The sequence below is a fragment of the Salvia hispanica genome, chromosome 1 (genome assembly GCF_029641045.1).
Source record: "Salvia hispanica isolate PSC_SH4W2 chromosome 1, Shi_PSC_v1, whole genome shotgun sequence".
In the NCBI taxonomy this organism is placed as follows: domain Eukaryota; kingdom Viridiplantae; phylum Streptophyta; class Magnoliopsida; order Lamiales; family Lamiaceae; genus Salvia; species Salvia hispanica.
The window spans coordinates 43,690,975-43,761,092 of NC_142692.1; the positions used below are offsets into that span (position 1 = coordinate 43,690,975).

The window sequence follows — 70,118 nt, forward strand, 5'->3', positions numbered from 1 at the left end:
TTAAACTCTAATCAAAATATTTTATTCTTTGTTTCTTTTGCGGGAGAGTTTTAATAAAAGTATGAGAATTTAATCTAATATTTATAAGGGTCAGGTTAGGTTAAAATTAAATTGTAGTCGTAATTTTTTTTCTAGGAACATTTATAAAGCAGCTGTTAAAAGTGAGTCATTAACTTCATTTTAAGATTCACTAAATCCGCTTATGTAGATAGATTTCTTAATTTTACTATAATTGAATTGTGTGAATTCTGTTACAGGAAAACTGAAGTGATGGCGGTGCAGGCTGCGCAACGTGGCGTGGGTCCCAATTACAGCAATGATAATACTTTTGTCGTATCTGGAGACCTAAGTACGCCGTACGATTTACTTTTGTACCTTCGCCGCACCAAGTAAAATATTCTTTCTAGTAGTACTATTTTATATTTAATCTAACCAAAAAATTTGATTTAATTTTAAGTATTTTAAATTATCCATGAAAATTGGACAAGTTCTAAGAAAAGAGAAAAAGTTTTAAACAATTAATAACGTGGATCCAACTTCCTAACGTTATTTTCGCTGTCTTTTCAATTCTCTCTTTCACTTTATTAATTATCTATTACTCCCTCCGTCCAACAATAGGAGTCCCATTTCTTATCGGTGCGGATTTTAAGAAATGTTAAGAAAAGTGAGTGGAAGAAAGTTAGTGGAATAGGGGTCCCACTTGTATATATTAGTTTTAAATGATATGTGAGTGGAATTGGTTGGTGAAATGTGGGACCTCTTTACCATTTATGGTAATTATGAACCGGGACTCCTATTCGTGGACGGACCAAAATGGAAAAACGGGACTCCTATTCGCGGACGGAGGGAGTAAAACTTTTATTTCCTCCGTTTGCGAATAGAAGTCCCGATTCACTTTTACCATAAATAGTAATAGGATCTCACATTCCACTAACTCATTTCACTCACATTTCATTTAAAACTAATATGTAAAAGTGGGACTCATATTCCACTAACTTTTTTCCACTCACTTTTTTTAACATTTCTTAAAACTCGTGCCGCCATGGAATGAAACTTCTAATGGCGGACCGAGGAAGTATTATTTACAAATTGGTTTTATTTTTAAAGACGAAGAAAATAATAAATATTCATAATAAATAAATTTTTGTCTGTTCCATTAAAAACCTTTTTCTCTTTTTAGTTGTCCAAAAAAAACTTCAAAAATAAAGACAATTACTTTATTACTCTTTTACTTTATTCATTTCCTATTTAGCTTACAAAACAAAACTATGGAGTTGCAAATATTTTAAATTTAAATTTAATGTGTCGAAAGGAGGAAATGCACAAGGAAATAATATTATATAGACATTGGACCTAATATTTTGAGATCAAATATCATGAAGATGTATAATTGGTTCAACATTATCCTAATGAATTCATGGTCATAAGTTTGAATTTTCTTGAAAAAAAACAAAAAGTTCAATTTATCGAATACAGTACATCATTTTTGTAATGAATTTACCCATGTTCCATAGCAATATTATGGTCCTAAAGTAGTTCGTAGTATACAACGAGGGTTGTAATTAATATTATTAACATTATTTTCTATCTCGTTAGTATATCTTGGATCTATTTGGTTTGAAATGTTATATTATTATTATTATTATTATTATTATTATTTAATTTTAGATGGATAATCATGGTAATAAGTCATAATCAATCCTCTTCAAGGCTCTAACTAAAATAGTCCGGCAACTTAATAATGAATGGATAATCTTATAATATAATAATAAATTATACCCACTTCGTCTCAGTTTAAGAGTCATGTTTTGTCATTTCCGTCCAATCCAGTTTAAGAGTCATATTTAGAATTTATTATATTTGGACATAAAATTTAACTTCATTGTTGATGAAATTTACAATCAAATGCCATAACTTTCATAGAAATATTAAAACAAAACAAAATCCTAAACATACAAAAAGTTAGAAGGGTCTCACTTTCCACTACCTCACCTCAATTGTTATACACTCCAATAACCAATACCTCACTTCAATAATTACACACTACAACAATTTCTTAAAACTCGTGTTCTAACTAAATTGTACTCCTAGGAGTATATAACAATCGAACGACACCCTTATGAATGCGATTACAAGCTTTGATTTTTAAAGAACAAAACTTTTAAGTATTTAAATGTTTGCAAACACTTAGAGTTCTACTTGATTTGTTTTGTCATTCAGGAGATTAAAATAAAAACGAAAATAAGATTTTTATATTGATTCTTAAAATAAAAACGAAAATAAGATTTTTATATTGATTCTTGAATTTTTTTTATAGTAATACTCTTGTCATTCAAAAATCAAATGGTTCATCAGCCCAATTGAATGTTGGGCCTGTCAAATTTTGAAGTCCACTTAGTTACGCCTTCCATTTAAAATATTGGATCCCTTTTAATAGTATTTCTGTTTATATTCACAAAAAAATATATTTGAGTACACTATAAACTATGACTCATAGTTTTAATTTTATTAGAAGACTGGTTTTGATCATTTACGAAACTATGCAAATCTACCTTGGGCCAAATATTTCGGTACTTAAATGGTCAATAAAATTGTCCCGAAATTGACATGCCGTAACATCATTTTTCAATTTTACATTAAAACTCGTATATTTCATTACGGATACTATTGATAATAGAAAAAAGGAGTAGTCTTTCCAACCCTTGAATATTACGTGTTTAATATTAATTATATCTAAAATACCAAAGAAATAGTTTTGTCACCACTTAGCTCATAATTATACATGACCCTCTCCAACTCCAACAGCATCAGATCATCATTTCACATGGACCATAGCCATAAACCATAAACCTAAAGAAAGAAGAAGATAGAAATATTGGTCCCAACAAAATAAATACTAGTAGTCCGTACTAATTAATAAAGAATAACTCAAACACCTATTTACTTCTTATGAATTTTATCAAAAGAATATTGTTCGAATCGCTGTACATCGTCTTATGTTTATATACGTATTCTGAATATTGTTCGCATTGAACGTGCTAATTTCTAATTAATACGTATCAAATTTGTAGAAGTTATCAAATCGGTTATCCGGTCCCCTAAATCCATCACTGACTATGCTTTAATAATGATTCACTAAATTTCTTGTATATTTTGAGTAGTGAATTAGCTGTGATAGGGTCCCAACTCAATTGACCAATATGCATAAATTTACACTGCAAAATCAAAACCACATAATTTTCTTCAATATTGCTACTGACCCCAACCATATACATTATGATATTTGTCCAATGTATGTCAATAACAATGACACAACATACTTATACGGAAAAAAACAGATCGACTTGTATAATTGAAAGTAGTGGAGATGGTCGCATCCCTTCGTGCTCTTATTTAAGAGCACAGAGGTGGACCCGGACCCATTTTTTCTCCTTGTCCTTAACTAAGAGCACAACACCTACATCCATGCTTTTAGCTAAGGACAAACTCAAGAGTCCCACCATTCTATTATTCAATTTAAATACTTCAATTATTAAAAACATTTCTACAATATGAAAATACATTAAAAATATAAAAATTACATAATTAAAATCCTAAAAAATAAAAATTACATAATTAAAATCCTAAAAAATAAAAATTACATAATTAAAATCCTAAAAAATAAAAATACATAATTAAAATCCTAGAAAATAAAATTTACATAATTAAAATCCTAGAAAATTAAAAAAAATACATAATTAAAAGCTAAAAAAGATGAGAGAATAGGAGAAAAAAGATGAGAGAATGTAGATGATATAATAGATGAGAATATGATTTTTTTTTGTTGAAGTGTGGGTATTTATAGATGAAAATGTGAATTTTGGGGAAAAAAATTGAAAAATAAATCAAAAAAAGTGGATAGAAAACAGATATAATTTTTTGGGAAGTGGAAAAATATTTTTTTTTATTTAAAAAAGTTTTTTTAAATTAATTTCAATTTTTTTTTAAAAAAATAATTGAATATGCCAACGGCTAAGCCGTTGGCCAATCAGACAACGTCACCTAAGGTTGCTCAGCGACACAGACGTGCTCTTATTTAAGAACAGCGCCGTGCCGCTGGCACAGACGGACGGCGTTTTTGCAACCGCTGCGGAAAATTGGAATTTTATTTGCTTTCGGTTGCTTGATTCGTACGTGCATTAATATATTGACTTACGTGGGCTACATTTGTCATGCTTGTGAAGCACAATAGTCATAACTCATAATTATTGAACTAAAAAAATTATAGCAGAAAAGTTGCATATTATTGAAAAAATATGCCTCCAACGCGAACAAAGAGAGAAGCGGGATACATACGATGTTGTATACAACGTTCACAACAAAAGTACTGAAGATTGCTAGAAAATTTGTAATTAAAAATACTCCCTCCATCCCCTATTAGGAGTCACACTTTGACCGGGCACGCGTTTTAAGAAATATAAAGAAAAGTTGGTTGAAAAAGTTAGTGAAATGTGAGACCCATTTTTTTATATTGGTTTTATAATAAAATATGAGTGAATTGAGTTAGTGGAATGTGAGACATACTTATTATTTATGGTAAAAATGAAGTGTAACTCTTAATTGGGGACAGACCGAAATGGAAAAGTGTGACTTTTAATCGGGGACGGAGGGAGTAATTGATAAGCATTGATGGAATTTTCTTTCAAGGATATATTTAATTAAAGTAATTGAATATGATCGGATTGATCATATAATAAAGTAAAATAGAGTGATTGAATTATTTGGATAGACAAGTGACAAATCGGCTACGGAGGGAGTAATTGATAATACAATGATTCATGGATGAAGGGATATTACATAAATATTATATAAATGGCTGGTTATTGGAACTAACGTAGACTTAGTTCGACACACAACAAGTTCTATGGGTTCTGTCCGAACTTCTATTAAATCATGATAAAAAAAATGGGGGCCTATAGGGTACAATTTGTATATCGTTGATTTAATAATCTAATACTAGTCCAATAGTCCAAGTCGTAGTAATAAATATGTGAACCATACTAAGATATTAGGACTTTAAGTAATTAAGATTGGATTGTCGGTTAATTAATGTATACAGAAGATTTCAGGCCCAAAGTCTATTGAGTAGATTACTTTGATAGAGAAATACGAAAACTTTTTTAAAACACGAGAACATTAGAAAAAAAAGTCCTTTGTAAACATAACACACACATGAATAAAGATTGGGTAGTTTGTCTCTGGTTGAATACATGTAATAATAATTATTCCTCAATCTTATTGGCATACTAATTACCAATAAATACTGATAGTAGTGGATTCATCATCATAATTCAATTAAAATGGTGCAAATATGTTATGCAAGAGTATTTTTTGGTTGTACTATAATTAGATGTCTAACTTGCAATTAAATCAGGAAACAAGGTCATACTTTATCCGCCTCATAGAAATAGAAAAGTACTTGAACTTGTGTAGTGGATAGTGGAATCCTTAAATCATAAAATAAAAGCAAAGGAGAAAAATGTTGTCATAAAAAAATATGGATTATTTCTATAAGACGGACGAAAAAAAAATATAGACTATTTTTATGGGACTGATGGAGTATTATTATTTGCTTTTTCACCTCGTATTATTAAATGGTGACAAAAATTCCTAACCATTACTGATGTTTTAATAAGTTTGCAACTACTTAATTATTCCATCAGTTCCAAAGTAAGCGATTCCTCATAAGTCATACTCCATCATTATATGGTGACAAAAATTACTAACCATTAGTGATACTCTTTAATAAGTTTGTAGCTACTCAATTATTCCACCAATCCCAAATTAAGCTATTCGTAATTTTAATTTGGATGTCACAAAGTAAGTCATACAGTATGTTTATCTCTCCTATTTTTTTCTCTATCCACTTATCTACTTCTTTTTTTGACTTAAACTCACAAAAAATTTAATTTTCATGAAAAAAAAAATCAAAAGAAATAACTTAGGATAGGCATATGTTTTAAGTTAAAAAATCCAATTGAAAAGAATGGAAATTAAAATAACCAATTTAGTACTCCTACTACAGACTACAGAGCCTAAGAATTTTGGATGGAATTGTTCTTTTCTTTTCTTTTCTTTTTTGAATTGGAAATCTGTTATCCACATTATTCATCACTCATTCTATATAAACATATTTCAAGATTTATCTATAAATATATAACAACGCTCTAAAATCTTTATTAACAAAGCACATACAAACACACGAAAAAGATCCATTACCACCACCATTATGCTAAAAAAGAAAATGAAATAGAAAACTAGAACTAAAAAGAAAAAATACTCATACCAAAATTATTGGAGTACACAGCCCCCTTTAGTAAAAGTCTCAAAATTAGGGGCAATCAATTGAATCCAATTAAAAAAAAAATCCATCCTTTTTTACAGCCAATTATGGAAATAATTGCTCCAATTAAATCAAAAGTATCCTTTGTTTTCAAAAGAATTGTTTTGTTTTGTTATTTTTTTTTCAGAAAACAGAAGAATACCTAATGCTTATCTACGGTTACGATTACTGTACATCCGGCGGAGACAATCTCGGCCGCTTGTTTTGCGGCTCGGAGCCGGCTTGATTTTCGGAATTGGTGTCGCAGCTAGCGCAAGCCGCCGCATCGAGGACGCCGTGGGGACTCGGCGGCGCGGCTTTGAGGCCGTCGGATGAAAGACACGTGTCCAACAAATATTCCTCCATTAGTTGATGACAGCTTCTCACCATTTCCTGGAGAAGAACGACATCAGTATATATTTCCTTTTTAGCCCCTGCAGAATGTGATTATTCCATTTCACTACCTCAAATTTCCAATAATATTTCCGCGAAATCGAATCTTACTCTGTTTATTCTCTCATCGAACGTATCGGGCAGATCTGCGCCCGCGCCGCCGGAGGATATCGCGGCGGCCGCTGCAATCACCGACGGCGGAAACCTCATGAAGTCCACCACTGATCAATCCAATACAACGAGGGTTTAGATCGACATTGATGAGAAAATTTCGACGGTTATATGCGATTTGAGTTTTTACCGCGGCTGGTGTTGAGGATTATATCGGAGGCGACGGAGTGATTTGCGGCGGAGGCGGAGGAGGAAGGAAGCATGGAGATGAAGTTATCGAGGTAATCAAACGGTGTGACGGAGCGTAATCTCCAATCGAGAGTCGTCAGGATTAGAAGCTCCATCCTCTGTACCGTCTTCGGCTCGAAAATGTAGGTGCGCTCGAGCGATTGCAGCTCGACAAGGCATGGAACGTGCAATTCCTCCATTTTCGCGGCGAGAGAGAGGCATGCGATTGATAGAAGCTGGAACTGCCATCCGGTTTCCTAATTTTTCGATTGGAAAAAATATATATATTATTAGCTCTGCGGCGCCGATCGAAGTGTGGATAGAGAAACGAATCGATTACCGAAATCGAATTAGCAGCGAGGAAGCGATCCAAGTAGTTGATGGAGAGGAAAGCCGTGACCGGTTTGAATTCGAAATGCGAATGTACCTATAATCAATCGTTTTTGCTCAATCAATCGCTATCAACATTCAACAAACTCTACAGGTATGAATCTAAACCCTAAGCCATACCTTTAGAATGGAATTGATGGAATCCTGGCGAGAGGCGAGGTGGATGGGGCGGTTATGGCAGAAGCGGATGTAATCGGGGTGGGGCATATGGCGGGGCTCAGAATCGAGCAATCGAGCGATGAGAGCGGATTGATCGGATCTGAGTGAGCCGGCGGGGGACATCTCGGCGGAGGAGCGGCGGCGGGGGAGGGGGATTGGTGGTGGTGGTGGTAGGGATTGACACATGGCGGTTTATGATTTGTGGAGGAGTGAAGACATTTTATTTTTCTCTCTTGCTTTTGCTTTGATTTGGAAATTGATTCTCTCTCTAAATAAGTAGCTGCGCGAAATTTGAAGATCCATTTTTGTGAATGGGCCTCACTCATCACAGACTAAATTTGCCAACTACTGGGATTTTGGATCCGACCCCTACACAATTTTATCCTACTATTAAATAAAATTAGCTTATATAGTTGATTTTGTACCATCATGAATAAAATCACGCTCGAAATAGCGATTTCACGGCTGAAGTTACAAGTTCATTATCTAATCGACGTGTGATTTTGGTTGTCACGTCGATAATTTTCAAAGTACTGACAAAATTAAGGCGGTGATCGTGGAAACAGCATGAAGTGTCTCGAGCTCACATCAACATAGAGTCCCAAGTTGTTCGAGTTTAACCCAACATTTGATATACTCCTAACTATTTTCATTAATGCATGATTATGAATCCTAAAACTGAATTCAAGCTCAATATTATATCAACTTATTTACACAAAAATTAAATACTTTTTCACATACTTCCCAGTATTTATGATTCAGTAAATACCTCATCAACCATAAAATGGATCTATTTTTCACACTCATGACTCATCCACACAATATTTAACATTAGGAGTACTTAATTATAACTCGTGTCAATCTACAAAGGCATTCAATATTTTATTATTGCGATCTGTTTTATTTTTATTAGATTATTTACTTTTCGGTGGTAGGGTTGTATCATTTCATATATTTTCAAGACATTATGACTTTTATTCATTTAGCCATTCCTTGATTCTGAAGCTAAATAAACTTATATAATTGCATTTCATTTCTCTTGTTTTACAATCTGTCAATTCTACCGCATATAAGCACTATTCCTGCATCTTGACATGTCAAACTCAAATCTATAGATTGATGTTACACAATACACAAATGTACAGATCTCACTATTTTGTAAATAGATGTCTTTAAAATTCTCAAAATAGAGTTCATATTTGATCTTAATTATGCATAAGATGTTATACATATTTAATTACTCCATAATTCTATAATATATTACTATTAAAATGTATTGAGTCATCGCCAAAAAGGAAAAAAGAAAAATCAGATGTGTGAGCAGTAAGTTGAATTCCTAGTAAGTAGTAATGGCTTTTCAATTTATTATAAGGAATAAGATGATTCTATAATATGACAAGCAACGGTTTTAAAATTCAATTCAAACGAATTAAATACACGTTACGAGAAATATAGTTTAAAATTAATGTTATGGAGTATAAAGAATTTCTAATTTATATAAAAAAACTGATTTTCGACTAAAGAAATATAGTGTACTTTGATATTCGCAATTGACTGGTCTTTGCTACTTTTTACTAACTCTGCTTATTTATTTTCATTTTCAATGCTCTCTGAACTACTTACAACTTTCAATACAGCTCATGTGCCCAACTGGTCATTTTTTCTATTTTCAAATCTATTTTTTTATTTAATCAGATACTTCCATGCCCAAACATTTAGCAATTTTCTGTAAAATGCCTACCAGCCTATGAGACTCATTTTACAATGCTAAGTTCATACTGTAAAAAATAAATTAAATGGACGGACGGATTAAAAATGAAATCTAGTATAAGACATACATTCCTAGATGAAGGGAGTATTATATATTTATACTAGTATATACGCCCTCCGTCCCATTAGAAATGAAACATTTGTTTTTCAGTACAAGATTTTATTTAGTATTGTTTTGTGAGATAATTAAGAGATACTACTAAAGTAAGAGACATGAAAAAATAGAAATGATGTTGTTTTCATTTTAAAAAACGTTTCATTTTTAATGAGACAATAAAAAAAAGAAAATGTTTCATTTTTAATGGGACTGAGGAAGACATAAATGCGATACAAATGAGATCGATCAAACACTTATATAAGTACTTATCATATGGGATCTTTTCGATATAATGTTCCAAGAAAGGCATAAATATGCATTTATATGGAGTAGTATAAGTTGTTGATCTAGAAGATCAATTTTTAATAGTATTACAGTGGTTACTTCAATGCGAAAGTAATATCTTCAAAGCTACATTGACTGAACTGAACATTCTCTTTATTATTACATTTTTCCCATGGATTACTATGCAGTTTTCTGTACTTGCAGATGAAGAAATGCATTTCTTGTTGAAATAAATGATCATAATTACAGTTCGGTAATTTCCAATAGAACCGAAGATACCGTACTTGATAACTATTTAAACTCAGTTTCTTCGTATGTTCACTACAAAAATTGATGATACCAATTATTATATCCATGCATGCAATAAGGACACATATATACACTTGCATTTACAGTCATTCCCTTTTGACATAATGCAAAAATTAAGTCAATTGACATGTAAGTTGTAAGAATGACTGTTTATATGAGGTCTTAACTATGAAATAAAATCCAAAAATAACATAAAATCCAAAAAATAGTAAAATGGTGTTTTTCCTCATTCAAACTATCTTTGATGGCCAAAAATCATGATGCACCAGTACTCCTCCAATGGAGTTATGAGTTTGATTTATCAGATCATGTGCTTATTTCAAATCATTCCAAAATTGTGACTTATTCAAGTTCGTCTGCTGCAACTGCATCACTTATCAAGATCAAGAAATTTATTGTTCATGCTAGTCCATACTGACATGATAGTTATTTAGAACAACCAATTTAATTCGAGTTGAATTGACATCTCTATCAATAAATATGTGTGTGTCTCACTACACAATCTACATGATAGTGTGTTAAAGATTAAAGGTGATACAAACACACTTTTATTAGTTTATAACATGGTAGGATATCTCATGAAAAAGGAAATGTATGATCGACTAATTATACATTAGAGGAGAGAGCTACTCTTAACTCTAAGTGCTACATTGATATAAGTATACTATAAACATATACTCCATGGCTAATTGGTTGAATTAAACAAAGCCAATTCTTGATCCACTTCCCATGGTGTATCTAAGATCTTATGCATCTCACATTCTTAACTTGGATGAATAAGAGTGTGTTAGTAGGAAGGGAAATACTTGGAAAGTCCATATGGAAGAGAGTAGAACTCTTCACTTCTTGGATCTTTGTCAAAATACTTGAACTTAGCCCACCAGTGCCTGCCGCTGTCTCGACGTGTGTTGGCATGCTTGCGCGCAAGGGTAAGGTCGAGAAACATGGCTATGAAACCTGCCACCACGGCCGGAGAAGTGAAGAAGACAAGAACCATTTTGTTGAACTGCGCAAGAATACAAGTTAGGCATAATTCCTTCAATTGTAAGAGGAAGTTGGGAAAAAAAAAAAGCGAGTCGTGGATATCAGTTGCGTACCCACACGGAATGAGTGTGAACAGGACCACGCCCAGAAGTTAAAACATAGTCAGTGAAATACCGTGGAACCGAAAGCCCCATGAAGAAAGAAAAGCCTAAAATGAACTTTGTTCTGAAGCTGTTGAGGTTGCAATATTGCAGTAAGCCCAGACCAGCAGAAGCTGTCAAACATGGTTGCCCATGAACATGCATTACATTAATACAATATGATTATTTAGGTCGAGGAAGAGGCATACTACACGATCTGTGTTATTAGGGAGAAGGTAGACATACACATGAGAGCGAACAGGACACAATACAGAGCTCCTACAATTGGCAAGGGAATGGAAGCAAGAATGGCTCCAAACTTTCCTGTTTATAGAAGACTGTACCATGAGTATAAAAATGCAGAGCAAAATGTATCATGTGATCATCGAGGAATGTATTAGAGAGGGTGTCAAATAACAAACCCAGTACTGAAAAGAAGAGCATGAACCCCGCTGATATTTGAACCACCCTCCGGCTTCCAACTCGTGTCAGACCTAATAGACCTACATTCTCACTGCAAGAGGAGAGAATGAATTAGATAGCCATTGAGTGAAAATAATAATATAAGCATTCAGAATCTTAGTTGATTTATTTGTTTCTTCAGAAGGTTAGCAGCATTACACTGATACGGTTGATCCGATTCCTGTTCCAAATAAACCATCCAGGAAAATGCCAAATCCCTGCATCTCATAGATATAATAGTTAGGCTAAAAATTATGTTGAGAAACTGCAAGCCAGAAGATGTATAGTTAAGTCTCTTCTTACCAGCCAGCCGATTCCTCGGCTGATAACAGAAGATGGTATATGCGTAGCACTCGCATATCTGGATGCTGCGATAAATGCCCCTGTTGACTGTAGAAGAAAATAAAAGGGAACCAAATGAAAAACTGATACCTCAAGGAGGACAGAAACAGATGTGGACAAAAAGAGAGGATTTTTCATCAACATATTATCACTTATAAAAAATGTTAACAAAATAAGCACTTGACACAGTTTTATGCACAAACTTATACAAAGAGGATATTTCCAAAAAAATATAGTATAAAGAATCGATACAAACCTCAACCATAGCAACAAAAGCAGCTGATAGCATGACAAAAACTTCTCCGACATTTAGAGTGGGTTGACCCCATTGAATTGGATAGGGAATGCTAACCCTGCAAATTTAGCTATTATTAAGCACTGGAAAGCAGTTAAGGGAGTAGTACTTAATTTCAACAGGCAACTGCATTTGTAATGCTTTTATACATCCATGATACAGCCAGTTTCAATAATTTTTTTTATTAGAAAAAATATACGAAATGATCTCAACTTCAGAAAGGCCATCTTTAAGCTGGTGAATTGATATTTTCAACAGGCTTTTATTAGGGGAAGAGATACACCAGCAAAAGTTTTAGGCTTACGTTTGTCATGAAGAAATAGGTAGGGAAAACTAGTTGAAGTCCTCTTACTTCATATTCAAGCTTTCAGATATATTGCACTCACTACTAGAATGTCAGATAAACTAGAGCAGGCTATGCAAACTAAAAAAAAGTATAGTACTGAGAAGATGAAATAAACATTACAAAACTCTACTTACCATGATGATCCACTTACAAACCCAGAACGATCAACACGACAGCTTAACTGGGTGTTTAAGGGCCTATTCCTGTACGCACCAGCGGCTGTCAAAAGGGATGCATAAGCCCACACCAGACCCACAGATATTAGAACAGCAAAACGATCATAAATGGGACGCTTGAAGCTCCAGAAACTAGGGAAGTACTGAAACACATATTATGTAATGTATGAGCCAAGTATAAAATTGGGACGAGGATGCCAGATATATTGTAGTACAACATAACATCCTTGAAGAGAAAGAAACTGAGTGAATACATTTACTACAAATTATGTTTACTTACATGGCATAACAAAACAAGAATAATTAGCTCCGGAAGCCCAATTTCCACACATTCTGCAAGCTACAAACATCAACCAATAAAATCAACAAACAAGAATCTGTTAGGTGCTTTTGCTTGCTTCAAAAGTTCCAAATCAATCATATTTAGATCAAGAATATGATGCTTTCATATACTAAAATGTATGAGCATGAAGTCATCCTCCTCCTACAATACTCCATATGAGAAACACTATTTCTTTGTACCACATATAACGACACCTATAAGACCATTATACGATATCTTGATCTAAAAGTTTTGGGGCATGAACGGAAGAGGTTTCGCATCAATTTGCACATCGTCATACATGTTAAGATTCAATTCCATATAGATTTTAACAGAGTACTGATGGGTGAAAAGTTTTAGTTCAAAGCTGAACAGAAAATTAAGAACAGCTTCGTAAACATAAAGACATTTTATTTGACAATATTTCTCATACCAGTGGGAAACCTTGTTCAAAGAGACCAAATCCAACAAGAGCTATCAAAGGCACAGCAGCAAGAGGGCTCAGGAACCTGTATAGTTAGACGGTTATCTGGATTTAGTCATCCATTATCTTACAAGATACCAAAAAATAGCTTACTTCATGTTTTATCACCCACCTCACAACAATTCTCCAAATGCCAAGAAAACCAAGGAGCATCGGAAGCACTGAAGCGACCATTAGAGCACCTTGCATCCCCCTCATTGTTCTCAGAAACCTCTTAATCAACGAAAGCAGAAACCATCAATTAACAATTACATCGATCCTTAGTAGTACTACATGACAGTTGTATCATGAACTAACTAACCACTCTTGGATTGATAAATATTAAATATCTCTGGGCGAAGGCAACGTAAAGAGACGGAATTAGGAACCTAAGCGAACCGCCTATCACTACTGGCATCCGTGTCCCGAACCAAGTCTGCAGCAGTGTGTTGATTCCAGATACAAACAGCAAAGTCTGCATCAGCTGAGCCTTCTCCACCTGATAAAGATGATTCAAACTTAGGAGGCTTGAATTTCCTCACAGGATTTAAGACTAACTACGGCTAATTAATGAAAATGATTAGAGAGAAATACTAACATTGCCTCCACCCATGAAAGGAACAATAATAGTAGGAATTATCACAGTAGTTCCAAGCATTACCAAGTAGTGCTGAAATCCTAAAATCACAGCTTCACCTGCATTACAATTTTACAAAATCGTATGAAGTTAATTAGGGATGATCATAATTTAGATGCATGTGATGGGTGAGAGAGAGCTGAATTGAATGTTCTGTTTCTGCGATTGAGAGAGAGGGATTACCCCAGGAAGGATTGCTGTTGACGCAATAATCGACGCCGGGGAGCTGCTCTTTGACGGGGTGAGGCCCCAATTCAACCGCTACCTTCGCCGCCACAGTCATCCTCTCTCTGTAAATCGATAAGGAGGAGGAATGTAAAGCCCTCTCTTCCTTCCTTTACTTCACTTTCGCGCGCTTTCTCTCTTTCTCACTAGTTTCTATACACACACACATATATATACAAACAATATGTAGACACACAATTGTGCTTGCTTCAACCAGTTATGAGCTACTCGTATATTCTACCATGCATGAATTTCAACCATTTTACTTCATTTTCAAAGCCTTATTTTACTACTACTTCCAATTTTGCCGTTTTCGTCCGTCCTCCATTTACTATCAATTTTTAGTTTTGACTATAAATAGTAAGTCAGTCGCATATTCTACTAACTCATTTTACTCATATTTTATTATACAGCTAATATATAAAAATGAAATACACATTTCACTAACTTTTTCAACTCGTTTTTTCTTTACATTTTTTTAAATCGTGTCCAACACAATGGACTGAAAATGGTGAAAGAGTAATATACAATGCTATGCTTAGTGGGATATCTAATCTTCAAGATTAATTTGTCCTTAAATTACTTGAAATTGAATTGAATTGACTCAGAGACTAGTTAAATACATTTATAATAGGGAAAAGCTAAGATTGATAAACTAACAAAATTCCATACGAATACTATCTTTAGGTTTAATGTCAGATGACTCAGATATTTATAATCAAATTGAATACTCTATATTCACTTATAAGATTCAATCTTATCTAATTTATAAAATTGAACAATAGGATGGAATTAATATTCAGTTTTATCTACCTCCGTCCGCGAATAGAAGTATCATTTTGCATTTTAATTCGTCCGCAAATAGGAGTCTTGGTTCACTTTTACTGTAGATGGTAATAGGGTTTCACATTCCACTAACTTATTTCACTCGCATTTCATTAAAACTAATAAGTGGGACCCAAATTCTACTAATTTTTATCCATCAATTTTCGTAGTATTGTTTAAAACTCTTATCGGAAAGAAATGAGACTCTTATTAGCAGACGAAGGAGTAATTCATAGTAGAATCAAATGTAAAAGACAATATCTTAGGAAATTGATGGAGTTGGTGGCGGATATACACCTGATCCTACTCGTAGCCTTCACAGATAATATAAAAGCAAAGGGACCATTATTAATTTTTACTGCTAGTAGTATTATTTATTTCTTCATCATTTCTATTTATAGTATTTTAGCATTATTTCATAATGGCAAATAAGGACTGAGTATATGTTTGGGAAAAAAGAATTGTGTTTTGTTTAAGTTGTGAAAAATGAAAGAGAATATGGGCAAGTTAAGACGTTGAGAAATGATGAAAGAAGGCAACCAATGTGGTGAGCAAACATGACTCTTTATCAATAAGCCCTCAACATTGGATGACCTAATTCACCAACCCAACACCTTGCCTTTTTTATTCACAGGTAGAGTAGTATTTCCTAAAAAAATTACAATTTGTCACAAATTGTCTATATTGGTTATGACTTGGTCAAATATTTCGATAATATATACAATATGTAACAATAATCATAAATAAAAATTTAATCTAAATCGCATATGTTTTGACCAATTAATTTTTGTACAAGAGTTCCAATATCATCCAATGATAACTATTTCTACACTACATACAACTTTTAGGTGGAAATAGCCTATTTTCTCAAACACTCAAATGTAGTAGTCGTAAAGAAGTTTACCAACCTGCAAAATTCTCGATCTTTTTCTATTCGTCTCAATTCAAAATCACCATCTATTCGTATCACTATTTAATTTACTACTGTACTATTATAAAAGTTTGTGTAGACAAAGAATTATATGTCTATAGTATTTGCACTTCCATTTGTAAGGATTGATTAATAATTTTATATGTATAATTAAAGTGTTAAAACAGTTAGAATTGGTACTCCAATAAATTAGTTGAATTCAGGTAAGATTACTAAGTCAGCATAAATAGTAAACTTGCTACTATGAATTAAGCACTTATAACATGAAAATAAATGAACAATTAAAGAACATATATACTAACAAAACTAAAAAAAGAGCAACCGAAATTATCGTGGGTCCAAATCTAAAACTGCATGAACAATTTTCTATTGCAAACAATCCCTCTCTCAGATTTACCTAATTAGAACAAAAATTGTCGAAAAACGAGATAATTGTTCGGTGAGTTGCAGAAATCATGAGTTATTACAATCAGAATAATCAGCCGCCGCCGGTCGGCGTTCCTTCTCCTCAAGGCATGCTTTCCATCTCTTTCCTATTTTATATTTGAATTTTTAAATAATTTGGCTTTGATTTTATATAATAAATGTTTAGGATATCCGCCGCCCCCAGAAGGATATCCAAAGGAGGGCGGATATCCGCCGCAGGGGTACCCGCCCCAACCCTACCCACCCCAGGGGTACCCACCCCAACCCTACCCACACCAGGGGTACCCACCCCCAGGGTACCCTCCCCAGCCGCAGGGGTACCACCCCTACCCCCCACAATACGCTCCTCCGCCACCGCCACACCACCACAACCATAAGCCTAATGGCGGCGACAGTTTCTTGCAAGGATGGTACGCTGCATCTAACGTTGATTTTTGAAAATTTTGTTTCCAATTAATCACATGCATCTTTTTTTTTTGCTAGCTATATTTTTTAGCGCGGATTGTCAAAATTTTAGTAAATTAATGTCATCGTGGCTAGCTAAAAGACATGGACATTCAACAACATTGGTTGTTTAAGCCATGCAGGCATTTCATGCGTTCGCGTCAATATTTAGTGCATCGGTTGTTTAAGCCATGCCGACATTTCATGCGTGTTAATTTGTGGGCTATCTAAAAAATATGAACAATTGAAAGTTTATAAATATGTTTGGAGTTGGAATTTTTAGTTGTGTGTATAAAATCATTATGTGTATGTTTGAAGCAATATATTGTTCCAATAAGCTAATCAAGTAGTTGTAGTTTAAAAACTTTGGTTGTGTTTTATGAGAAATTTTGTGTCAAATGGTGAAGACCAAGACTAATGTTCCTATGCAGCATTATCTCGAGGTTAAGTATAGGACTCTAGTCTCGTTTGATGTATCAAACCGAATATCACATTTGTGTTGTGTTGTGTTGTGTTGTGCAGTTGTGCTGCACTTTGCTGCTGTTGCCTGCTGGATGCATGCTTCTAGTGAAGGAATGTTAAATGAAATGCAGTGAAACTGAAGGCTACTCTCCAATATTCTTATTTACTTAAATAATCATTGTTTAATTTGCTCTTAATTTTTTTATCAGTCAAGTTTTCACTGTGATTAATTTGGAATGCTGAGATCATGCATCATTTGTTTACATTAATTTCACATTTACAGCTTCCTTTAATTTATTGGTAATAGTTTGTTTATATAATATTAAATGTGCATCTTGCTTAGCAATTTCACAAGACCATTCCTTTTAAGTTAAAACTAAAAAAAATCTAAATACGAATAATACTTTTATGGACATACCTATTTTTTTTTTTCAAATGACACGTGCACAAAAGTTTTCATTCACTAATTTTATATTCCATCCGTCCCATTTACACAGTAATTTGAAGAAAATTACTATTGTTTCTTGGTATTAGATCAAATTTAATAAAATAAATAAATACTAATTAATTCTTAATAATCGACCTGTGTTTTTGTTGGTGACCCATTAAGCATTAGGCCCATAAAATACTGCTAGCAAAAACTGAAAAAAGGAGTTTAAAATTTCAAAATTTTACTCGTAACACGTATTTGAATATAAAATTAAAAAAATATTATTAAAATACATTAAAAGTGAATAACAAATAAATGATCAGATTGAAAAAAAAAAAAAAAATTCACTCATTTTTATGGTCTTTAAAATATTTTTTTACTAAAGGAATAACTAAAACAACTTCTAATTTCATAGCATATGATTATAGGGTCATATTAGGTTGAGATTTTTAGACCTAATTGAGAATTGAGATACAATCTCAGCCACTCATTCACAATTTTCAAGCAACGTCAACAGCGTGTAGTTTATGTCAACTAAGGGGTATTATCGTCAATAGCATCAAATGTCAATAGTCTGCATCAAATGTCAACAACTTATAGTTGACATATATTATATATGTAGTTGATATTATATCTGTGTAGTTGATATGAATTACATGTGTAGTTGACATGGATTATACACATAATTAACATTATATGTGTGTAGTTGACATGAATTGTGTGTGGTTGACATGAATTGTATATGTAGTTGATATTGATTATACATGTAGTCTCAACTGGGGAATATCATCAAACACCTAGAGTGCATCAGCTAGCCGGATAGAAATCCAAAATTTTCTCATCAAATCACATGGCTCTATACCTAAATCAAATAAAAAAGGACACATATACAATAGCCTAAAACTTAGTCCAAATCCAGAATCTCGACGTTAAGAATCAAAAGATCTACACGCAGAAAGGCTCCGAGGACATCTCCTTCGTCCGATTCGCCTACGATAACGACTTCGACAGCGCTAAACCGATCGTAATCAAGGTCAAGGATAGATCTCTACCTAAATCGGTGAAGAATTTCACCGATCAGCGCAGCTTCAACGCTGCGCCACCGCCGTCACCGAAACCGGAGGCGGAGAGCGAGAAAACGATGAAGAAGAAGAGATTGCTGAGATTCAAGGGGAATTTTATGCTGGAGGATCTGAGACGTCCTCAATTGATTTCCCCGGGTGATGGTGGTGCTGATTCTGCTATTTCTGGCAATCTGCGGCAGGTCGTTCGCGATCCTGTGCACATCGATTGTGTGGTATTTGGTTCCGACGATTAACGGCACAGCGGCAGCGGCGGGTGGTGAGAGAATCGGATCTTCTGTTGCGGATTCGACCTCTCCGATTTCTTCGATCGCGAATTGAGTTTATTTCACGATCAAATCTCAATTAACCAATCCAGAGAGATCGAGATCGAGAAATCGGCTGTATTGAATAATCGGAGGAGCCTAGACGGCGGCGGGGGGAGACGACGCGGTGGATGGAGTTCTGGAACGAGGCGGCAGCAGATTGGTGGCGAAGGAGCTCGAATTCGTCGTCGCCGGAGAGGGGCATCAGATCGGAGGCGCTGGAGTGGGTGGGGGAGTATGTGTGCGGATCGGGGCGGGGCTGAGGAAGGAGGAGTACATGGCAATAGATTTACCATTCTGCCCTTTTAAAATTATTTAATCTAAAACCATTTTTTGTGTGGCAAAATGTGGACCACTCATTTAATAAAAATGAGTGGCTGATAGCCTGATATTGCATCTCATTTCTCAATTACCCTAAAAAATCTGAATGGATCATGACCCATGATTACACATAAATTAGCTTATTTTGGAATATAGTCGAGACAGCTACCTAATCCAAATTATACTAATGTTTACGTACATAATGTGTAAATATTCAAGGTTAAATAATTATACTCTTTTTTTTATAGTAATTCATTTGTTAAAATTCACATGACTTTTTATTATTGGCAAATTGTCATCATTGAGATTTTCAAGATAAAATACGGTTACCTCAGCCCATGCAGTTATATTTGCATCTTTCACATTTGATTATCGGATCTCCAATTCACCATAGCAATCGCCGTATTGAGGTGATATTTCTTGTACATTTGATGATTAATTATTGATTTCAGCTGCAATTTGAACCCAATTTGCAGGAATTTCTATTTCTCTTGCGAAATTAGGGTTAGGGTTTCCGCTTCTGCCGCTCCTCCAGTCCTAATTCGTTGGCTTCGATTGAGTTTTGGTAATCGGCTTGCGATTAAAATTGAATTTGATCCGTGTTAAATTATGGAACTTGATGGGTGTTGTTAGCTTTTAATTGGATTTGATCATTGACACTAGCTGATAATATAAATGTTTGTTTTTAGGATGTAGTTTTCCCCCATTTCCCCCCCTTTTGTAGATGATAGAAAAAAGGGAAGTTGCTTGATATTTGAAGACCATTCCTTCTGGAAATTTGATAAATGGTTTTTGGATAGAACTGCTTTGCTTTATACTAAATTGAAGTGAGTTACTTGAGATTATGCAATTAGTATATTGTTTAATGCTCTGTAACCTTTTTTATGCAGTTAATTTAAAATAATGGGGGCACCTAAGCAAAAATGGACCCCAGAGGAAGAAGCAGCTCTTAAAGCTGGAGTTGTTAAGCACGGGCCAGGGAAATGGCGTACCATTCTGAAGGACCCACAATTTAGTGGAGTTTTGTATCTGCGATCCAATGTTGATCTGAAGGTAGAATTTTGTTTTCCCCTATGCTTTTGTTGGTATAAGTTTGTTTACATCGTTTCTGAGTTTTAGATATTTAGATGTTTCTGATTTCATGGTAGTATTGGTTAGGACAAGTGGAGGAACATGAGTGTCATGGCAAACGGATGGGGCTCGCGGGAGAGGTCCCGGTTAGCTCTAAAAAGGATGCATCCTACCCCCAAGCATGGAGAGAGCTCTATGTTGTCCACTTATAGTCAAAGTGACGACGAATTAGTTGATGCTAGGTCTCTTGATCCTTCGGGCGGTTCTTCACCAAATGATGGACCAAAGAGATCTATCATGAGGTTATACATTTCATGTTACAAGTTTTTATTTTTCAGTTATATTTACCTACTAAAACTGGCAAGGTGGAGTCACAACTGTACATAAATTATCTGGTTGTTCATTCTTTCATCCATTTTTTTTTATGTTTGCTTTACTTTTTGATAAAATTGTGTATATAGACTAGTTGGATTAACTCTTATTTACTTCTAATCAGTTACACATGAATATCCTTTTTTCACTTACATCTGCATATGGAATAGCAAAAGATTCTGTCACCTGTACTTACATATTAGATAGCTGTTCTATACACACCATGCCCGTGATTTGAACATCCAATCATGCTCTGCATGTTTCTAATAACTTTATAGTAGCTCTGTTCTAAAAGCCAGGGATTGACTGACAGTGGATGTTTATGTTCTTTGTCACTGAAGGCTGGACAATCTCATAATGGAGGCCATAAGCAACCTGAGGGAACCTGGTGGCTCTAACAAGACATCAATAGCTACATATATAGAGGTGATATATATTTTTTTACTATGTCATGAACTGGTTCATTTGTTTGTTGGTTGATGCAAACTTGCAGCTTGTTTGTATGTGTTTTGCAATTGACTTATATGTTGGGAATAACACTCCCAAAATCACGATAAAACAATGAAGAACAAATGATAATTACTTAACTAGTTCATTACGATATGTAACTATGTCTGGGTGATGCCAATCATGGGTTTTTCACTATAATTTTCAAATGCATAACACAAAGGGAAACAACTATTATGTTACAGCAACCAAGCTCTAATCCTAAACCCATTAAGATTCCATCTAGGCTAGAAACATGGGCTCAAACAATTCGGCACTGCAATCAGGCTCTAGTTTAGTAGTGTTTAGTGCATTCAAGCTCCATGCACACACCAACAGTACATGGGCATTGACCCAAAGTGCATTCTATAATACAAGAGGGTAGCCATGTGTTCATCACCAGTCACCACATTCTTGTCATCTCCCCCTAGATTTAATTTTTGTGAAAAACATTTTTCTCAACATATATGTAAATGTTTGGAGATAAAATTATCAAGTGAATTTCCTTCAAATATATTCTGTGTTCTTTACTGCTTGGATGAAATTATCAAGGTGGATATCTTTCAAGTTTCAACTTATTTCATTTTGTTCTGTACTTCCTAGTTGGTTGATATCCCGTTTGTTTATGATAAGTAACTGTAGAAGTCCTCATGTGGCTCAGAGACAATCTATATATTTTATTTCATTAATCATAAACGTGATTATGTGCACATTGTGTCTCCTACACAATTAGTGAATTAGCTTTTCCTTTTTGAGAAACTGAAACAAGTTCATTATGTTTGTTGATATGTCCAGGACAGTGGTAGGTGTGTGTGTGTGGTGGGGGGGGGGGGGGGTTGATTAATATATGATAATAAGCATAGCTGTGTTTATGCTTCAATGGATAAATTTATTTGATATAACTGACTAACACTGCCACTATACTTTTTGAATTCTTAATCTAACACAGCAATTCTTGTGTCCTGGAGCTGCTACTTTTTTTTTTCAGACACAATATATAGATGTATCATTGCTCTGTAGTTTCCTTGTCGAATTACAATTAATAATTTTCAGCATATTAAGTTTACTAACGATCTAGTACTTTTTATGATTTGGAACACTAAATTTGTTGTTTAGGGGCGTTGCAGCACACACAAGTACTTTCTTCTTATTGTGGACTTGCATGCCATTTTTTTTCACTACACCTTTGCTGTGTTTGTATTTGTGCTGTCTTCTGATTGTGGACTTGATTGGAAGCTACAGTTACTGTGTTTATATTTGCCATCTTCATCGAATCTCAATACTAGTTTCTTTTTCTCTAGGATCAATACTGGGCTCCTCCAAACTTTAAGAGAATATTGTCTGCAAAGTTGAAGCATATGGCTGCAACTGGGAAAATTATTAAGGTCACTGTCTCTTAATTTCTCCAAATTATTCGCGCTCCCCCTTCTATTTCTGAGCATGACACACAAATCAACTCCTTGAAATCTTAATTAATCTACACTGCTATAAATTGGCTGAGACTTAGAGGACGTTTCTTGTTTTACAGATGAAACGCAAGTATAAAATAGCCGGAGCCTCCGCATTATCTGAACGAAGATGGAATTCATCTGTTTCTGCAGAAGGAAGGCCCAAGATTTCTCCAAGAATTGTCCATGATGACATTGATCATATCACAAAATCTAAGATTGATGATGCTGAGTTAGCTAATTTGAGGAGTATGACTCCACAAGAAGCCGCTTTAGCTGCTGCTCAAGCAGTCGCTGAAGCAGAAGCTGCAATGGCTGAAGCGGCAGAGGCTGCTCGTGAGGCTGATGCTGCAGAAGCTGATGCAGAAGCAGCCCAGGCTTTTGCAGATGCGGCAATGAAGACACTGAAAGGAAGAAACACCCCCAACCTGGTGAGATATTAAGGCATTCTTGTTTACTTCCACAATATATAATATTATAATTGACCATTTTGCATGTATTTTCACTTATTTTCACTAGATTGCTAATTTTGTCCCACTTTGTCCTTATTTTCTCCTCACATGATTCATTTTTGTTTTGACAGAATGTACAGATGATTCATGCGTGATGGGGTTCGATCTGATCACTACAGATTCTCTCGAACGAAACCTGGTTAATTGTCTTCCATGCACTTGATCCATCATGTAAATATGGCAACCAGATATTTAGCCTATAACATGAGGGAGGGGGGAGGTATTCCTCCAGGCGAGCTCGGTGCTCATTGTCTTCTGTCGTCGTCATTTTTTGGGGGTTAGCTGTATGTTGATTCATTCTATCTTAGGAGAGACATTTGCTGGAAACAAAAAACAGAAAAGAAAAGGAGAAAGACCTTGCTGGTGATAAAACTGAGATCACAGTGTTTGGATCCATTGCTTTGTGTTAGTTTAAAATGGATGGTAAATGTCTTTTTTGTTGTTGTATGAAAATAATAATATTATTATTATTTATAATAATGCCTATCATGACTCCATGATTGAGTGAATAATGACCAAAAAATATCAACAAATAACGTTGTGTTAATATTTTTTTAATTGATATTACTGCATTTGTTATCTCTTACATCAACTCTTGAATTTAATTAAGAATAGTTAACTAAAAATGATTTAAAAAAGCAATACATAATTTACTTTATTCAAACAGTTTTCCAGTCTTCATGTTGCTCATTTTCTCAGATTCCTCAGGTGAATTGAGCTTAAGCTTCTCTGTTCTTCAAAATTACTCCAAAATGGCTGCTTATGGAGCTCTAGTTTCTCTAATGAATATCATAGATCAACTTCAAACTCATCCACACCCTCCTATTTCCATCGACCAGCAACAGCTTGAATCTCTCACTCACGCAATTACTTCCCTGCAACAATTTCTCCAAGGCTATGCTCCCCACAGGGGCTACACCGAAGAAGTTGTTTGGGAGAGTCGAATTGCTGAAGCGGCTTACCACGCTGAAGACGTGATGATCAAGTCCTTGTTCGATCTAGAAATGATGTGCAAAACATCACCTCCGTCCAATTTCATCAAGGTCTTGTTACAATTTATGTATTTAACTTGCTTGTTACACACTAGATCTGATCATTTGTTTTTCAATAGATCTGGAGAAGGTGATAGAAAACATGAATTTGATCAACATTGAGCTTAAAGAGAAGATGGTAGTCCAAAATCAGCTGCGCATCAAAAGCTTTGGTGCAGGATCGTCTAGATCTACTTCCACTGCTCAGAATGTTGCCATGATTGGTTTCGATGATGTCTTGTTGCGAATGCTAGATAAGATCACTGGCGCAGGACTCGATCTTCAAATTCTCCCCGTAGTTGGAATGGGTGGGATGGGCAAGACCACTCTCGCTCGAAATATCTATGTGAGTCCACTCGTCCAACAACATTTTGATTTTTGTGCATGGTCTACGATCTCTCAAAAGTTTAATGCTCCGGAAATTCTTAGACAAGTTCTTGGTCAAGTAGACAAAGATGAGAAAAATTTGGGAGATTTGAGTGAAGATGAATTAGGATTACTTTTGTAGCAATATTTGATAGGAAGGAGGTATTTTATCGTGATGGATGATATGTGGAATATTGAGGCATGGGATGGAGTTAGGAGATTCTTCCCGGATAATAGAGATGGGAGTAGAATAGTAGTGACTACAAGGCTATCGAACTTGGCATCACTGTTTAACTACTCGAATGGTCATGATATGCAATTTTTGGATAAGGCTGCTGGTTGGAACCTATTTTCCAAAACTGTGTTCGGGGATGGAAGTTGCCCTCTTGAGTTGGAGAGTGTCGGAGAGAAGATTGTGGAAGGTTGTAGAGGACTTCCGTTGGCAATTGTTGTCATAGGAGGACTATTATCGAAGTCTGAACTAACAAAAGAAAGTTGGGGAATTTTTGAAGAAAATCTAAGTTCAAGTGTAAATTTGGATGATAGCGAGAGTTGCTTGCAAGTATTATACATGAGTTATAAATAATTTGCCAGTCTATTTAAAACCATGTTTTCTCGATATGGGGGGATTTCATGAAGATGCTGAGATTTCAGTATTTCCTTGCATCCTATCATGGGTAATGGAGGGATTTGTAAAACCAATTGATGGGAAGTGTTTGCAAGAGATAGCAAAAGGGTATATAGAAGAACTTGTTGATAGAAATATGCTTATAGTTGATCAACGCAAGCATTTTGGGCAACTAAAGTCATTCAAAATGCATGACCTGTTGAGAGAGATTTATGTTTGAGAGAAGCTCGAAAATTGAAATTCTTATGTGTGTTGGAGGAGCAGACCATTCCACGGGGCATAAATTCTCAACGTCGTATTCTAAGCATGTTAGAAGAAGATGAATATTCTACTCCAATCCTTCAATCCTTGGAATCTGCATCACTGGTCCGGTCTTTTTTAGGGGAATATCCAAAGAGTTTATCATATAGTTTTAGATTATTGAGGGTAGGATCTATAGTGAACGAAGATCTTCAGGAGATTGTCCATGGACTAGTTAACTTGCGTATTCTTTTAGCAATGAATGCTTGTCATTCATTAGCTTCTTCGGTCTATTTTCTGTGGAATTTACAGACACTATTTTTACGTGATGCAAGTGCGGATTTCGTTTGCGAGATTTGGAAGATGCCTCAACTTAGGCATGTCATAGCCGATGGAGGGATGGCATATTGTGTCTCCGATCCTCTCAGTGACGAAGAGGATATGGTGTTGGAAAACCTACATACACTCTTTTGTGTGAAGAATCTCAAATTTGGTGAGGGTGTGCTTAAAAGAATCCCCAATATCAGAATGTTGAAGCTATACTATGAAAGAAAAATAGACGGCTCAAGAGTAAAAGAAGGAGAAGATTATTATGATCTCAGAAATGTTTGTCGGCTCCACAAACTTGAAACTCTTAAACTTCAATGTCATAACATTGATAGCCATTTGATGCGGGAAGTGAGCTTCCCGTATTCCCTCAAGAAGTTGGCATTGGTAAATACAAAGCTCCCATGGGAAGACATGAATACAAAAATAGGTTCGTTGCCCCTTCTTCAAGTTCTCAAGCTGAAAAAGAATTCCTTCATTGGGTCTGAGTGGGAAACATCTGAAGACCAATTCTTGAACCTCAAGTTCTTGCTGATTGAGAGCTGTTATATAGATTGTTGGATCACAGACAACGCCCACTTTCCACGCCTTGAGCACCTTGTTCTTCGCTCTATATCCGAGTTGGAGGAGATCCCTTCATGCATGGGAGACATACCAACACTTCACTCAATCACGGTGTACAAATGTAGTGATTCAGTGGTTGAATTCAGCTCAAAAAATAAAGGATGAGCAACAGGAACTCGGCAACGAAGATCTTCAAATCATTGTTCACTGAAAAATTTGTGAGGTAACAACTCAACCTTATTAGGCTTTGTTTTATCTTAATGATAATCCTCACATCAAAATTCTAATAAAATTGTAGGTAGTCTTACATGAATTGCTCCACATATAAGGTCTACTTGTAGTAGGAGAAGATGAAAGTCCACAAAATCGAGATGTTTGAAGTTGTGTTTGTTTGCTACTCCCTCCGTGCCATAAGAATATGTACTCTTTTCTCCAAGTATGTTTTTGGAACTTATTTGCTGTTGTCTTTTACCCTCCAAGTATAGCATTCATTTCAAGATTGTGATTATTTCTGTAATTTATTTTGATATTCCCTATTCATTCTGAGCTTGAGATTTTGTGTTGGTGCTTATCTCTTGAGTTTTTGCTGATGAAAAGTCAATGTTGCGAGTATGATTAATTGTGTGATGTGTTGATTGCACTCCATAAATTATAAATCAATGACTATTTTTGGGCTAACATTAAACCAATATGAGCTTGAAATCAAGGTCCAAGTCGACAATTCCTTAGAAAATGTAGAAACATATGTGATGTCAGTTTTTTCAATTCAATATGCAAAATAAGCTATTCCCTTGACATAAAATTGCTGGAAAAATAAAAAATTGCTCATATTCTAGTCCATCTTTCAATTTTAGAAATCTACTAAAAAAATTGAAGTTTGGATTTATATGCAACTATTCCACAATGAATCTTTATTTTGAAATTATATATGATATACAGCTTGAAAATCATACGTAGATATCAATGCTAGTGACTTAAAAGATGTTGTCTATTAAAAATAAATTACCTCATTAGTTGGTTTTACGTATAATTTGTTGGTTTTGGGCTAAATCCATTGTCGGGTGGGCTTTTACATGAAGCCCACTATAACTTGTGTTTCTTTGCTCAAATTGTTGTTTTTTTTTGGTTAATTGCACAATTCATACAAAATTTTTTATCAATCTTTCAAATTAGTACAAAAAAGTTTAAAATTTACATAGTACAAATAGTTTAATTAGTATCTCATATTAATACATTCTTTAACAATCACTTAACGCCGTTATTCTTGTTATTTAAAACCAATATTATACCCTGTAGTATGAAAACATCCCATTAATACATACCACTTGCTGTTTTTACTTATAGTTTCTGTCGAAAAACAAATTGTACTTATGAAATATGATAGCAGCAGCCATGTGCTTCTAAATTGTGCTCTTCTGCATTCTGACTTAGTTGGTGTTCATCGTCATTCTTTTAGTTTTCCTAATTTCCTTCTTTATTATTTTATTTTATTTTATTTTAATTCTGAAACATTGATAAAACATTTTGTATGCATGGTGTAATTATCCTTTTTTTTTTCTCCTGTAACTTCAACATATCACCAATTATTAATTATAAGGGTATGATTTTTGTGATTTTATAATATCCTGAAAATTTAAAAAATATATTCTTTTAATTTAATTTAAGGATATTAGGGAAATATTATTTGTACGCGTTGTTTTATGTACATTTGATTATATTACTAATTGATACTTACAGTTATAAATTTCAATGGATATATAGACTATAGTTTTCCAAAAAACACATCAAATACATATTCACCATCAACACATTTCGTAATCCACACTTAATTTGAAACGAATTTACCTAGAAATTTCAATGTGAACATCGTATCCTTTCAAATCAATTTCTATAGCTGAGAGCTAGCACTTGGGCATTTGGTCTAGTGGTATGATTCTCGCTTCGGGTGCGAGAGGTCCCGAGTTCGATTCTCGGAATGCCCCTTTAAATTTTAAATTATTTTAATTTTCATTTTTTTTTTTCCGATTGATTGAAACACGGTTCGAGTCGGCTTGCGGCTTAACGTTCTTAGACGTCGATTTTCATTTAATGATGATTAAGGAAAAATATATTTTAGTAGTACTAAGTTTTACTTAAAAGTTTGTTTCAATAATTATGTTTGTACTATTTTTTTCATAAATCTTTCTGCTAATATATTTCACTTCGAGAAAACCTTTTTTAGTGATTGTGTACTCCGGTATACATATACATCATTTTAATTTTGAAACCATAAAGCTTATTGTGTGCCTTTACTTTGAGTGATGGAACTAATTTTGAAAACTCATTACCGTTTTAAATAATACACTCTTGAATTAAACTTAGAAGTTTATAACTAACGTCCATATGAGTGACAAGACATGAATTGATCAATAATATATAATGATATAACTTAATCAAGTATTAATTTTTCATGATTAGATCCATGTATGATAGTTTGGCCTGCAGCTAATCACTCAAAGCGAATAATTATTTTATCACTTCAAATTAAAGTTGCGTTGATTCTTTAATCTCCTCCAATCTATAATACAGAATCTCCAAAAATTAGTCATACAAATTATTATTGGCTATATTTGTCCTCTATTTTTGTATGATTATAACAAAATGATCTTTTTTTTTTCTTTCAAATAGTACTCATATTTAGCAATTCTTCAATTTCTCTAACACCAGAATTAATCAGTTCTAATAAAAAAAGGTGTGTGATCAAATACTAACTAAGTTACAGTAATAACTAATAAGTAATACTACCTCCGTCTCCCAAAATTTGCTACACTTTGACCCGACACGGGTTTTAAGAAATGTAATGGAAAGTGAGTTGAAAAAGTTGGTGGGATGTGGGTCCTACTTTTAAAGTATTAGTTTTATAATAAGATGTGAGTAAGAATGAGTTAGTGGAATATGAGGTCCACTACCAAAAATGGTAAAAGTGAAGTGTATCAAATTTTTAGGGACAGACCGAAATAGTAAACTGTATCAAATTTTCAGGGACGGAGGTAGTATCAATTTTGTATGTTAAAAAATATCAACACAAAGACATAAATTTATCAATCTTCTTGTGTTGATAAACTTATGTCTCTGTGTTGATATTTAAATTTACATGTTGTATTGATATAATTATGTCTTTGTGTTGATAATTTTAGTACACATAATTGAAAGTTATTAGTTATTACTGTAAATTAGTTAGCACACTAACGCAATCCCTAATAAAAAACTTATAAATAAGCCAAACAATTATTTAGTCATAATTTATCAAATATATTTTGTCTATATTATCATCCATCAAAGTAAACTCCCCTCATTGCTTGTGAGGTGTCCACACCATGCCTGAAATTAGTTGTACCCAAATTCACTCACCTTTAATCACTCGAAATATCGCCTTTTGTATTTGAAACGCATTTCATTCAAGACAACTGAAACTTTTATTCATTAAAATAGGTACTCCCTTAAAATTACTTTCATCCCTTAAAATTCAATTACTTTTATGTAAAACAAGCAATTTTTTCTTGAATTATAAAATTACTATACTAATTAAGCACGATTGTGAGATATAGTTTGTGGGTCATAAAAATAATATTACTTTCAAAACGTATAATGCAAGGTTAATAAATTGGGCATTTGGTCTAGTGGTATGATTCTCGCTTTGGGTGCGAGAGGTCCCGAGTTCGATTCTCGGAATGCCCCATTTTGGAAAATATTATGTACTTTTTTTTTTAAGTATCTATCCCGTTTAATATATTTCACTATCTATATACTCGACTAATTATATTTATTTTAGGTATAATTAAACAATTGCCATTAATCAGAGTCCTTTATTTTACTCGATCAATTCCAAGGTTTAATATTCATAATTTTTGCAGCAATTTTCCCTAAACATAAAAGGAAAGAATAATATTGATTGGTGTTATTAAAATAGCATCACGAATTATTTTCAAACAACACAATAGAACTAAATTAATTTGGTAGTACGTGATTTGATAAGCATTCCACAACTAAAATTTCAAATATTGCACATCAATATATAGGTGAAGTTCGATTTGTTAGACAAAAAATTGGGAGATGCATATGTTAATTACTGTATAAACTAAAATAGTACTACCTATGTCTTTGAAATAGAAACTTTTGAAACGGCACGTATTTTAATTCATAATTGCTCGCAAAACCTATTGTTTTTTATAGCATTATGCTAAAATTATGTATCTTAATACTTTGAAGGGAGAAGAGGCTAGGCAAGAAGTAAATGCGTGGTGTGAGAATGCAATACTCCCACGAAATGCTCCCACGAAATACTCGCACGAAATTCAGTCTCCAATTTGACAAGACTCATCTTCGCAAATGCTGTCTATTTCAAAGGGACATGGAGCAACAAATTCAACGCAAATCTTACAAGAGATGATGATTTCCACCTCACAAACGGAAGCTCTATTCGCACGCCCTTTATGACCAGCCGGGATGAGCAATGCGTTGGCGTCTTCGATGGCTTCAAAGTTCTGAAGCTACCTTACCTTCATGGCGGCGACACGCGCAGATTCTCCATGTACATCTATCTCCCGGACGCCAGAGACGGGCTGCCATCTTTGGTGGAGAGAGTCTGCTATGAGCCCGGGTTTGTGGACAACCATCTCCTTCATAAGAAGGTGGATCTTGACGAATTCCGGATACCTAAGTTTAAGATGGGTTTCGAGTTTGAGGCGTCTAGGGTTTTGAAGGAGCTTGGAGTGGTGGGTGTTTTCGAGAGGGGTGGTGTGAGTGAGCTGGTGGAGGAATATCCGGATGGAGAGGATCTGTGGGTTGACAAGATACAGCACAAGGCGTTTGTGGAGGTGAATGAGGTGGGCACCGAGGCTGCGGCTGTGACAGGGGTGGCCGTTCGCGCGTCCTTTATGCAGCGGCCTCAGCCACGACCGAGGTTTGTGGCCGACCATCCTTTCATCTTCACTATTAGAGAGGATACGAGCGGGCTAGTTCTATTCGTCGGCCAGCTGCACAATCCGCATGCTCGTTTAAATAGTACTATCCTTGTCCGTCATTTAAATACACATTTTGACTCGACGCGAGTTTTAAGAAATTATTTGACTTTATATAGAAAATTTAGCGGAACATGAGTATCATTTTTATATATTAATGTACTTTTGTAGTAAAATGAGAGTGTAATAAGTTAGTAGAGTATGTGGTCCACTTACTAAAAATGAAAAAAAGGTAAATGTGTCTTTATACGGCGGACAAACACAAAATATAAAAACGTGTCAGGTTTTGGCGGACAAAGGGAGTATATCTTTTCATTCGTTCAATAAAATTAGAAAGTTAGTCCCATTTTATTATTGATTTTTTCTTTTTCTTTCACTTTTGCTATCATACTTTACCAACTCTATTTATTTACATTATGTCATACTTTACTTATTTTGTATTAAAACTCGTATCGTCCATTATTAAGTCTGTTTTTGGTGGACTGAAAAGGGTATAATATGAGGCTTTTGAAGTGTTAGGATCAACGTTACATACACACAGACACACTCCCTTCGAATTAGTATTGGTGGACTTTGATAATGTTAAATGTAAAAATATTACTCCCACCATTCTGCAGCAGTGAAGTCATTATGGTATTTTGGTGCGTTCCATTTTAGTGGGGTCATTTCCATTTCTATCAAAAGTTAACACATTTCTTCTCACTTATTTTACTCTTTTACTTTATTCTCTCTTTATAATAAGTCTACTTCTTTAATTTTAACATAGATAAAAAAAAGGTCAAAACGTATATAGTGTTAACTATTGTAATACAAAAAATATACTGAAGTAAATCTTGGTGGTGCAATTTATTTTAAATAAGTTATAAAACATGATTTTCGTATGCTGGAGTAGGTTAAAGAGTAAAGGCCAAAATTGGTCCTGAACATATGGTCATTTTAAATTTTTGGTCTTATACATTATCTTTTGATTTTGTGGTCCTGAACATATGGAAATTTGATTATTTTGGTCCTCCCGTCAACAATTTCAATAAAAACTAACGATCAACGGGTTTAATCCCGATTTTGACTAAATTAGACTTTTATTCTGATTTTTACTCCCTAATTATTTTACTAAATTAGCCCCATTTCTCGACCCTCTGCCGCCACCTCCCTCCTCCTCCTCTTCTCCCTCCGCTTGCTCTACTCCCTCTTCCCATTCCTCCGCACCTCCCCTCCCTCCTTCTCCATCTTCCCGTTCTCCTTCCTCGTCTCTCTCCTCACCCTCTCCTTCTCTCTCTTTGCCTCCGTTTTCGGCTTAGATTCTCACACTAGAAAGTCCCAGCGCCCTCGCCGCCAAATCACTCCTCCTCGCCGTCGTTTTCCTGCTCAGATTCTGACCAAAACATTTTTTATCAACATCACCTCACACATATCATAGCAAATAGCACTTTTGGAGAAACCCAATTATTCCATGAAAATTAAACGGCCAACACAAGATTTTCCGTTCCACAAAATCAATGAGGCCATGATCTGCACTACCTGAAAATTAGGAACCAAATCAGTTTCAGCAAACCCTAGCAATTATCTATTACTTTCACGTTACACATTCCCTCAAGAGAGTGGGCAGAAGTTCAGATTATCAAAGGCAGATTCTTCACCACACAAGAAGGCGACGCCGCTGCCTGTGCGTGTCCGGCAGTGGCGGCGAGGGCGAGGGCGAGCAGCGAGGGGGAGCAGGGGCTGACCGCGACGACGGCGGCGGCTTCCGTCTGCATCACGACCGCACAGCAGCGGCAGCGCTGGATGATCAGCAACTACGATGGATGGCGAGATCTGCTAGATGCCGGTGACGGAGGCGGCGGCATGAAGGAGGGACTGCGAAGAGAGATGAGCTGATCGTGGCTGACCGCAGCTGCTCGTACCAAACTCGGCGGCGACCGAGAAGCAGTGGCAGCAACGGCGGACGGCAGCTGTGTGGGTGACGGAGACTGCGAGAGTGAGATGGAGAAGGAGGGTGGCTTGCGCTCGATGGCGACGGCGACGGTGAGAAGAGGGCGGACTAATTGGGTTTCTCCATATTAGGGAATTAATTAGGGAGTAAAAAATCCAAATTAAAAGTGTAATTTGGTCAAAATTGAGATTAAACTCGTTGACCCTTAGTTTTTTAACGGAAATGTTGACGGAGGACCAAAATGATCAAATTTGCATATGTGCAGGACCAAAAAATCTTAAAGATAATGTTTAGGACCAAAAACATAAAATAATCATATGTTTAAGACTAATTTTAGCCTTTACTATAAGTTAAATGGTATACATATGTGCATTCCATGCTATGCAAAAGGAGTATATAACATAGCAAGTAACAAAATTGCAACCTTTGGTTATCTCTAACTTTTCGCTCAAACATCAACTACTATTTACATGATGTAAACAGATATCTCTTTCAAAAAATTAATCGTCTTGTCGTTTATAGTATTATATCCAATGAAGATTATACAAGAAGATACTAGTATGATTTAAATAAGATTATTGCGGCAAATGAAATGAAATGACTTGATTAAGATATTACCTATAACTAGGACAACAATGAGATAGTAAGAAAGCTGTTGATACATTGCCTACTGATAACCGAAAGTGCATCTTTGATACCGCCCTTGAACAGGAACCGCAACAGCCACCGGCGAAGGCAGCCGAGACGGACGTAGCGACTGCAGAGACGCCGATGACACCGGCGTAAGGGAAGCATCCGTCCATCGCAACAACAAAGCCGAAGAGGAACCGTCGCCCGCCGGACTTGTTGAGCGACTACGTTCCCAAATAGCTTTAGGAGTATTTTTTCCTTTTATTTTATTTCTTATTTTTGGATATTAGTTTATTTTTATTATTTAATTCCAGTAATGAGTCGAGCGTAATTATAAGCTCTATTTCGGATTTTTTTTTTGGTTCTTTCCCGAGATGAATTAGGTTTAGGAGTCAAACCAACTCTAGGGTCCTTAGTCTATAAATAGGGCTATGTTCATAAACTAGTCTATAAATAGGGCTATGTTCATAAACTTTATTATGAATGAAAACTATTATTTTCCCAAACTTATCTTTGAACATATCGTTAAACCTAGAAGAACCGCTGCCCGACGGGAGAGAATTCCCGCGCACAGCCGTCTCTAGCAGCCGTCGACCCTAATCCGGGCGCTGGTCGTATCGTGATCGCCGAGCAAGAGCCGCCGATCGTCGTTCAGGGGACCGAGTCCCTAACATCGGGTGCTTTCATTGAGTACTCATATGAAGCGTTACAACAATAACAACAATTACAACAACAACAACGGCAAGGCCGTGTGGGGATCACGCCGCCAGGAAACCTTTCTGGTTAACAGATTCGGGGGACGTCCACCGACCGGGGGCTGCCACGACGGCGGGTGTAACAGCCCGCCCTCCTAGGGTACAATAAATGCGGCGGCTGCTACCCAAAAACCAACTCGAAAGAAGTAAACATGGGCTAGGGTTTCATTTAAAGAGTACTGACCAAAGAAAAGAAGGAAATATCAGAGTATTTAATGCAACAACTTAACCTAGAAACTTAAATAGGTAAACGAAAGGGAGTTTTTATAGATGACGATCAAAACTTAAGAGAATGACATAGGTTTCAAGATAACGTCACGAGAAAAGTGTAAGGCCTCAAAAACGAAGAAGAGTGCCAATCAACCAAACCAATATCAGAGTATTAGAACTTAGCGGAAAACGACCAAGAGAAAAAGCATAGCTATGTATGGAGACACAACTACACTTAGAGTTCAACATATCCATTAATTAATTGAGCTGCTCAACACCCGCCACCGCTCGTCATCATTCAACCTGCACATAGGAAAAACACATGCAGGGCTGAGTATTTTGAAATACTCAGTGAGCTCGTTGCCAAAACATTTTATTCAAAAGTTATGCCACCCTTATCAAGTGAACTCGAGTTTTAAGCAGTTAAGAGAAATATCACGAGTATCACAAAATATTTTCCATAGACTGGCCAGTCAAAATAACTCCCCATTTTTCTCATCAAATTCCACAATCACATATCACAATCTTTCCATAGTGCGACGAAAGCGTGGCCACGCTTTTCGCCCACGAGACCGGCCGACTAGCTAGGACGGCTCCCGATCCCCTCGTGTACACAGCCTGGTAGGGTTTGCGGCCCATACTCAGACCCGAATTCGTATATCATATACATAGCCCTATAGCCCAATGGAGCGAACTCACAAACTAGGCATCAGGCACACAATCTCACAATAAAACAAACATAGGCATGGCATAACAGTTAAACCACCCTTATAGCTCCGATAATTATCTTTGACAAAATAAAAGAGTGTTTTTTAGAGTAAAGCCCACCTCGACTGCTTAGATTTCAAGTAGTTTCGCTTTTCCGTTATCTGGCTTCACAACCGAGGTTTCACCTTTAAATTCACATAGGCACATATTCACAAATTAGGTTCAATTATAACTCTTAACTTATGCATGTCTCGCTACTTCCCTCTTTCCCATCGATTCGCCTTAATCTTCATAATTTATAAGTTTCAAGTCACACTCATCATAAATTACTAATTTCAAGTCACGCTTAGCATACATATATTTCTTAGCATCTCAACCCTAGATCGATCATCATATGTCATACAAAAGTATTTAGCCATCAAGCACACACTACACAACACACACTTCAACACACACTCACACGCATAACACACACACACGGCACACACACCTCACACACTCTCGGCGCACACACACACACACACGTGTTCCCATATCCCTTCTTATCCCTTTTTCACTCAATTAATATGCATGAAGGTTCAAGAACACCGATTAAATCGGTTGGAAGAAAAAGAAAAGAAGAGGTAGAAGAAGAATAAACATAACTCTTAAGCAAAAATACCTTTTAGAGAAAAATCAATCGGTAGAAACAAAGTAGAGACTTGGTTCTTCAATATCCTCGGATTAAACTTCGATTTCTTCTCAAAAGATGAAGGATTTATGGAGTAAAGTGGAAGAAAATTGAGAGAGTGAATGGGGGTGAAGTTTTTGAAAATATGGGGGCTAGGGTTGGGGGTTTTGGTTCTTATTTATAGAGTCCAATGAGATCTTTAGGTAATAAGAATAGAATATTTGGTAATATCTTTTGCCTTATAAATAAATAGAATAAAATAATATTGTGGAGTAGGGAAGAAGAATTAACAAAAATAGAAGATGGCAATATCTCCAAATTTTCGAAAACTAGGCTCTCAAAATAGCCAAGACTTTGTTTTGGTATTTTTCCATATAGAATAAGATATTATGGAGCAAAATAAAGATAAGGAAAATCCTCCATGAAACAAGGTAGGGGCCGATTTCTATGCCTTTTAAATAAGGCATGGATTTTTGAATATTGGCTAAAACAAAGTAAGGCAAGATCTCTTGAAGTATGGAAAGATTTGGTAGAATAATTAAATTCTAGGTATGGAAGGAATCAAACAAGGGATTAACTAAAATAAAATAATTCTTTCCTTCCCATAATTAAGTGATTTTCGAAAATCACTAGAAAAACAAGGGGGCTCGATTTTTACATCTCTAAACAAGGAAATAATTGGCTCTTGGAATTTAATTTGGATAAATATCCCAAGGATTAAATAAATTCCGGAAAAATAGAAATTCTTTCTCCAAGGGGTCTAGGGTTCAAAAATCACAAGAATGAGGGTGATAAGTATTTATGGAAATTTTCTCTAATATTCTCACTCACCCATAAACAATTAAATTGCCACATAGACTCACAAATAAATAAATCACATGGCACATCATAAAGTCAATAAGTTTGACTTTTCAAACTTTCACACAAACCCTAAACTTAATTCGACCATATCACCTCGTGAAATAACTGCATTCCCGATGCCACGTCATCAACAATAAATTCTAGGGCTCAAAAATTAGGGTTCTAAAATCCGGGATGTTACATCCTACCACACTTAGAAAAAATTTCGTCCCGAAATTTGGTACCTTTTACAGAAAGAGTTCCGGGTAAAGCTCTATCATCTTATCCTCACGCTCCCACGTGGCTTCCTCGGGCCCGTGGTTTCTCCATTGGATTTTCACGAAGGCAGTGGTTTTATTTCTCAAGGTTTGGACCTTTCGATCTAAGACTAACTGGGGTTGCTCCTCGTAGCTCAGATCCGGGCTTACAGCAATATCCTCGTAACGAATCACATGCTTCGGATCGAACACATACTTTCGCAACTGCGACACATGAAAGACGTTGTGCACGTTCCCAAGGATGGGCGGCAGCGCCAAACGATAAGCTACGGGTCCTACACCTTCTAGAATTTCGTACGGTCCGATAAATCGCGGTTTCAGTTTGCCTTTGACTCCAAAACGCGTTATCCCTTTTGACGGGGATACCTTGAGGAAAACTTTATCACCAACGTGGAACTGTAGGTCCGTCCGTCGAACGTCGGCGTACGACTTCTGTCTGTCCTGGGCTTCCTTCATTCGCGTGCGGATTCGTCGAACGATTTCGACCATTTCTTCAACTGCATCGAGTCTGAGCGCTCTTCGTTCGCCAACTTCATCCCAGTAGAGTGGAGATCTACACCTTCTCCCATAGAGTGCTTCATATGGCGCCATGCCGATCGTTGCTTGAAAGCTGTTGTTGTATGCGAACTCGATCAATGGGAGTGCGGTCTCCCAACTTCCGCCTCGGTCGAGCACCACGGCTCTTAACATGTCTTCGAGAGTTAGTATCGTCCTCTCGGATTGTCCATCGGACTGGGGGTGAAAAGCGGTGCTAAAGTTTAATCGAGTTCCTAGTTCGCGTTGTAGGCTAATCCAGAACTTCGAAGTGAACTTCGGGTCACGATCAGACGTAATCGTCACTGGGACTCCATGTAATCGCACGATCTCTTGAATGTAGATCCGAGCTAACCTATCTGATCCATGGGTTACGGGGATTGGTATGAAATGCGCGCTCTTGGTAAGTCGATCGATGATCACCCAGATGGCGGTGTTCCCTTTGAGAGTCCTTCGTAACGCCGTCACGAAGTCCATGGCGATGTGCTCCCATTTCCACTCGGGTATCTCCAGCGGTTGTAGCTTCCCGTACGGTCGTTGGTGTAAGGCTTTCACCTGTTGACAGGCTAAGCAGCGCTCCACGAAAGCTGCTACGTCTCTCTTCATGCCGTTCCACCAGAAGGATTTCTTCAGATCTTGGTACATCTTCGTGCTCCCGGGGTGAGCAGTGTATGGGGTTTCGTGCGCTTCGCTCAAGATTTCGTTCCTAAGACTCTCGTCGTTCGGCACACACAGTCTCCCTTCAAAGGTAAGAGCGTTATCGGAAGCCTCACTAAAACTTTCGGACTCACCGGTTCTCACTTCGACTCGAATCTCTTCTAATTTCTCATCTAGTCGTTGAGCTACAACGATCCTCGTTCTTAGATCAGGTTCTACTACTAACGCGGCGATTCGGCTTTTCGCGGTATCGGGTGTTCTAACTACCTCTATACGCAACTTACTCAACTCTCGCACTAAACCTTCCTCTTCCGTTAGAAAAACAGCGAGTTGCGAATGGTCTCTACGGCTTAAAGCGTCTGCTACTACGTTTGCCTTGCCGGGGTGGTAGTTGATACCACAGTCGTAGTCCTTCACTAGCTCGAGCCATCTCCGTTGTCGCATGTTCAGGTCCTTATGCTCGAAGAAGTACTTTAAACTCTTATGGTCCGTAAAGATTTCACACCTAACTCCGTAGAGATGGTGCCTCCAAATCTTTAGGGCATGCACTACAGCGGCTAACTCTAAATCGTGGGTAGGGTAGTTCAACTCGTGCGGTTTCAACTGTCGCGACGCGTAAGCGATCACTTTGTTGTTCTGCATCAACACGCATCCTAATCCGACTTTCGAAGCGTCGGTGTAAACTACGTAATTCGCTCCTGGTTCCGGCACGGCCAACACTGGTGCTGTGGTCAGTTTCTCCTTCAAAAGCTGGAAACTCGCTTCACACTCCGGCGTCCAGTTCACCTTGATTCCTTTCTTGAGCTGCTGGGTCACCGGCCTCGCGATCTTGGAAAACCCTTCTATGAACCTACGGTAGTATCCTGCTAGACCTAGGAAACTTCGGATCTCGTTCGGCGTCGAGGGTAACTTCCACTGTTGCACAGCTTCGACCTTGGCGGGGTCCACTCGGATTCCTTCTGCTGACACGATGTGTCCTAAAAAGTTGACTTCCTTCAACCAGAACTCACACTTGCTGAATTTGGCGTACAGCTTCTCCTTCCTTAACGTCTCCAGCGCGATCCGTAGGTGTTCCGCGTGTTCCTTTTCGTCCTTCGAGTAGACTAGGATATCATCTATGAACACTAAAACGAACGTATCTAGGTACGGGTGGAAAACGCGGTTCATCAAGTCCATAAACACGGCTGGGGCGTTGGTTAGACCGAACGGCATCACGACAAACTCATAGTGACCATATCTGGTACGAAACGCGGTTTTAGGGATATCCTCCTTTCGCACTTTCAGCTGGTAGTATCCTGACTTCAGATCCATCTTAGAGAACACTCCGGCTCCTCGGAGTTGATCGAACAGGTCATCTATCCTCAGCAAAGGGTATTTGTTCTTGAGGGTCAATTTGTTCAACTCTCTATAGTCGATACACATTCTCATTGACCCATCTTTCTTCTTAACGAAGAGCACCGGTGCGGCCCATGGCGAAACACTGGGCCTAACGAATCCTAAGTCCATGAGCTCTTGTAGCTGAATCTTTAACTCCTCTAATTCCTTAGGTGCCATGCGGTACGGCGCCTTCGATATGGGGGCGGCTCCAGGTTCGAGATCGATCGTGAATTCTAACTGCCTATCGGGCGGCGGTCCGGGTAACTCCTCGGGAAAGACATCGGGAAATTCTCGTACGACAGCAACGTCTTCAAGCCTCGCTTCCTCCTTCTCTTCTCCGTGGAGATAGACAAGGTAGGCCGGGCGTCCTTTCTTCAGCATAGCAGTGGCTTGTAACGCAGAGACTACAGCGATTCGTCGGTTCATCGAGATTCCGTGGTACACGGCGGGTTCCAGACCCGGGGTTTGTAGGGTTATCTGTCGCTTCTTACAACTAATCGTCGCAAAGTTCGCGGTTAACCAATCCATTCCTAGGATCACGTCAACGTCTCTCATCGCCATAACTCGCAGGTCGTGAGCAACTAACTTAAGTTCTCCTAATACGATTTCTACGTTCAAGCAAAAGCGGGAAATCTCTACTAGTCCTCCTACTGGTGAGGACACCATCATCCTATGTTCACATTTTCTAGTAGGCAAGCTAAGGGTATGAACACATAACTTAGAGATGAAAGAATGGGATGCGCCCGTGTTAAACAAAACAACAATAGGGGTATCAAGGATTTCGCCTATACCTGCTAGATTTCCACTCTCGGGCTTTCCTTGCTCGACCTTGGGCTGCTTCTGCTCTATAGCGTACGCTCTAGCCGGGGCGGGAAGTCTGGGGCGGACAGGCTGTTGTAGCCGCAGTGGCTGGTTCCGGTTCGCTCCTGAGCCCGTAGGTGGCGCCCTCGGCTGCTGACGGAAACTCTGTTGGTTCTGCCTTGACCCGGTTCCTACGTTCCTACTCGGACACTCCCTAGAGAAATGACCGTTCCCTCCGCAGTTGAAACACCTAGTCGGGTTCGGTCCTCTACACTCCCCGAAATGGTATCTGGCGCAAACGTTACACTGTGGCGGTCTGGCACGGGGGTCGTTTCTTGGGTTGTACGAAGTCGGTCCTCCTCCGTACGGCGGCCTGCTCTGAGTGGGGCGGTATCGCTTGTTGTCGTAGGGGACCCTATTCTCCTCCCATCTCCTCTTATCGTGGTTAGGACGTGGCGGGGGTAATGTCATTGCGGTGTTCCCCGCGCTCCTATCTTTTGGCATCGCTGCCTCTACATCAAGGGCGAGGGCTAGTGCCTCGGCGTACGTAAGGGTTCCGCGGACTGCTAACGCCATCCTAATCTCGTGCCTAAGGCCCTCACGGAACTTCTCAGCCAGCTTCTCATCGGTGTCGGTTTGTTCCGGCGCATAACGGGTCATGTCACAGAGTGCACGGTCGTATTCGGCTACGGTCAGACGTCCTTGGGTAAGGTTGTGAAACTCAGCGGCTTTTGCCTTGCGGTAGCTCTTGGGTACGTACTTGCTGTAGACCTCGGTCTTGAATTCTTCCCAAGTCATCTCGTCTATGCGATCCTGGGACATGGTCTTCAGTTTGGTGTCCCACCAAAAATCAGCGGATCCAGTCAGCTGATGCGTCACGCAGATCATCTTCTCCGCATCGTTGCACACTAAGGTTCGGAAGATGCGTTCTAAGGCTCGTATCCAAGTTTCGGCCTTGGCAGGCTCACCCATCCCATCGAAGGTAGGAGGTTTTTGATCAAAGAAAAGCTTCACGACTTCCCTATCTACTCGTGGGGGTGGTGGTGGCGACGGCGGTCTTGGTTGGGTCACACTCTCTTCTACCGAAGCCTGGGAGTTAGGTTCCTCGTTCCTCACGTTGCGTCTAGGCGGCATTCTAATTTATCACACTCGAAACGTTAGCGTACTTACTTAAAACTCAAGGCGGTGATAGGGTACTTTTTGAAAAGAAGGAAAATGAATCTTTAACTCATTCACAATTTGGGTCTAAAGAAAGACCACGCAAAACGGTTGTAAGGTAAACAGAGAACATAATACGGTTGCACCCTAAGGTGGAAAAACAGTTGTGGGTGGAAGAACACGGTAAAATCGCACCATAAGGTGGAAAACAATCGTGTGTGGAAGAACACGATAAAATCGTATGATAAGGTGGAAAAACAGTCGTGTATGGAAGAGCACGACAAAATCGTATGATAAGGTGGAAAAACAGTCGTGTATGGAAGAACACGACAAAATCGTATGATAAGGTGGAAAACAGTCGTGTATGAAAGAACACGACAAAATCGTATGATAAGGTGGAAAACAGTCGTGTATGAAAGAACACGACAAAATCGTATGATAAGGTGGAAAACAGTCGTGTATGAAAGAACACGACAAAATCGTATGATAAGGTGGAAAAACAGTTGGAAGATAATGGGACAAGCAAGTATATTCTTGCGATAAGGATAGAGAAGAGTGAAGACGGCTTCATTGCCATGTAAAAGAAAGAAAGGTACGAATTCCCCATTAATTTTCAAAAACGATCCCAAAAGGTCTTGGTACAATGAATGAAAAGAGCGATTCAATCGCGGAAGGAAAAAGAAAAGAAGAGGTAGAAGAAGAATAAACATAACTCTTAAGCAAAAATACCTTTTAGAGAAAAATCAATCGGTAGAAACAAAGTAGAGACTTGGTTCTTCAATATCCTCGGATTAAACTTCGATTTCTTCTCAAAAGATGAAGGATTTATGGAGTAAAGTGGAAGAAAATTGAGAGAGTGAATGGGGGTGAAGTTTTTGAAAATATGGGGGCTAGGGTTGGGGGTTTTGGTTCTTATTTATAGAGTCCAATGAGATCTTTAGGTAATAAGAATAGAATATTTGGTAATATCTTTTGCCTTATAAATAAATAGAATAAAATAATATTGTGGAGTAGGGAAGAAGAATTAACAAAAATAGAAGATGGCAATATCTCCAAATTTTCGAAAACTAGGCTCTCAAAATAGCCAAGACTTTGTTTTGGTATTTTTCCATATAGAATAAGATATTATGGAGCAAAATAAAGATAAGGAAAATCCTCCATGAAACAAGGTAGGGGCCGATTTCTATGCCTTTTAAATAAGGCATGGATTTTTGAATATTGGCTAAAACAAAGTAAGGCAAGATCTCTTGAAGTATGGAAAGATTTGGTAGAATAATTAAATTCTAGGTATGGAAGGAATCAAACAAGGGATTAACTAAAATAAAATAATTCTTTCCTTCCCATAATTAAGTGATTTTCGAAAATCACTAGAAAAACAAGGGGGCTCGATTTTTACATCTCTAAACAAGGAAATAATTGGCTCTTGGAATTTAATTTGGATAAATATCCCAAGGATTAAATAAATTCCGGAAAAATAGAAATTCTTTCTCCAAGGGGTCTAGGGTTCGAAAATCACAAGAATGAGGGTGATAAGTATTTATGGAAATTTTCTCTAATATTCTCACTCACCCATAAACAATTAAATTGCCACATAGACTCACAAATAAATAAATCACATGCCACATCATAAAGTCAATAAGTTTGACTTTTCAAACTTTCACACAAACCCTAAACTTAATTTGACCATATCACCTCGTGAAATAACTGCATTCCCGATGCCACATCATCAACAATAAATTCTAGGGCTCAAAAATTAGGGTTCTAAAATCCGGGATGTTACAGCGGGGGTTTCAACTGGAATTCCGTGGACGATGGAGATTTGGAGATATTAAAATAGCATCACGAATTATTTTCAAATAATGGAATAAAACTAAATCAAATTTCAAATGTTGCTCATGAATATTCAACCAAGATTTTGAAGTCAATATAGTAAATTGTAAATCGGTAGGGTGATGCCAAGTCAAGAAACCCTACCCTTGTCTCTCATCTATAAATAAATTCCTTTGACCCTTTTGATAACAATATTCATAATATAATCAATAATGCCTCTTAAAACTCCCTTGCGGCGGCTGTCGAAAATCTCTCTCAACAAGCGACTAGTGAAGAAAGCGACAGACGGCTACCTTTCCCTTGCGAAGCACGTGATCGCCGCAGACAACCAAACCGAAAACGTCGTCGTCTCGCCCCTCTCCATCCACGTTGCATTGTCTCTATGCGCCGCCGGATCGAGTGGCTCAGCGCGCGACCAGATTCTCACTTATCTCAAATCAGAGCGCGTGGAACACCTTAGTTCCTTCTACTCGAAAATTGTGGCCACGATTTTCGCCGAGGGACATGCCGGTGGGCCCCTCTTGTCAACAAAGAATGGACTCTGGGTCGATCAGAGCCTGACTCTCAAGCCGGCTTTTCGAGATATTGTCCAGAATTCTTACAAGGCAGGTGCCCAACATGTTGATTTTCAGTATCAGGTATTCAAGTTTATTCTCAATTTAGTGCTCCGTGTTGTTCTATGAGTTAACTGAGGAGAGAGTAAAGTAAGACAGAGAGAATGTTGTTTCCATTTTTAAAAACATTTCATTTTTTTAATGCGATAATTTTAATGGGACAGATGGAGTACTTTTTTATCATCCGATATAATATATAATTATATATAGGTGAAGTTCGGTTTGTTAGACAAAAAATTGGGAGATGCGATATGCTAATTACTGTATAAACTAAAATAGTACTACCTCAGTCCTTGAAATAGAAACTTTTGAAACCACACGTGTTTTAATGCATAATTGCTCGCAAACGCTATTGTTTTTTTGTAGTGTTATGCTAAAATTGTGTATCTTAATACTTTCAAAGACAGAAGAGGCTAGGCAAAAAGTGAACCTAGGCAAAAAGTGAACTTGTGGTGTGAGAAGGCAACAAATGGCCGCATCACAGAAGTACTCCGACCAAATTCAATCTTCGACTTGACAAGACTCATCTTCGCAAATGCAGTCTATTTCAAAGGAACATGGAGCAACGAATTCGACGCAGATCTAACAAGAGATGCAGATTTCCACCTCTCAAACGGAAGCTCTATTCGCGTGCCCTTCATGACCAGCCGGGACAAGCAATACATAGGCATCTTCGATGGCTTCAAAGTTGTGAAGTTACCTTACCATCATGGCAGGGACACGCGCAGATTCTCCATGTACATCTATCTCCCGGATGCCAAGACGGGCTGCCATCTTTGATGGAGAGAGTTTGCTCTGAGCTCGGGTTTGTGGAGCGCCATCTCCCTGACAACGAGAAGATGGGTCATGCGGAATTTCGCATGCCTAAGTTTAAGATGGGCTTCGAGTTTGAAGTGTCTAGGGTTTTGAAGGAGTTTGGAGTGGTGGGTATTTTTGAGGGGGGTGGATTGAGAGAGATGGTGGAGGAATCTCCGGAGAGGAGCTCTCGGTTGACGAGATACTGCACAAGGCGTGTGTGGAGGTGAATGAGGAGGGCACCGAGGCCGCGGCTGTAACAGTGTCACACATGTACCAGTCCAGTGTGCGGCGGCCGAGGTTTGTGGCCGACCATCCTTTCATCTTCACTATTAGAGAGGATACGAGCGGGCTAGTTCTATTCGTCGGCCAGCTGCTCAATCCGCAAGCTTGTTAAATTTTGAATATCGGTACGAGTTTTAAGAAATTATGTGACATGCCTGCTTGCGTTTGTTACTCTATTAGTCTATTGGGGTTAGATATTTTGGAATGTTTATCCTCCTATGAATTTCAAATTTCATTTTCATGAAATGTTACTCCCTCCGTCCCGCTTAAAATGACACGTTTTCCTTTTTAGTTTGTCCCAACCAAGATGACACATTTCCTTTTTTGGAAACTTTCTCTCTCCAATTAATACACTCAACCACTTTTTCTACACGCCTATTAAAATATTCACCTTTCTTTCTCTCTCTATTTTAATACTTCCACCCACCTTTTCTCTCTCCAATTAAACACATTAACCAATTACTCCTAAAACCCCGCGCCGGCTAAGGAATGTGTCATCTTAGCCGGGACTGAGGGAGTATTTGATTTTCTTGCATATTAATGGGTTGGTTCATTGTTTTAGGGCCACAACTTTATGATTGGCCAATGTTATTATTGCTTTAATTTTAGTTTATTTATTGGTATTTTAATATTTCATTAGAATGAGAATAGGAAATGATCCAAACTAAGAATATTGTTTTATGGAATATAACAATTCTTATCGTTATTAATTCATAAAAGATGGAATTATTTATTAATCCTAATTATCAACCAAATACTAATGTTCTAATAGAAGAAGAGCATTTGATTATTGGCACTTCAATTTATTTATGAAATTTCTAAGGCTGACCAGAAAAGATAATATGGTCGAAACTGGTTGGATTTTCAACAAGTTCATATAATAATTTCATTTTTAAACATGTTAGTAGATCTTAAAGCAATAAATATTTTTGAAGTAGAACATATGTGCATTCACGTGGTGGGGTGACAGTAAGGAATTAAAGATATTGTTGTTTCTCTTCAATACTTATATCATATTTTTACATAGATAATGTAGTTCGATCTGTTTAGAGTCCGATAATATAAGGGAATATTCTTATGGATGAAAAGAATTCATCTAATTAGGCATGGGGATTCGGTCCGAACCGATTAGTAGGCTAACCGACTCCCATTTTTCCAAAATCTAGAACAGAAACCGAATCTGAACCCTTAGTCTGTTTGGTTCCTCAAGGAACCGATCGGTTCTGACCTATAGGTTCTTCGGTGGTGGAACCGAAATCAATTGCAATTTCTGACCTATAGGTTCTTCGGTTCCACCAAAGGAACCGAAATCAATTGCAATTTTTAAATAAAAAAAGAATTTTTTTTGTTTGCTAGGTCTCGATTTGGATGGAAGAGAAGAAGGAATGATAGGTTACCAATTGCGCTAGAAACTGATTTTGACAAAAATTAAGTAGAATATAAATAAAGATATATTTCGTGTAATTGAAAAAAAAAAGAAAAAAGAAAAACATCCTACAATGAAAATGGATTAAAATGAAAAAACGTAGAGTAAAACAATGCATATATGCACAATTACCAAACTATGACAAATTATCCAAATAATGCAATTTAAAGTATAATTTAAGTTTTAAAATTAAATCCTAAACTATCGGTTCTTCAGTTCTAACCCTTCGGTTCTCGGTTAGAATCGAGAATCGCCTAAATTCTAAACCCACTAACCGAAACCGAACCTTGACCTTATTTATTCATTTCTTGGTTAACCAAGAACCGTTTCCCCACCCCTAATCTAATGTGAATCCGACTAATTATAAGTGACTGTAATTGATATTCTTATAGATGAAAATAATTCATCTAACGTGAATCCGACTAATTATAAGTGATACTACTATTTATTAGCACTTTTTTGTGAATAATATTATCATTATGAATAGGTTGTAACATATTTTTATGTGGTTGATGTAGTTCGATCGATTTAGAGTTCGATAATTATATATTGTTATACGTAAAAGAATGCATCTAATGTGAATCAGAATAATTAAAAGTGATATTATTAATCCCTCCTATTCTGAAAAATATGAACATTTAGTTGGCCACGAGTTTTAATACATAATTGATAAAGTAAAATAGAGATACATAGAAAAAGTTTTTAAAGTATTGTTAAAGGAAAATGAGTATCGCCGCATTAAAAAGAAAATATGCTATTAAAATTAGAATATTCATACTTTTCAATAACGGACTAAAAGGAAAGAGTTCATACTTTTCAGGAACAGAATAAAGGAAAGAATTCATACTCGGATAGAGTATTTATTAGCAATTTTTTTGTTGTGAATAATATTAACATTATGAATAGGTTAAATATTATTCAATCAGACACAACAATTATTTTTCATCAATTTTTTTTATTTATTTTTTTGTAAATCTTTTATTGTATTGATCATAATTCTTTTTTTAGTTGATGTAGTTGAACTGGTCGGAGTCCTATAATTATATGTGATAGTATTTGTTATAGAAGAAAAGAATTCATCTAATGTAGTAAATCTTAAGTTACTATTTACTACTCACTTTTTGTCTAAAGAATATTAACATTATGAATCATGTTATTATTGTTCAATCAACCATCAATTTTTTATTTCCATCAATAGTAAGGCCAAAACTGGTCCTAAATATAGGTACATTTTATGATTTTGGTCTTATACTTTATTTTTTGAATTTTTTGCATCCTGAACATTTCAATTCGGATCACAATTGGTCCTACACTAACAATTCCATCAATTTTTAAATGGTTTTAACCCAATTTTGATGGTTTTAACAGTCCCATTCGGATTAAAACCGTTTAAAAATCGGTCAAAATCGAGTTAAAACCATTTAAAAATTGATGCAATTGTTAGTGTAGGACCAATTGTGATCCGAATTAAAATGTTCAGGATGCAACAATTCAAAAGATAAATTATAGGACCAAATCATAAAATGGGTATATATTCAAGACTAATTTTGGCCTTAACTCTTCCATTAATTCTAGAATGAAATCATTATACTTTTTTCATATTTATCTATTTTTGACATATTAATTTTGTATACATATTTTCAGTTAATTAAAATTTATGTTAGTATGATGAATATAATTTTTTGTGTAGGTATTTGTTATTAGTTTATTGTTTTAACATAGCAAGTATATTTCTAAGTTGCAACCCTTGGTTATCTCAAACTTTTAGCTCAAACATCAACTATTTATTTACTTGATGTAAACAGATATCTCTTTCCAAAAATTCATCGTCTTGTCGTTTATATTATATTGCGGCAAATAAAATGAAATGACTTGATTAAGATATGACCTATAAATTGGACAACAATGAGATAGTAAGAAAGCTTTTGATACATTGCCTACTGATAATCGACATAATAATATCTCATCGATCATGGAATGATTTCGACCTAGTTCACTCTTGATTCGCTAGGCTATGCTTTACTCCAGAGCACGAAAGCGCCCAGATCGCATATTTGTCCTGTGTCACTAGTCAAGTAATCCATATCAATATCAGGCAGTCCTAAAGTAAAGACGAGCAAATGTGAATGCGATCAAACATTAAATTCTGGCTTTGGAGGAAATGTCTAGATATGCATTATCATCTAAACCGATGCAAGTTAAAGTTTGAATCATGAAGTTTATGAAGGCCAACAGAAATAGTTTCTGAATCTAGTGATGCTTAATCAGGTGTGTATGAAAGAACTCAAATGATCTGACCTGGAAAATCAAATACGGAGATCTTCAATGTCTGTTAAGATATCTGGCTTTTTTATTACAAGCTGGCCGCATGCTCCACTTATGTCTTGTCCCATTTGCTTACGGATTGTTGTACGGATGTTGTAAGTGCCTCTAAGTATTTTTTGAAATTTGATGACTTTCTGATCATCACTGGTACTATAACAGCTTAGAGAACCGATAGGATTAAAAGGTATCAAGTTTACAACCTGCGTGAAATCAGAGAATGGCCTTAGATCTGTGGATGAGACCTCAAAAAAATGAGCAGATATTGCAACTTAGCACATTGAAGGTTACCGATTGCAATGTCTCAAGCAGTTTGCCAAGCTGGTGAGCGTGCTGCTCCTCATCATTGACAGCATCAAGCATTATGTACTCGATCAATATCTTTTGCTGACTACAGAAAAATCGAATGAGTTGCTCTAATCATCTCTAATAAAAATGAAAAATCTGGTGGTCATGAGAGGTTGGCAAATTGAGAAAAAATGACACCTGGTAGTCTGATATTCTCGTAATGCATTCATTAGTCTTTCCAGAGGGAAAGCCCTAGCAGCAGGCATAATTTGACAGCGGATCTCTTGAACTGGTGCATGCAGTGAGACTGCTAGATTCAAGTTTGGCATGTCTTTCTGCAGCTTGTTAATGCCATGTATTATGCCAACCTATGCACAATTTGCAATTAATCAAAATCAAGCAAAGATGGTGCCTAACAAGTGACCGAGTCAAGTTGTCACTTCCCATGCAATTATGAGAAACTTCGTGGAACTAACCCAGTGCAAAAATAACCAAGAGATCCAGAAATAGGTAGTACAAAATAAGATAAACATGAAAGACATTGATCATGAGAATAAATAGTACGCACCGTTGAGAGAGTAATTTTCTTGGGAGACAGCTGGAAAGGAAAAGCTGTCATGGCTCTGATAGCATCCACCACTGCCGAGTAGTTATTTAGAGGTTCTCCCATTCCCTGCTCACAACAAATAATGATATACAAATGACATCAGTTCAAACTTGAGCCCACACAACAATCACAGCTATTACAAATGGAATGATCTTCTTTGACTTTTGATGGATAAGCAAGAACATAACTAAAGCAGTATATTGAGCTCATTGTTGCAGTTTGCAGAAAGGTAAAGTGTCTACATGGTACTTCGTACAAACATTTTAGCATAATCTAATCAACTTCAGAGTTCAGAGAACTTAAAGCGCTGCTTGCTTAACCCAGTAATTGGTTTATTAAGAACAAGTACTTGTGTCTAGCTCTTTAAACTTGTGATTGTATGACTTTTCATTTGTTTCTGATTCGTTATAATCAACCGTTGTATACAATTCTGAGCGTACTTCAAAATAACACCAGTTACTTCCTCCACATGAAAGTCAGGAGATATCGAGTTAACAGTTAGTTACCAGTAAAGCACTAAACAATTCAGTGCGATGCTAACATGTGTTATTTTAAAAAGTTTATACCATAAAGACAACGTTGCGTATAGCTGATATGCGCGATGCATGAACTAACTGTTCCAGAATTTCCCCCGACGTCAGATTGCTCTTAAATCCCATGCTTCCTGTCGCGCAAAAATTGCAACCCATCTTGCACCCGACCTACAATAACAACAACATTACAAACATTATCGCTATACAGAAATGTTCAGCTGCACACAGAGTAGGCAACTTATAAATTTGTGATTCCATGTTCCACAATATTTACCTGAGAGGATACGCACAAGGTTGACCTAGGACCACCAAGACGAGGTTTCCCATCATATTTACCCAATCGAGTATCATATCTCATTATCACAGCCTCCACAAATTCTCCATTCTAGCAACAACAAAGTAGAACCAGATGACATTCATGAATCAAACCAACCAACAAAATGTTACCAAAAACCGTCTTGTAAACATACTCAGGTCAGATACAGGCTATGTTCTACTAAAAAATATAACCGAACATATCGCGTTCCAAGGAAGATTCTTCTTATAATTCAGTACACTTTCATTCTCAGTTTTTTCAAACAGAACATAGACCGGAAACACCAAAGATTTATCCCAACAAGGCCTATAACAGCATATACAAACACAATCATAAGAGAATACTAAAGTTCAAGTCTGTTTAGACTAATCAAATTCGTAATCAATAAAGCATTGATTTGACCTCAATTACTTTTCAAAACCAGCTATCTAAACAAGCAGAGCAAAGACGCAATGTGAATCGAAATATACAATCACAGTAGAGCTCCGACAGATTATAAGCAGAAGAGTTGAGAAAAAATGCAAATTAAACAAAACTGATGGCAGTAACCTGCAATTTGATGAGGAGCTTAGTGGTGACGAGGTCGGAAGAATCTATGGCGGCATGGACAGTAGAAGTGGAGGGTTTGAACTTGGAATCGAGGAGATGGTAAGCCGCGGAGGGCAGAGAAGGGATATCATCCCATCGGCAATCAGGATTTTTCAAGACGTGTTTCCAGATTTGGGGAATGAAGTTAGGGTTCAAACCGGCTACCTCGAAATCGGATTTAATGGCGGAAACGTCGAACACCGATTTCCACTTGAACGCCATCGGCCGGCGCTACTTCGTTAAATTAGGGTTGTGATTTTGTTCACCCTATTTTCTGTTATTTCAAAATATTCAAGTAGTCACACTAATTTTTTGACTAAGAGCATCCGCAATGGTGCTTGGCCAGCCATAGGCCAGCCATTCTCTCCCCTGCCACGTCAGCAACACTAAAAAAAATCCACCTGCCACATCAGATTTAGGCCAGCCATAGGCCAGCCGCAATAAAAATAATTCAAAATATACTACATTTAAGGAACTAAAACTACGATTAAATTACGGAATTAAATTTACGACACATATACGGGAAAATTCATTAATTTTATTTAAATAAAAAAAAGTACATTAACTAAAAATCATAAAAATAACATAATAAAAAAAATCCGGGCTTCCACACACGAGCCACTTTGAATCTGTTATAGTTTGCCGCTAGCCGAACGGGGGTCTCGCTGTATGACATGTTTCTGTTTTAGGTCTTAATTTTGTATTGGGCTAGTTGTTGTTGTCCATCGCTAGATGTTGCTCTTGTACAGAAATTTAGAGATAGAGAAAATCGCGTTTATATAGTTTTTCAAAAATTAATAAAAAGAATTAAATTTTTTTTTTAAAAAGAATTAAAAAAAAATTTTAAAAAAGAATTAAAAAAAAAAAACAAAATTCTGCGCTGGCCGATCGAGCCGCCACAATGGCGGCCAGCGCATCGGCCAGCGCCGAGCGATCGGCCAGCCCACGCCGATCGGCTCGCCGATTTCGCGCTGGCCGACTCCAATGGTTCGGCTAGCCGATCGGCCAGCACGACGAATCGGCTAGCCGGTCGCTAGCCGACCATTGCGGATGCTCTAAGAAAAAAAAATGGATCGAAATCCAACTTGGATCGCCTGCGACTTTTTCTACTCCATTCCCTACTCTATCCCTCATCATTATATTTTATATTTTTAAGGAGTGGAATAGGAAGTGAAGTAAGAAAAGTTGTAGGTGATCCAAGCTGATCAACTTACTCTCGTAATTCGCAGTAATTTTTCATTTAATTAAAAAACATAGAAAAAAATATTCAAAAAATAAAAAAATAGAAAGAAATAAAATATACTTTGAAACATATTTCAAACTTAGAAAATAAGACGAGAAAATAAAATAATAAAGTGAACAGGGATTAGTCAGTTAAATCCCAAAATAAAAGTCGATAATTAGAAAGTGAAAAATCAATAACTAGAGTTGGGTTAAAAAATTATGAATATAAAATTTTAACCCGAATAAACCTCAGCAAAATATATAGTCTACAATCCAATAAAGTTTGTCCGAACTTAATCCAATAATATTTTTTTGAAATTTTGAAAATTACTTAAAATATAGACATTGTTTTTTAATGAGGTAGGTATTTTCCATAAATTTTAAACAAAACTATGAATAAAAAATTCTAAGATCAGTGCAAGTTTTTCATGAAGGTATAATATTCTTCAAATTCAATTGATGTACCTGGCATATTTTAAAAACAATTATGTTATGGGTGAACTACAATTATAATCAATCTCACAACTTTTACTAATAGTATAATATTTGATATTTTTTTCAATTATCTGTTTTTGTTTTTTTTTTGCATTTAGATTTGAAAGTCAAAATTCATGATGTTTTGCAAATCTATATCCCACACACAAAATCTATGGATATTGGTATAAAAATAAATCAGACTATACATATTTTGTCCTAAATAATCAAGAAAAAATAGGGTATTTTTAAACATTGCAGAATTAAAAAAATATAATTAGATTCCATAAATTTTGGTCATAAATAAATAATTGTTCGCAACAAAAACATATAATTAAAAAAGAAAAGAAAAGAAAATAAGAAGACTAATCCAACTGTTTTGATTTCATCTTCAACCGATCAAGCCCTGGGTGAGATTCGGGCGTGACGCCTGGATCCATTTCCGGCACTGGGATGAGGAGAAGCCTCCAACGCGGCTCTAGCGGCGCAATTCTCCGATGCTTCGGCCGGATTGAAACCGGATCGCGTGCGGCGGTGTGAGGAGAGCAGAAGGTGGTAGCTTCTGCCGGCGGAATTCTCTGAGACTGAGAGGCAGCGGTAGGCGTGCTGAGGCCTCTGTTTCTTCACGGCGCGGATGAGGAGCGGGATCAGACCTTCCATTTCTCCCGATTCCGATTTGATCTGCAGCTGATTTTGATGAATTCAGTTTTTACTATTTATAGTAGTGACCATTTTTCATAATGACGTCTATGTCCTTTACAAAAATGTACCGCCAAAGTATTTATTCTCTTTTCCACTCATTAACACAATTTCATATAAGAAAATTAATACTACTACTGCTCTTTTCTGTTATAAAAAAATATGGATGCACAAGAATTAATATATAATTAGTAAATTAAGAAAGATGAGGAAAATGACAGTTAAAAATAGTGTTACTTGATATTTCCTCTGTTTTATAGTAATGAAGATGTTTCTTTACGGTACGGATATTAAGAAAAATTGTATTAGGTGAGTTAAGTAAAAAGAGAGTAAAATGAAAAATGAAAAAGGTCGAGAGATACAGAGGAAAAAAAATAAGAGAGATTATTTTACAACAAATATTATTATAAAATAGGAAGCTAAATAAATTAAATGGGAAAGCTTAAATTTTAATTTCCCAATGTGACTTCAAAAATTTTGACTGACTGCGATCTATAAAAGGGTAAACAAACAAAATATGTGGCGGCTAAATTTCTCATGTTTCATTTGAAATGCTTGCAAATTGCAGCTGACATCATATTAATAGCTGTATTTTTCATTACTTGCTATGTATAAACAATAGTCCAGAAATAAATATTTCTACTAATAGCAACTACTATATGAGTTTCACAATTCTTCAAAATTACTTTATCACTAATATATTTTATAATAGACTATCTCAGCTACTGATAATGTATTCAAAAAACGTTGACACGCACACATGATGTTAAAACGTGTATTTTCCAATTTCATGAAACTGCATGGAAAGTGGAAACTATACAATATCCAAAAATTTGTGAATTGATTTGAAAAGTAGATGTTTAATTTGAAACCAGTTGGAACGCACTAATCATAAATTAAGTGGTAGCGATTTAGCCCATTCATTTAAATAGTGCCTGAAGTGTGACATGTGGTGTTAAATAACAGTGTTGTAGCAAAATTGAAGTCAAACAACAATTATAACTACTCCTTTGATTTGTATAACAAGGTTATCCCATCGCAATCAACATTATACAATGTTTCCATCCACTAATTGATATTCGATGTGGTGTTATACCTTAAACAAAATTTATGTTAGATTTTTTTATTCGTGACAAGTTTAAGATCGAAAATGAAACTTATATATTTTAAAAACATATTTGTAATTCATTATAAAATGATTTATACCCATAGAAATTTATATTGTAGGACTCTGAATCTCCCATCCAATAATTTGGTCACCAGCGCGCAAGTGTGTCCCTAATTTAGGGGAAAACATTTTATTAGTACCTCTGTTTAGAATTTTCCTTTATAGATTATGTTAACATACTAGGAGTATATGTTAAAATTTTATGTTTCAACATGTAAATTAATGTGAAGTTTTTCGATATAGTCTCAATTTGAGATAAGATAATAATCTGAAAAGAGAGTATATAGGAAATACTGGCCCAACATTCATGGGCCTAAATGTAACAAACATTATTAAGACTCAATGTGGTGTGTGATCGGTTTCCATCAAATTTAGTCAATCGTAATCCATTAACACAAATTATTGATTTCATAATTTGTATACACAGTGGTTGTTGATGACGCACAGGAGGTGATCCGGCAGCGCGAGCCACGAGGCCCGCTGCAGATATGCTCTTCAAGAGGCTTGCGTTCCAGAGAGATTGCTCAACTCCTTGAGGTGATGAACCCACCATTTATAAGCTATCAAATTTTCGCAATTATCTCATCCATCTCTTTGGTGGGATGTTGTGATCAACAGTAATGCAGATTTGAATCGTTAGAGGGAAATTGCTGATTTGAATTTATAGTTCAGATTTAAATTATGCCCACTTTAGGTGCAGGAGATTATATATCGTGCTTAAAAAAATGAGCTCATTAACTTACATTGAGACGAAGAGGATTATATATCGTGCCTAAAAAAATGAGCTCATTAACTTACATTGAGACGAAGGAAGTATATTTTCTACTAATAAAATTCATGTGTACATTTTCAATAAATAGGGCAGGTGGAGAACGTGATTTCTCCTCTCATCCATAGTGTATTTAAATGAGAGTAATAATAGTACTACTAGCAAAGGAGTTGATGTGTCACAGTCGAGCTCATATTTAATTTATCATTCTAATGTTACTGATTGAGGAAGACAATTATTACATGTGTTTAATTTCGGAGATTCTATTTTTATGGACGAATGATAAAGTCATTGGTGATTTGTTGTGAATTGTGATTGGTATACTATAATTAACATTACTTACTAAGAATTTTTTAAAAAATCAACTTGTTTTAAAGGAATTAAGAGAATTTTAAAGAAAAGAGTGACTAAAAATGACGTTTTACCCGAATATTAGTAGTTGTACATATTTTAGACTTATCTTTTACTTAATTAGACATTTTCTAAAGATAAAAGATGTAAGTCTCATGATTAATACCCACGAGAAACACGTTGAAACAATCACATCCATAAGTGGAGATAGCAACCTCTACAAATATACATCTATAAAAGTATCTTTCAAACTCCTCGACCATACAATAGTTCAGTTTTAGAACATTATTTTTATTTTTGAGGCTTTTGATTATTATTTCAGTCGGTATCGAGTCACTACATTTTCATAGAAAATAAAAGAAAACAAATTCATTAATTTGATGTTTTGAACGATGGGCCCAATTCTTTTGCCTTATTATTATGAGTGGTGTATTTGAATCTACGGCGAATTTGGTAATTACTTACTCCCTCCGTCTTATATAATTCATCCCAATTTTTCGTTTCGGACCATCTTACATAATTTGTCCCATTTCACTTTTACTATTTTTGGCAGTGGACCTCATATTTCACCAACTCATTCCTACTCTCATTTTATTATAAAACTAATATATAAAGGTAGGACTCACGTTTCACTAACTTTTTCAACTCATTTTTCATTACAATTTTTAAAACCCGTGCCCGATCAAAGTGACGGAGGGAGTAGTTCATATTTCGATTTTTAGTTATACATGTGTATTTGGTTACTTTAAAAAACCATAATATATTTAATTTATGTTTGATGTAAAAAATTAGAATATTGTGTTAAATTTTGTTTGAACTAAAATATTTGCAACAATATTTATATAAATTGAAAGTGGGAAGTAAATTCATTCCACTATTAAGTCCAATTCTCAAAGCTGTTAATTAGTTAATTTTCTAGAATAGAATATAGTACAATGATTATCGAGTCATACTCTCTCCAAAAAGTATTCAATCCGTTTCATTTAATTGATTTATTTTTCTACTTTAGGAATTTCCAATATAATTGTGTTATTTTTATTTTTGACAAAAAATAATCTTATATCTTATTTTATTCACTATTCACTTAAGACACAATTTTAAATATCCTGCAAAAAAAGAAAAGACGCATCTATTAAAAAAAACAAATGAAGTAACTAGTAAATCTTTAAAAGACACATAAATAAGGAGCTGATAAGATTGTGATTTCAGAATTAAAATGATTTTTGTTTTCAAAATATTGTCAAAAAATGTGTTACATTTTAAACAAAAGGAGCAACAATAATTTCTCATTTATTTTTATACGGAGTGATAAAAAGTGTATAAAATATCATCTTAAAACCAATAACTAACAAAACTTTTAAAATGATTTCAATTACTACCATTAAAAAAAAAACTGTTCTAACTTCTATCATTGTTTCCCGAATTGAAAAAAAAGCTATTATTTTTTTAAAATTAAAAGGATCAATAATAGTTTTTTATTTTAACATTTTTCGGGCGTCTATATTTTGTTTGGGATAATAGGTTTGGATAAAACATAAAACGCAACTGTATTCGTGTTGTTGTTCGATTAGATATTGAATGCGGAAATAAATTAATCCATGAATCACCAAAAACGTGTCTCTAGCTCCACTATCAAGACAGAAACAGACAACTCCATCAAAATCTACACTGTTTATTATACTCTAGGATTTCCACCATTTTCAACTCTCCACACCCTAGAAACCTCACGCACAAACACACACTCACTGCGTGTTTTAGCTTTAGCAAGAAATCTAGCCAAAAAGGAACGAACCCAACCAAAATCCTGGCATTTTTGCTTGTTGCAGGAAATGGGGCGTTCTGGAAGATCGAAAGCTGCAATCTTGCTGCCTTTTCTACTTCTGATTTGGGCGGAATCAGCGATGGGTCGGTTTCTGGTGGAGAAGAACAGCCTGAAAGTACTATCCCCGGAAAGCATTAAGGGAAATTACGATAGTGCCATCGGTAACTTTGGGATTCCACAATATGGTGGAAGCATGGCTGGAACTGTGGTTTATCCAAAGGATAATAGAAAGGGCTGCCAAAAATTTGAGGATTCTGGGATTTCTTTCAAGTCCAAGCCTGGAGCTTTACCCACCTTTGTTCTCGTTGATCGTGGAGGTATTTCTGTGTTTTATTCAATTTCTTATTTTTTGGTATTTAATTTATGGCATATTTTATAATTGAGGTTGAGTTAGTTAATTATCATGCATATCTTCGCATCTTTTTAGGGGTTTTTCATGTGAATTTCAGTTTTGTGCTTGACGGTTTAATTTAGGTAAAACTAACTTATTTCCTGATATACCCTTGTGATTGTTGAGATAGTTTCTGTTCCAAGTAATTTCAAGATTCCCTGTCTTGTGATTGCTGAGGCATTCTTGATTTAGGAACTTTCTGTAGTTAGTTTAGCTTATTGAACAGAGGAGTTGGGGAGTTTATGGTGTTGTACTCTTTGTTGCAGATTGCTTCTTTGCTTTGAAAGTTTGGAATGCTCAGAATGCTGGCGCAGCTGCTGTTCTAGTGGCTGACCACCGCGATGAGCCATTGATCACGATGGACTCGCCCGAAGAGGATCGTGCAGCTGCAGAGTATATTGCGAATATAACAATACCTTCTGCGCTGATTGATAAGAGTTTCGGTGAGAAGCTAAAGAAAGCACTTGGTAATGGAGATGTAGTGAATGTGAACCTCGACTGGAGGGAATCCGTCCCCCATCCGGATGAACGAGTGGAGTATGAACTGTGGACTAACAGCAATGACGAGTGTGGGGTTAAGTGTGATATGTTGATGGAGTTCTTGAAGGATTTTAAGGGTGCAGCTATAATGCTCGAGCAAGGTGGCTATACTCAGTTTACTCCGCACTATATCACGTGGTACTGCCCTGAGGCATTCACTGTGAGCAAGCAATGCAAGTCGCAATGCCTCAACCATGGGAGATACTGTGCTCCGGACCCGGAGCAAGATTTCAGCTCTGGTTATGATGGAAAGGATGTGGTGCTTGAGAACTTGAGACAGCTATGTGTTTTCAGAGTGGCAAATGAGACCCGAAAGCCGTGGATTTGGTGGGACTATGTTACTGACTTCCATATCAGATGCCCCATGAAGGAGAAGAAATACGGCAAGGAGTGTGCCGAAGAGGTTATCAAATCTTTAGGTAGATTACACTCTGTTTATAAACATGATGGTTTACCACAAACAAAATGAACTTATCTTATTGTTGCTTCTATGTCAGGTCTTGATCTGAGTAAAATCGAAAAGTGCATGGGCGACCCTGATGCTGATGCGGACAATCCCGTTCTGAAAGAAGAGCAAGAAGCTCAAGTGAGTATTTGCATGTCTCTTTCGGGAAAATAGTCTTTGTATTATGTTATTGCCTGTTAACAATCATTTCATATGCCAAAATTGTAGATTGGTAAAGGATCGCGTGGCGATGTAACCATTTTGCCTACCCTTGTCGTGAACAATCGCCAGTATCGAGGTCTGTTAGCAACCTTATGTAGAAATGCTTCAAGATAGTCAAATACCGCCTTCTCTTGACGTGTCTGCTTTCAGGGAAGTTGGAGAAAGGTGCTGTCTCGAAAGCTATATGTGCTGGTTTTGAAGAAACTACGGAGCCATCTGTTTGTTTAAATGGCGGTATGCTTTTCCTGAGTAATTAAAAGGTTGAGTGCGATGATATGACTATGAAATCGAAACTGAAACTTTCTAGCTGCAGATGTAGAAACAAATGAGTGCTTGCACAATAATGGTGGCTGCTGGGAAGACAAGGCAGCAAATGTCACAGCTTGCAAGGTGATTTATTTAAATAAAAATAAACATTGTTTTGTCTCAAGTTTTTCCCTTTCTTACGTTTTTGGTGTTCAGGACACATTTCGAGGAAGAGTGTGTGAATGCCCAGTAGTTAACGGCGTGCAATTTAGGGGAGATGGTTACAGATCTTGTTCTGGTATGTTAAGGATCATTGTTGTTTATTTGTTTACCGAACACCAAGTAGTTGGGATGGACTAACTTATCTTCCCCTCTTGAGCATCGAAAACTATTCACATTCGTTCTGCATGTGCAGCAAGTGGGCCTGGGCGATGCAGAATAAATAACGGAGGCTGCTGGGGTGAAAAGAGAGACGGGGTCACTTTCTCTGCTTGTGTGGTTAGTTAACCTTCAAACCGTGTCATCATCCGAAGCTTAAAAATGGGTATGAATGAATTTTTTGAGTACATTTTTAACAGGATAGTGATGATGGAAAATGCAAATGCCCTCCAGGATTCAAAGGCGATGGTGTTAAACATTGTGAAGGTAAAGAACTATCTGCACAACATTCGTATGTTTCTTCGAAGCTCAGTTCACCATGCTAGACGGTTCTCTTCCCGATAATGCCCCACCTAATAAAACCATGTGAACCAAATTGGATAATGAATTTACAATATTTGCTAGAAATTACAATCTTTTCGATTAAATTACAGCTTCAATATTATTCAAGACTAACATCCCTTACAAATTTTACGCAATCTGTTGAGATGCCAAATTTTTTTTTCCGAGTAACTTACGAGGTCTAGAAAAAGAAAGACATGAATTGGTGAGTCATATTTTAAAAGATTAAGCTTGTTAGATTGCTAGAAATCGTCTTTTTCATCGCTTTGTCTATGCTGTTTTGAGCAATTTTGTTCTTGTTTTTCATGTTAGCCTTCAAATATTCAATCCATTGCGTCTAATTTATCATGCAAAGTAAACACTTCCTCACAATTTATAACCTTTTACATTTTAACACACAGATATTAATGAATGTAAGGAGAAGAAAGCTTGCCAATGCAACGAATGCAACTGCAAAAACACATGGGGGAGCTACGAGTGCACATGTAGCAGCGGCCTGCTGTATATGAGGGACCAAGATACCTGCATCAGTTAGTTCGACTCCAAGAATTGTCTTTTACTATCTATCTGTACGAGTTTTCCTTATTTCATTCGTATATCATTTCTTCTGCAGGTACGAGTGCCTCAGAGGTGAAGTATGGCTGGGGCGCTGTTTGGCTTGTTTTGATCGTATTGGGTTTGGCCGGTGGTGGTGGTTATCTCGTGTACAAACAGAGGCTGAGGGTAAGTTTTTCGATCTATCCATCAGATTCCCACAAATTCCTGCCTCATGACTAAGAACTATGTAGTTGAAACGCATTCGAATCTCAACCCTCTTACTAATATAACATGTTTTCCACTTCAGTCGTATATGGACTCGGAGATCAGGGCTATAATGGCCCAATACATGCCTCTGGACAGCCAGAACGAAGTACCAAATCACGTAGATATAGATCGTGCTTGACCGTGATTCTGAATGCAACGGTGATGTGGGGGCTCGATTTGCATCTCCAACAATGGTTTTGAAGGTCGAATTTATACAGTTTTGGAACGAATTGTTGATTATAGATACGTTGAGAATCACTGTGACGTGTTTATGTATGCGAATGCCTGAGTCGGGGTGGCATGTATCTTGGATGTTTGTCGATGCAGGGTGAGTTCGAACATTGTTAGTTGTAGCATTAGTGTGTAGCAGTTAATAATGGTATGTATGTTGCCATATGCCACGGATTAAATGGTGTGTTGGGAGCTCATTTTAATAAATATGCAACTTTTTTAGATGAATGTGTTTTTATTAGATGAAATGATGTTAAAGTATTTTTGCACAATTGATGCATAACATCTCAAGTTTAGTAGGGGTTTGAGTGTGCTAGCTGTGTGATGCTTATTGTTACGCTCGCGCGATGATAGATTAATTGATATACCTGATAATTTGATAATTTAATCGATTTTTGTCTTGAACCTACGTATGTACTCACATATACACCAAAGTTCATTTTCAGTCTTAAACATATATGGTCAAAAATTTAGTATGAGAAAAAATCATACTATTATTTTACCTCACCGAAAGAGAGAACCGTATATCAAAAATTTGGTATTTATGGTAAGATAAGCTGGTTCCACAATATTAGTAGCCTTGAATCTGTATAGTTTGCCGCTAGCCGAACGGGGTCCCGACGCTATGATATATTTATATTTTAGGCCCAAATTGTTGTACTGGGCCTAGCGCGTCGTCCGTGTACCTATTTATATATAAGTACGACACATAACTATGTAATCTGAATGAGTAACATATGTTCTCCGTTTCTGCCTGTGGACGTAGTCAACACAACGTTGGTGAACCACGTAAATTCTGCGTCTCTTTACTTTTCTGTTGATTTCGATTACACAATTGTTCTATTATGTCATGACACACAAAATAAAATTAAATAAAACATAATAAAGGCACTCAAATCTGTTTAAATTTTGTTATTATTACTCCGTTGAACACTAATCTAATGTCATGAACTCTGAATATGTCTCTTGACAAATGAAAACGAGAAAATGAGATAGGCGAGGACGTGGAAATTGGCAACATTTGCATGTGAATCGATGTGTAAGCTTGGAGGCTCACTCTTCCTCATCAATCAACACGTAAAACCCCTTCCAATCCTCTATTAAACACCACCAACAAACTCACCTTTCTTTCTCAGTCTCTCACATCTTAACAATGGCAACCAAGGCCGCACTCGCAGCAGCTCTCCGACGAGAACCACCATGAATGCAGGCAGCAGGTGCAGGGGCGCCGGGCCAGCGCTTCTTGCAGCAGAGGAACGACTTCGAGGACAACCTCGAGTCGTACCTTCAAGCCTGCTGCCAGGAGCTGAAGCAGATGGACCGCCAGCAGTGCGGCTGCGAGGCCATCAGGCAGGCCGTCAGCCAGGTGCAGCAGAGCACACGCCGCTACCAGACCGGCCAATCCGAGCAGGTCTACCAGCAGGCACGCGCCCTCCCGCGCCGATGCGGCCTTGGCGAGCACCAATGCCACTTCCGCCTCCTCTTTGTTTGACCAAATATTAGATCGGTGACGATGTTTTTTGTGTGTTTACTCACCTTCCAAATAAACATAAACGTTATGGCATAAATCAAAGAAAAAACAACAACGCAGCAATCGAAATTCCATCAAACAAACCAAATATTCAATTTTTCAATCAAGAATCACATTTTTACACCCAATCGACCGAGCGTGATTACACAAGAATTCCATCATCTTCTTTCCTACTTAATCGTCAGGCCACTGTGTGGGTGATTAATGCCTATATGTGTGTGTGGAGTGCATGTAGTATGAGTAATGTGTATAGTGTGTGTATTGGACTATTGGGTGTACATGTGACAAACCAAGTGATAAATAAATTTCATCTCCTAAAGTGGAGAAACAAGAAATTTATAATACAACATACAAGCAACTAGAATTATACTTCCTCCGTCCTATAAAAGATGTCACACTTGTGAGATGGACGAGATTTTCGGAGGTTTGTTTTGTATGTTAGGTGGAAAGAGAAAATAGTATATTTATATTAATGTGAGAGATAACTTTTTTTCTTAAAAGGAAATGTGATATCTTTTATAGGACAAACTAAAAAGAAAAGTATGACATCTAGTATGGGACGAAGGGAGTACAACATACAAGCAACTAGAATAATTTTATTTTTATAAATCCCAACATATCGTGTATTGTAAAAAAATCCTAACACATCGTGTATTGTCTATGTAGTGTGTAAGAGCATCTCCATCCGTGCTCTTAGCTAAGAGCACGGAAGTGGGCCCGGACCCACTTTTACTCCTTGTCCTTAGCTAAGAGCACAACACCCACATCCTTGCTCTTAGCTAAGGACAAGCTTAAGGGTCCCACCATTCTATTATTCAATTTAAATACTCCAATTATTAAAAACATTTCTACATTATAAAAATACATTAAAAAATAAAAATTACATTAAATCCTAAAAAATAAAAATTACATAATAAAAATACTAAAAAATAAAAATACATAATTAAATCCTAGAAAATAAAAATTACACCCGTGGAAGACTAGTCCTCTAACCCCAATTGCCTCTTGAGACCCCAGATCATTTGCTCATGTGTTGCAAGTTGATCTGGAGTCATATTAGACGTATCGTTCAAATAGAGTTGACCCAAGAGGGTCCACAACGTGTTGTTCGGGGGTGGAGGAGGCACAAAGGGAGCGGGGGTGGGGGTGGGGGCGGATGGAGTCGAGGCGCGGCGGCGGGTGGTCGTCGCCTTCTTCTTTCCTTGCGGCCGGCGGGAACTGCTCGGGCCAGCGTCGGGGCTACCCAAGTTAGCTCTGGCAAGCTGGGTAGCCACATCATCGGAGGCGCCGTCGGATAGGGCTACTAACCTCGACCGTTTGCTAGAGGAGCTGGAGGAGGATGCTACTATGCCGCCCCTATACTTTGGATGTTGGCGGCCCTCCTGCCAACAATTGAGGTACTTGAACGGTTTGAACTCCGTGCGTTGGTAGGTCGCCAATGCGGCAGTGATGATGTCGAGCTCACTCGTGCCGCTCCCCGCCGACCGCTCTTCCTTGAGGTAAATACCCTGGAACTTACTGATTGCCTCGTTGCATCTGAAGATGTAATTGCGCACCATACTATCATTGCGATAGATGGTTCCCTCCGGCCGGGTTTCATTGTACAGACGAGTGATACGCCACCAATACGTTTCCCCGGTCTGGTTCGTGCTAACTTCCGGATCTACGTAGACTGCCAAGTAGGCTTTGAACATCGCCATCATCTCACCCGGAGTGTACGGGGTGCGGGTGCCACGAACATGATGAGTTGGAGTAGGAACAAAAGTAGGAGTAGGAGTAGAGCTGTTGCTCCCTCCCGATCCGGGTTCGGGTGTCCACCCGAACCCGGAGGCGTTTAGGTCGTGCACCGGGTAAGGACAGTAGCCACCCAGAGCTTGCGAACCTTGGGTTTGAGGAGGGGCCGTAAATTGTGTTTCCGGACTAGGGAATTCGCCAGAGTCGAACCAATCGTGGTTCCAACCACGATTGCCGGAGGGGTGATCGCCGGAGCCGGACATTGTGTAGTGTGGTGGGAATTTACATGAGAGAGTATGAGGAAAAAAGATGAGAGAATGTAGATGATAATAGAATAAATGAGAATGTGATTTTTTTGTGTTGAAGTGGAGGTATTTATAGATGAAAATGTGAATTTTGGGAGAAAAAAATTGAAAAATAAATTAAAAGTGGGAAGAAAACGGATATATTTTTTTTGGGAAGTGGGAAAATATTTTTTTTATTTAAAAACATTTTTTTCAATTAATTTCGCATTTTTAAAAAAAATAATAAAATTTAAATAAGCCAACGGCTATGCCGTTGGCGAATCAGGCGTCGCCACGTGTGCTGCTCAGCGGCACGGACGGACGAGCATCATCGGCGGGCGGACGGCACCGTGCTCAGCGGCACGGAAGGACGAGCACCGCAGCCTTCACCGCTGCGGATGCTCTAAGTGTGTATTGTGTATGTAGTGTGTGCACGGTGTGTTATTGTGTGCAGTGTGTCATACGTGTGTGTGAAATGTGAATGAATTATGTGTGTGTGTGTATGCAATGTGTGTGTATGCAATGTGTGCGCCGTGTGTGTGTGCACACATTGTGTTGTGTATGTGCACTATGTGTATGGTCTGAGTTGTTGGGTACAAACCCATCCCACATCAGATGTGGAAAGGAAGTTGGAAGGTGTATATAATGCCTGTCCAACTCCAATTAGTTTGAGGCCTTTTGGGAATGATCCAAAAACAAATCCGTGCGAGCTTGACCCAAAGCGGACAATATCAAACTAATGTTGCAGTCGACGATCCTAACAGTGGTATCAGAGCCCAGGTGGCTATGGGTCGGGCCTGGATGAGCCCCGGTAAGGGTCGGGCCCTGAAAGACTCGAGTTTAGAGTCGGGCCCTGGATGATCCAGGGGCCAGGGCTGGAACGACCCATGTTCGTGTCGACTGCGTCCCGATGTGGTCTCGATAAGTTGGAAGGTGTATATAATTTTTGTCCAACTCCAATTAGTTTGAGGCCTTTTGGGAATGACCCAAAAACAAATCCGTACGGGCTTGACCCAAAGCGGACAATATCAAACTAATGTTGCACGGACAATATTAAACTAATGTTGCATTCGACGATCCTAACATGAGTGTGTGCAGTGTGTGTATGTGTAGTGTGTTGCAATGTATGAAATTGTCCAATTTTATAATTGCTTGGAATTCCAAATAATCTGCTTTGGATATAGAATTCAAATTGAGGAATTAAGAGGATTTGAAATTTTGATTCAATTCCAAAATCCAAATATTTTGTGGTGCCAAATGTTGGATTTGGAATTAAAAGCTCCAATTAAAATTCAACACCTTCAATTCCATGCTACCAAACAGAGTCCTAAGACATTTATAGTAAACGGTATTTCCCTTTCATGTCCTGGAAAATTTGATTTCCAATATAGACACCACATGCAATAAGGCAATGCCCTACAGACATATTAGAAAATGAACTCACACAATATACTATCAACACCAACATACTTTACATAGCACCATTGATTTATTCATTTAGGATTATAATTTGAGAAACAAAATCTGTGATTTGAAAGACAACATGTGGATTATTTGGTGATTGCAAAATGGTTTTTGTTCCTGAGTCTATGACAGATATGATACAAAGTACTAAAAGATAGAATTGATGAGACATATCTAATTAGACTAAGTCTAATAGCTAGATCTCCATAATATAATCTTTTTTTCATCACTCTTTGTCTTTGTTGTTATCCAAAGAGAGATGTTATCCTCTCCCACATTGAAAAGGTGTGAAATTCATGTTAATTAATCTCTTAATATAATGAAGAGTTTTTATAACTATATTTAGTTGATCTATTCTTCTACCACGTTAGGCTTTACAGAGGCTTGATACGGTGTGAAGGGGAGATCAACCAAACCCTAGTGCGGCCGCTTGAAGGAAGGACTTAGATGCTTTATTGTTGCTCTATCATATTAACGTTTTTTCTATTTATAGAAAACAAAAACTAGGTTTTGTTTAACGGAATCTTCTTTCCGAATTCACCCTAAATTTGAAATTTTCTTTTTAATAATTTAATCTTTATTGACACATTTTCACAGGGGCTTAACAAGATTTTCAACCAATCTGAAAATTACAGTAGTAGAAAAAATGATTAAAAATATCTTTTGGGAGGGGCTTAAGCCCCTTATCCCTTCTTCTTGTGTCCGCCAATGAGTGCGGTTTCAATATCCTAAAATAAATGGTGATAGTTCGTGTGTGAATGGGTGATCTGTTTTCTACCATGTTAGCTTTTACTACTTCACATTTTCGGTGCGAAAACAATTCATATGTGAATATCTCAATAATATGCGATCGTGCTGCACTATTATCATGAATTATTGTTCTTGTGCAAGGGTGATGTGGGGGCTCGTGTACCTGTCCTTCCATCTCCAACAATGGTTTTGAAGGTATACTTATAATATTATTTTAATGATATTTTGGAAATACAGTTGGAATGAGTATCACCCTGATGTCTTTTAATATGCGACATGTTTGAGTCAGTATTTTGTTTGAGGTTATTACTACTATAGTCTATAAGAAAAAGATTTGGTAGCATGTGACAGCTTGTGCCTCCTAAATCAATTCAATCCTTTTTCTTTTGTGTTTCTTCTCTTGGTAGTGTGTCTTCATCGTGATAGCATGTTTCTTCTTGCACACAGAGAGAGAGATAGAAAGAGAGAGTCAAACATGAATTAATAGAAGTATGGTCTACTACTTCTGTCCTAATGTAATTGGGTTATATTCATTTTTGGACTATCCCATTATAATTGAGTCATGTCCTTTCATTACAGAATACAACACATTTAATATTTTCTAACTAAACACTCTTTTCTTAATCTTCTGTGTCCAAAAATAACGCTTCAATTACAAAGGAACGGACGGAGTATTTGTTAATGCCACGGATCTATGGGGAAAATTTGGAACTCATTTAATAACATGCAACTTCTCAAGATGTTATTGATTTTATTAAATTGAATAACTCATGATAGTGTACACTTGTTGCGTATTGAATATGTAGATATCTGAAGATTACTACTGACATATATAATGTGTTGAGATATGTAGTTATGTATGAATGAATGGAGTTGATGATGAGATTGGATTCTAATCATTTGTATATTATGGAATCTAGTTTCCACAACTGTTTTGATATATATTTCCTTATAAGTATATATTACCCTCTTCCAAATTCGTTTTCTGACTTTCTTGTACTTACATTTGTTTAATAGTGTGGTGTTTTGATGGTAAAAATGATGAAAATCCAAAAAACACATAATAAGTATGGTTTGATACCGCAAAAAACAAAAATTGTATTGATACCGCAGCATACAACGAGCCACATAATTTGTTCAAACAAGATAATTGAAGGATAATCTGATTACCTCAAAAATAAGAAAAGAGAAAATTAAGACCATAAACAAAATCAAAACGAAAGACCTAAACAACGCCAATTGGCTACTACCAATCAATAAAAATGACATATACTGCACCTGTCCGCAACTTCTATTTGACTCAAAGTGAATAGTAAATATTAGCCAATTTATTTAAGCAATGCCTAAAATCAAGGTCATGTAGTTCATATACATTATAATGATATTGTATTTGAAGAGAATATCAATGTAGAAATTTATTAATCAATGGTGGAGCTTTTTATAACTAATCAAACCCATGTTGCCGGATTTTTTTGTATGTAGATTTGTACTTATATACATTAAAACATGGATCTTGATGAGAGAGCCTATAAATATGAGTACATGGAGAGATACTTTTTTCATATCAGTATTATGGGTCCAAATCTGAATCAAGAATTTATTCATACTTTATTAATACCAGATCGAATATTCTTATTGGTTCATTTCCTCCAGTAACATTTTAAAAAAATCTATATATCGATTATTTTCAGGGAAAATTAGGTTCTCTTTAATTGTCAGGGCTTCCCCCTCCTGGCTTGATGCCCTAGCTCTTATTAGAACCCAGATTTTTAATTGTTGCGCCTTTAAATCAAAATTATTGTATTTAATTAACAAGTTCGTGCACGTACAAATGTGGATCAAATAAAATTAAACCTCATAGTTGTATAAGGACTGGTGGTTGAATTAATATGGATGAATGATTAGATCTGGCGTCTGATTAGTAAGTATCATAATAATCAATCTTAATTAATGAGATACCATTTGATCAACTACTTGGTCCAAGATTCATAGTGAGTGTGGTGTGTGGACATCAAAATTGTCTGGAATTAATTGAATGAGTACTTTAGATTTGAATCTAGATTGAATGTTTGATTAATTTTATAGTATCATGATTTGTTACAATTTTTATTATTCTAATAATGACGACATGAACCCAGAATTCCTATCCGAGCTAAACCTAGCTAAACTCACTTTTTTATATTGATGATGTATTATACAATAATGTTACAACATCGACATGATCAGAACACTTCCTTTTAATTTTTTTTATATACAATTCCAAAATCTCCAATTAGTTACATCTCTAATTTTCTTGTTATTTTTCCTAGCTCATTTAAACAGATTTTTTTT

The 70,118-nt window shown here is 36.7% G+C and overlaps 6 protein-coding genes, 2 non-coding genes and 2 pseudogenes across 14 annotated transcripts; 7 read left to right on the forward strand and 3 right to left on the reverse strand.

Moving 5' to 3' along the window:
• Positions 1-6,194: 6,194 nt before the first annotated feature.
• LOC125219767 (cyclin-D1-1-like) lies at positions 6,195-8,019 on the reverse strand. Of its 3 annotated transcripts, none has more exons than XM_048121823.2 (5): positions 7,604-8,011; positions 7,434-7,520; positions 7,056-7,350; positions 6,866-6,975; positions 6,195-6,754 (listed from the first exon to the last, which is right to left on the reverse strand). In XM_048121823.2, the coding sequence occupies exons 1-5, from the start codon at positions 7,826-7,828 to the stop codon at positions 6,548-6,550; spliced, it is 924 nt and encodes a 307-aa protein (XP_047977780.2). In that variant the 5' UTR covers positions 7,829-8,011; the 3' UTR covers positions 6,195-6,547. The 3 variants fall into 3 exon arrangements, with proteins under 3 accessions (XP_047977780.2, XP_088924966.1, XP_047977781.1); XM_089068840.1 differs by having other exon boundaries at positions 6,613-6,795; positions 7,604-8,019; XM_048121824.2 differs by having other exon boundaries at positions 6,625-6,754; positions 6,826-6,975; positions 7,604-8,018.
• Positions 8,020-10,635: 2,616 nt separating this feature from the next.
• On the reverse strand, positions 10,636-14,651 carry LOC125222907 (Xanthine/uracil permease family protein). The gene is made up of 14 exons (XM_048125788.2): positions 14,454-14,651; positions 14,232-14,329; positions 13,956-14,132; positions 13,767-13,867; positions 13,604-13,679; positions 13,129-13,188; positions 12,807-12,991; positions 12,288-12,384; positions 11,993-12,079; positions 11,849-11,907; positions 11,650-11,741; positions 11,474-11,551; positions 11,201-11,361; positions 10,636-11,109 (listed from the first exon to the last, which is right to left on the reverse strand). Exons 1-14 carry the CDS (start codon positions 14,551-14,553, stop codon positions 10,891-10,893), a joined length of 1,590 nt encoding a protein of 529 aa, XP_047981745.1. The 5' UTR covers positions 14,554-14,651; the 3' UTR covers positions 10,636-10,890.
• A 5,323-nt stretch (positions 14,652-19,974) lies between these two features.
• LOC125222908 (telomere repeat-binding factor 1-like) lies at positions 19,975-24,105 on the forward strand. 4 transcript variants are annotated; one of them, XM_048125789.2, is made up of 8 exons: positions 20,008-20,131; positions 20,198-20,286; positions 20,612-20,774; positions 20,880-21,094; positions 21,506-21,590; positions 22,952-23,035; positions 23,179-23,529; positions 23,682-24,105. In XM_048125789.2, exons 3-8 carry the CDS (start codon positions 20,625-20,627, stop codon positions 23,703-23,705), a joined length of 909 nt encoding a protein of 302 aa, XP_047981746.1. In that variant the 5' UTR covers positions 20,008-20,131; positions 20,198-20,286; positions 20,612-20,624; the 3' UTR covers positions 23,706-24,105. The 4 variants fall into 4 exon arrangements, with proteins under 4 accessions (XP_047981747.1, XP_047981746.1, XP_047981748.1 ...); XM_048125791.2 differs by having other exon boundaries at positions 20,020-20,131; positions 20,225-20,286; XM_048125790.2 differs by lacking the exon at positions 20,198-20,286 and having other exon boundaries at positions 19,975-20,131.
• Positions 24,106-25,182: 1,077 nt separating this feature from the next.
• On the forward strand, positions 25,183-26,931 carry LOC125220604 (putative late blight resistance protein homolog R1B-13). The gene is made up of 2 exons (XM_048122758.2): positions 25,183-25,569; positions 26,188-26,931. Exons 1-2 carry the CDS (start codon positions 25,183-25,185, stop codon positions 26,929-26,931), a joined length of 1,131 nt encoding a protein of 376 aa, XP_047978715.2.
• A 1,745-nt stretch (positions 26,932-28,676) lies between these two features.
• TRNAP-CGG (transfer RNA proline (anticodon CGG)) lies at positions 28,677-28,748 on the forward strand. The gene has a single exon. It is a non-coding gene; the product is annotated as a tRNA-Pro (tRNA).
• Positions 28,749-30,411: 1,663 nt separating this feature from the next.
• Positions 30,412-30,483, forward strand: TRNAP-UGG (transfer RNA proline (anticodon UGG)). Its single transcript has one exon. It is a non-coding gene; the product is annotated as a tRNA-Pro (tRNA).
• Positions 30,484-30,993: 510 nt separating this feature from the next.
• On the forward strand, positions 30,994-33,641 carry LOC125220603 (serpin-Z10 pseudogene; annotated as a pseudogene).
• Positions 33,642-44,356: 10,715 nt separating this feature from the next.
• Positions 44,357-46,303, forward strand: LOC125220602 (serpin-ZX pseudogene; annotated as a pseudogene).
• A 2,819-nt stretch (positions 46,304-49,122) lies between these two features.
• On the reverse strand, positions 49,123-52,193 carry LOC125218223 (Radical SAM superfamily protein). Of its 2 annotated transcripts, none has more exons than XM_048119856.2 (8): positions 51,880-52,193; positions 51,289-51,399; positions 51,048-51,182; positions 50,443-50,547; positions 50,073-50,242; positions 49,878-49,977; positions 49,563-49,789; positions 49,123-49,331 (listed from the first exon to the last, which is right to left on the reverse strand). In XM_048119856.2, exons 1-7 carry the CDS (start codon positions 52,138-52,140, stop codon positions 49,571-49,573), a joined length of 1,101 nt encoding a protein of 366 aa, XP_047975813.2. In that variant the 5' UTR covers positions 52,141-52,193; the 3' UTR covers positions 49,123-49,331; positions 49,563-49,570. The 2 variants fall into 2 exon arrangements, with proteins under 2 accessions (XP_047975813.2, XP_047975812.2); XM_048119855.2 differs by having other exon boundaries at positions 49,123-49,323; positions 51,880-52,192.
• Positions 52,194-58,222: 6,029 nt separating this feature from the next.
• On the forward strand, positions 58,223-62,246 carry LOC125221960 (vacuolar-sorting receptor 3-like). Its single transcript, XM_048124316.2, has 12 exons — positions 58,223-58,742; positions 59,083-59,775; positions 59,854-59,942; positions 60,030-60,099; positions 60,174-60,257; positions 60,337-60,413; positions 60,486-60,567; positions 60,685-60,767; positions 60,848-60,914; positions 61,391-61,519; positions 61,603-61,712; positions 61,834-62,246. Exons 1-12 carry the CDS (start codon positions 58,433-58,435, stop codon positions 61,930-61,932), a joined length of 1,893 nt encoding a protein of 630 aa, XP_047980273.1. The 5' UTR covers positions 58,223-58,432; the 3' UTR covers positions 61,933-62,246.
• The last annotated feature ends 7,872 nt before the right edge of the window (positions 62,247-70,118 follow it).

Excerpts from the sequence above, each read along its gene's own strand:
- LOC125220604 (XM_048122758.2), top strand. The coding sequence starts at position 25,183 with ATGGATGATATGTGGAATATTGAGGCATGGGATGGAGTTAGGAGATTC. Across the intron at positions 25,570-26,187 it reads ATAGCGAGAGTTGCTTGCAA|ACACTATTTTTACGTGATGC; the intron begins GTATTATACATG and ends TGGAATTTACAG.
- LOC125222907 (XM_048125788.2), bottom strand. The coding sequence starts at position 14,553 with ATGACTGTGGCGGCGAAGGTAGCGGTTGAATTGGGGCCTCACCCCGTC. Across the intron at positions 12,992-13,128 it reads TTCTTGTTTTGTTATGCCAT|TACTTCCCTAGTTTCTGGAG; the intron begins GTAAGTAAACAT and ends TATGTGTTTCAG. Across the intron at positions 11,908-11,992 it reads GCCGAGGAATCGGCTGGCTG|GGATTTGGCATTTTCCTGGA; the intron begins GTAAGAAGAGAC and ends TATGAGATGCAG.
- LOC125219767 (XM_048121823.2), bottom strand. The coding sequence starts at position 7,828 with ATGTGTCAATCCCTACCACCACCACCACCAATCCCCCTCCCCCGCCGC. Across the intron at positions 7,351-7,433 it reads TCGCTGCTAATTCGATTTCG|GAAACCGGATGGCAGTTCCA; the intron begins GTAATCGATTCG and ends TCGAAAAATTAG. Across the intron at positions 6,755-6,865 it reads TCGATGAGAGAATAAACAGA|GAAATGGTGAGAAGCTGTCA; the intron begins GTAAGATTCGAT and ends GTTCTTCTCCAG.
- LOC125221960 (XM_048124316.2), top strand. The coding sequence starts at position 58,433 with ATGGGGCGTTCTGGAAGATCGAAAGCTGCAATCTTGCTGCCTTTTCTA. Across the intron at positions 60,100-60,173 it reads GAACAATCGCCAGTATCGAG|GGAAGTTGGAGAAAGGTGCT; the intron begins GTCTGTTAGCAA and ends GTCTGCTTTCAG. Across the intron at positions 60,915-61,390 it reads TGGTGTTAAACATTGTGAAG|ATATTAATGAATGTAAGGAG; the intron begins GTAAAGAACTAT and ends TTTAACACACAG.
- LOC125222908 (XM_048125790.2), top strand. The coding sequence starts at position 20,625 with ATGGGGGCACCTAAGCAAAAATGGACCCCAGAGGAAGAAGCAGCTCTT. Across the intron at positions 20,775-20,879 it reads GATCCAATGTTGATCTGAAG|GACAAGTGGAGGAACATGAG; the intron begins GTAGAATTTTGT and ends AGTATTGGTTAG. Across the intron at positions 23,530-23,681 it reads GAAGAAACACCCCCAACCTG|AATGTACAGATGATTCATGC; the intron begins GTGAGATATTAA and ends TTGTTTTGACAG.
- LOC125218223 (XM_048119856.2), bottom strand. The coding sequence starts at position 52,140 with ATGGCGTTCAAGTGGAAATCGGTGTTCGACGTTTCCGCCATTAAATCC. Across the intron at positions 51,400-51,879 it reads AGCTCCTCATCAAATTGCAG|AATGGAGAATTTGTGGAGGC; the intron begins GTTACTGCCATC and ends TGTTGTTGCTAG. Across the intron at positions 49,790-49,877 it reads TGCTTGAGACATTGCAATCG|GTTGTAAACTTGATACCTTT; the intron begins GTAACCTTCAAT and ends GATTTCACGCAG.